Source organism: Berghia stephanieae, chromosome 1 (genome assembly GCF_034508935.2).
Source record: "Berghia stephanieae isolate SIO BIC M18660-M18661 chromosome 1, UCSD_Bste_1.3, whole genome shotgun sequence".
NCBI classification, from domain to species: domain Eukaryota; kingdom Metazoa; phylum Mollusca; class Gastropoda; order Nudibranchia; family Aeolidiidae; genus Berghia; species Berghia stephanieae.
Window position 1 is genome coordinate 141,653,585 of NC_088360.1, and position 60,948 is coordinate 141,714,532.

General features: G+C 35.6%; 1 protein-coding gene across 1 annotated transcript; it reads right to left on the reverse strand.

Moving 5' to 3' along the window:
* Positions 1-20,006: 20,006 nt before the first annotated feature.
* On the reverse strand, positions 20,007-60,663 carry LOC144963383 (ubiquitin-protein ligase E3C-like). The gene is made up of 25 exons (XM_078897356.1): positions 60,432-60,663; positions 56,698-56,751; positions 56,075-56,149; positions 55,569-55,700; positions 54,605-54,717; positions 54,150-54,310; positions 53,227-53,383; positions 51,885-52,171; positions 51,136-51,275; positions 50,163-50,347; positions 49,572-49,658; positions 48,795-48,952; positions 48,249-48,382; positions 47,292-47,369; positions 36,244-36,348; positions 35,302-35,386; positions 34,889-34,983; positions 33,796-33,937; positions 32,961-33,205; positions 32,054-32,178; positions 31,427-31,517; positions 30,882-30,980; positions 27,703-27,859; positions 27,174-27,304; positions 20,007-26,782 (listed from the first exon to the last, which is right to left on the reverse strand). Exons 1-25 carry the CDS (start codon positions 60,495-60,497, stop codon positions 26,615-26,617), a joined length of 3,270 nt encoding a protein of 1,089 aa, XP_078753482.1. The 5' UTR covers positions 60,498-60,663; the 3' UTR covers positions 20,007-26,614.
* Between the last annotated feature and the right edge of the window lie 285 nt (positions 60,664-60,948).

Below are 60,948 nucleotides of genomic sequence, written 5' to 3' on the forward strand. Positions count from 1 at the left end.
TAAATCGGCACTTTCCATCCAATGCCCCGTCCCGTCTGCGATATGACGGAATGGGACAGACTCCCTTGTAAATTTGAAGTCATGAAAAGATCAGTGTCTTATCGGAAGTCATATTCTTGACGCGAGAGTAAGGGAGGAGAGCAGTGGCGTGGCATGCTTATAGTATAAGGTGTTGCTAGAATCAGAAGAAAATGACTTAAATCATACTATATTTGTAAATACAAAAGAAAGAAAAATAAATAAATAAAGACAAGACTTACTAAAACAAGTAAGCGGCGGAATATACCATTTCCCAGTTTTAATATTTTTAAAATGCTGTATTCCATTCTTAAAAGATGGATGCGGTGCCAGGCACCAAATCAACCAATATAGCCACGCCCCTGGGTGAGGAGGTAGGATGGAAGGGAGATGGAGCGTCTTTACCAGAACTGAGCTGCAGGAAATTTATATGAGCGATTCTCAAACCCTTGGTAAGTCACAGGAGAAGAGTTATGACTTTTTAAAAATATGTCTAATATGAAAGTATGAATTTTTTTGTTGAACAGCATTAAAGAGTGCAACACCAAAATTGAAATTTCTACAAATCAAATGATAAATATTGGCTGTAGATAGAATGACAGAAAAAAACTATGACAAAACAAATGTCGAATCCTTCTTTTGTTTGGCATATCTAAATTGGAATATTTCTTCTTTCTCTTCTCTAATTATACAGACTAACAGTCCAAGTATTACTCTTAATAATCATTTGAATGCAGTATCTAATTGCGCTTTTCTGCTAAGCTTAGTGTATTTTTGAATGTAGCATTCATTGTGGCAGAGTCAGTACGGTACGATGTTCGCTCTTGAGAAAGAAAAAAAAAAGGTGAAAAGTACCGATACATGTACAGAGAGATAATTACAAGAAAAAAATCAACCTCAATATTTAGCATGCCACGAGAATGATGATTTTTTTAAATTGTTTTTTTTTCTTCTTTGTATTGTACTTTCTGCTTTGTCTAGAACTGTCTCATACAAATCTTTGCAAATTTTAAAATTGAAGTATACGTGGCTTCTTCCGAAGGTTTTAACTTTAGCTGATGATAACTGATCATCAAAAGGTAAGCTGCTCTATAGGAGGGAACCGTTTGAAAAGACCGAGTAAAGATATCGAGTAATATATTATAAAGTTTGATATCTCGATTGCTAAGTTATCATATTATCATTTATAACCATTAGTGAAAATAAAAATTAATGACATGTCAACACTAACCTTTCTATCTCAAGGCATCCATTTGCCCGTCCTCCGACTAGATAAATGTCTTTTCCTTAGAAATTTGGTAAAAGCTCTGGTGTAGTAAATCAAAGGAGACTCTTTGTGTTGTAGAAACAAGAGACGCGAATTCACTCTCTTCTCGTTCGTGTATGTCTTTCGGAAAATAAAAGAGAAGAGGAAGAAGAGGAAGATGAGTAGAAGGAGGAGGAGGAAGACGAAGAAGAAGAAGAAGAAGATGATGAAGAAAGGAAATGAAGGTTTGTGTGTGTCTATGTCCCCGTGTGGAGTTTGGGGCATTGGAAGAAGTTTGTAGGGCCAGGGATTTAAAGACAATATTAGTTTTTGTGGCTGTCCTCAAATGCGATTGGCTGTTGTCTGCGTTTACTGTGCTTGGTGGTGGGTGGACGCTGCTGTACACTAACAAAACACATTTTTTTGTCAATTGGACTGAAAATAAATCCTTGGAAAATAAAAACAGAAAAGAAAAAGAAGAAAAACAACAATTCAAATGCATAAAATAAAAAAAAAAGAAACCCAAATAAAAAACACCAAAACAAAAACAAAAGAGCAATCAATCTCCCCCCCCCCCTCCCCCTCCTCCTTTGAATGAAAAAAAAAAAAACGATTGAAGAAAAAACAAACAAAAAATACGAATTATTCGTTTTAATTTTAAGACAGCTTGGCACAATATCCACTAAATGTGCTTAAAGCGTTTTACAAGGGATTCCAAACCAACAGCAATACTTAACATGTAGGATGAGACATGGTGCCTGTGAGGCGCTAATGCAATTTGCATCCATATATACATTGCTGTTACTCATTTTACACCATAAGCACAGGGAGAGTATGTGAGTAAAGAGTCTTTTCCAAGGACTCAAAGTTGAGCCACTCACAGTGGGATTCAAACCATGGACCTGCCGCCCTGAAGGCGAATGCCAAACCATAAATTCACAAAGCTGCAAAATTCCGATGAATTAGGATGACCCTCGTGTTTTCTTAACTTCTTAAAACTGGATCTTCAAACAAGTCAAGCATTCAAGAATCATATCATTCTTAAAATAACAAAAACTAAAATCTCACAAATCAATGGTTCAACCCCGACATAAATCCGTTCGAAGGCGATGGGTCTCATATCTAGAGGAAATATTTCTGGCCAAATTGACATAAGGCGTTTTGTCATTGTGCTGCGGCAGAATGAATAGCGAGGTATGGCCTAGTAATGATGACGGATGTTTGTGTGTTCATAGAATTGTTAAACAATTAAACACTCTTTCAGAGACTAAAAAAAATCATAACAATCTGAAAAACTGCTGTTAAAGCTTTTTTTATTTTTCATTCAAATGTTTTTCCCCTGTATTTAACTCTTGTTTTCAAAACAGATTTGATTGCATAGGAGAGCCTTGTTTTGATTGATTATTCTACTTTAAATCAAAACCACCAGAGTCTAGACTATAGCGAATTTGTTAAGTTGGTAATTGATTCGAAATCTGAAAAGTTATGCGTGCTACAACGCCAAAGAGAGCAAAAGTGAAAATTAAAAATACAAATATTTTTTTTAAATAAAAGAAGAAGAAAATTACCCTCTTGCCACTGGAAATTTTAACTAACACTTCTGATAATAGAGGTGTCAACAATCTAGATCTAAATATCAGAGTGCTGATTTTAAATAATTAATTAAAAGTAGGCATCCGAGAGAAGTACGGTTAGCGGACCATATTTAGCCATTCTGCTCTAAAGCGGATATTATTGTATATTGAAATTTAGTTCATTTTGATTGGCTGACAAAAAAAAAGTTGGAAATAGGAAAGAAATAGAGTAAGAGCATTATGTTTAGTGTTTAAAGTTTGAGTATTTATAAGCAACGAAACAAAACAAATACCATCTATTTACCCACAAATGGATAGTCCTTATCATAATAATAATTCGTATTCCTAATGTTCATAATGGAAGACATGAAGGAGGTACGTCCATGATTTTCTTTTATAGTCCGCTATAGAATGAATGAAACACTTTCAACGAATTTAAATGTACTTTACATCAGATAAATCCACACAAAGTCGAATACATAGTTATAGCTTTATCATGAATTTTCTCTGTTATACCATTTTCAATGCTTTCAGTATGCTTTATAAATTCTTCCCCAGCAAGCCTGTTAGGCGTCTTTTTAGAACTTTAAATCGCTGAATATGTTCAGGTACACATTTACACCAGAGTCAAATAAATCTATGTGTGTAAGGAGCCTTACCCAGGGATAAAACTATGACTTCAAAGTTTGTCACCCATCTGGTCTCTGATTACGCTCAATGTCGCTTGACTTGATTGAAGAGGAAAGTTCGTACCGCTCGGCTATTGACGCCGAATCTTTAGATAAATAATATAGGAGATAGAAAATCTGTAAGTACAATGTTCTTGGCACGTTTGTTTACGTGGTGAAGATAGAAAAACTAACTAAACATAGGGGAGTAGTAGGTAGGGGCTTCTGACCTCTCGTGGTGGGCAGGAGGTCACGTGCTGAGTCTTCTATCCTCCTATATTATCTGTTTTCCGAGTTGCTTTTTATCTTAGTCTTTGAATGAGATTGCATGGCCCTGGCCGGAGTCATTGGCTGAGAAGAAATAGTCAGATGTGTATAGTGTTAGTGGTCTATTAGTGCGGGTATGTGGTCTTTACTCACATTCTCTCACTGTACGCAGGTGTAAAATGAGTACCTGGGCGTTAGCAGCGTTGTCTCTGTCCGAAAAAAATACGTAATATCTGGCGAATGTCACGTATTACATCTTAGGCGTTGCTGCGCTTTGAGCACGTTTAGTGAATATCGGGCTGTATAAAAAAAGGTCAATATTTTTTGTTTGTTTGTTTGTTTTTTGTTTGTTTTTTGTTGTGTTGGAGATATTTTTTTTCATTGTAAAATTGTAAATCACCTCTCTGTTATGTTCTGTAATAGTTTTTTTTTCTTTTTAAAATCATGATTTGTGAGCATTTGACTGCATGATGGGATCATGTGCTTGTGTCTGGATGAGACTTTAAGGTGATCTCAAACTACATTCTTACATTCAATTTCATATTATTTATCTCAAACTAAGCACACTGACAGTACACTCTTGGAATCTACATCTGATCCCTTTTTGAACAATTCCCCCCTTATCTTTACACATTCTCATTTGCTTTTAATAAATCTAGACTTTTTTATTTTCCCATTTTCTGTCTTTTTACTAGCGCTGAACTGGCCTAAATGTGTCGCAAGCGCAGCACTGAAGAAAAAAAAAAAAAGAAGATAGAAGAGTACAGGTCTTACTCAGGAAACAATAGGGGCCTGGGGGTATAGGTAGAAACAGAGAGGTAATGAGAAAAACAAAAATAAATGAGGCAAGAGAGAGAAAAGGGGAAGAGGGGGGGGGGGTATAGAAAAAAATCAACAAAACAAAACAAACAAACAAACAAACAAAAAAACAAGACAAATAGAGAGAGAGAGAGAGAGAGAGAGAGAGAGAGAGAGAGAGAGAGAGAGAGAGAGAGAGAGAGAGAGACCGATAGATTCTGGTAAGCCCCTCAAACATTTTGTTTATTGTGTTAAGTTTGGTTTTGACTGTGTGTTGAAGGAGTAGAGTTTGAGCTCGGCCCATTTCTTTCTTTTACAGACACGGAGATATAATCTGCATATTTACATGCATTGGTATGTCGATGAATAGACAGACAGATGAGCATAAAGGTGACTGTGAGAAATAGCTGTTACACTACTTTTGTAGCACAAACATTTCTCCTTTTTGTCCAGAAAACTCTCAGATACTTCATATTGATAACATGCGGTTGGATAAAATACTCACTTGTTCTGCCCGCCAGGCGAATCGTGCCAACACAATAAACTATGACTCTAACGTTTATAGTCTGTTAGTTAGGGGAGCTTAAAGGAGAACTAACCGTCTAACTGGTAGTCTTAAGAAATTACATAAAGTGATGTCAATTCTGTTCATTATTATTATATCGGTTGATTTTTTAAAAAGATGGAGCCTTCATATGGCACAATATCCATATAATGTGCTCAAAAAGCGATTTACAAGGGATATGAAGCCAGCAGTCACACTTAACATATTATGATTTCGGAAGAGACATTGAGTCAAGTTATCACTTTTACCATTTTTTTTCAGCAAAGAAAACGTTGTTATCGGTCAGGTACCCATGTTTCACCCGAGTGTGGAGAAATACTGAGTAAAGAGCTTTTTTGTTAAGTTCTGAACATTGGGCCACTCCGAGCGGGATTCGAACCAGAGACCTATAGGTCCGAAGAAGAATGTTTCCTTATTTTTACCAGAAAATGTTATTTCATATATTGAGAGATAAGGTCAATCACGCCCTCCCTCCAGTGTGAAAATTAGCAAACTTCAGGTTGCTCAAAATAACGCAGCTAGGCTCATTGTACGCAATAACAAAAAATACCCGTCAGCAACTCTTCTTCTCCGTGAGTTACATTGGCTTCCTGTGGAAAAAAGAGTTGCCTATAAGATTTATACTGTTGTCTACAAATCCCTGAGCACGAACAGTCCCTCCTATAGATAGTATGCAGATGACGTCACTCAGGCCTTTGTTATTGTTTTTGCCATCCGCGTTTGTGAGTTGTTCTCACTAAACTGTATTAACCAGACTATAAAAGTTCATGGTTACACAGAGTTTGTGTGTTGGTCCGTTATACTTCCGGATGGCAATGTTGTGAACTCCTTGGCCAAGCGCATTCTATCTATATTAAAGACCTTCTTAACATATATGTCCCCAATATAAAGAATGCGCTTGGTCACAACATTGCCACCCGGAAGTATAACGGACCAACACACAAACTCTGTGTAACCATGAACTTTTATAGTCTGGTTAATACAGTTTAGTGAGAACAACTCATAAACGCGGATGGCAAAAAACAATAACAAAGACCTGAGTGACGTCATCTTCGAACTATCTATAGAAACTTGAGGTCAAGCAATGACCAATCAATCCTTGTCAAACCTAAGCCATTGCGTAAAATAGGTGAACAATCTTTTCAATTTTCGGCACCCCATTTTTGGAACACTCTCCCATCACACGCGAGATGCTCGGATTCGTTGACGACTTTCAAATCTGGCTTAAAGTTTCTTTTTACATCATAATGTTGCAATATTATTTTCATATTTTGTTGTTGTTAAATTGAATTCGTATCACGTTTCCTTCACACTTGTCTCACTGTAATATGTTTTGTTTTATATCACTGTAAAGCGCTTAGAGCCTGTGACAACGGGGTAAAGCGCTATATAAATGCCATTTTTATTATTATTATTATTATTATTATATTATTATTATTATTATTATTATTATTATATTATTAGTAGTAGTAGTAGTAGTATTATTAAAAGACTTAATCAGCTAAATTTATCGATGAATCGAGGCACAAAATTTCTGACCAAAACAAATAGGCTAATAGTAATAGGCGTTTGGCCCTGAACAGTCGTAGAGAGGGATCAGTTCATCCGTTTTCGTACCCTTACATTACCGAGGTTCCTTTTCATCGAGGTTTTTGTTTATTCATCTTAACAACGCCAATAACCACATTGTCTGTAGTGTTTCATTCATCCTGTTTTGTTGATAAAGGGGAAACTCGAAACGTCCATTTTATCTGTTTTCGTTTATTAAATTGAAGCTTATATTCAATTTCACATTGTTATTTATTTATCATAGTCATAGAGGTTGGATGCTATGGTCTTCCACAATTCTCTGTCTAGCGCCATCTAATCTCTGAGCAGTCCTTCATCATGCTCCCAATCATTTCTTTAAAATTTCCTAACCGTTTTTAGTCATGTTAAACGTAACAGTAGTCCTGTAGATAGTATGCGCTTGGATAAGAAGCTCATAACATTGCCATCCGGAAGTATAACGGACCAACACACAAAACTGTGTGTAACCATGAACGTTTATAGTCTGGTTAATACAGTTTAGTGAGAAGTACTCACAAACGCGGATGCCAAAAAAAAAAATTAAAAAAAAAAAACAACAGTAACAAAGACCTGAGTGACGTCAACTTCGAACTATCTATAATATTATGCTATAGATAGAATGCGCTTGGCTAAGAAGCTCATAACATTGCCAACCGGAAGTATAGCGGAGCAACACACAAAACTATGTGTAACCAAGAACGTTTATAGATAGTTCGAAAATGACGTCACTCAGGTCTTTGTTATTGTTTTTTGCCATCCGCGTTTATGAGTAATGTTCACTGAACTGTATTAACCCGACTATAAACGTTCATGGATACACACAGTTTTGTGTGTTGGTCCGTTATACTTCCGGATGGCAATGTTATGAGCTTCTTAGCCAAGCGTATACTATCTATAGATAGTTCAAAGATGACGTCACTCAGGCCTTTGTTATTGTTTTTGCCATCCGCGTTTGTGAGTTGTTCTCACTAAACTGTGTTAACCAGACTATAAACGTTCATGGTTACACAGAGTTTGTGTGTTGGTCCGTCATACTTCCGGATGGCAATGTTGTGAACTCCTTGGCCAAGCGCATTCTACCTATAGTCTGGTTATTACTGATTAGTGAGAATTACTCATAAACGCGGATGGCAAAAAACAATAACAAAGACCTAAGTGACGTCAACTTCGAACTATCTATCGGAACATATTTATGTGCATGTTAGCGGATCTCGAAGACAGAAATAAAACCATTCAGAATGGAGGAAAGTCTCTGTTTATCATTATTTTTATTATCATTATTATTATTATTATTATTATTATTATTATTATTATTATTATTATTATTATTATTATTATTATTATCATCATCATTATTATTATTATTATTATTATTATTATTATTATTATCATCATCGTCATTTATTATTATTATTATTATTATTATTATTATTATTATTATTATTATTATTATTATTATTATTACTGTTATTATCATTATTATATTCGTTGTTTATTTGATTTGTTGAAAAAAATATATTCTTATATGAGTTACATTGGCAATTGCCTAAAATAAACGTTTTTGAACCTTTTTGAATCTAATGGTTTGATAGTGATGAATACCTTAGTGTATCGCACAGGGTCATCTCTCCGGTCACAGAAAACACAGGCTACAACGATTTTAAAAAAAGTGTACAGTTTACACAAGGGGTTCGATCCCCTTTCGTTTGCTCCCACTTAAAACAAATAAACTGATGTTTGTTTCACCGGAGGCCGCTTGCACGGAGCATTGGAAACTGTGGAGTCCTTTAAGCAAACCACTGCCAATATAAACAGGGCAGCATTTTTCAGACGAAAAGCTGACAAACAATCAGAGGATATAACTCTCAATGAAGACTTGCAAAATGCAAGGCTGTTCGGCTGTCCTCTCCAATCAAATCAAAGGTGAATTTGTTTGCAATTTTATTAAGAATTGAGGAGGCGCCTTTATTGTTGAGTGATCCAAGGTTGTGTGTATCCATTGCAGGTTGTGTTGTTTTTTTTAAACCTTGTTTTTTTTTCAGCAAGAAATCGTATAAAAAAATCGTATAAATGAACGGTGTTATCATTATCATCATCATCGTTATCATCATTATCAGCACCATCATTATGAGTATTATCATTATCACCATCATCATCATCATCATGATCATTATCATCTCAACTCAAAATTTGAAACTTCTTTGAAGTCCCAGGTTGAGAATTTTTACCAAGATGATGGTCATTTTAATCGATCGATATTTGAAGGACGAGTTTTCTGGCCAAAATTTTAAATAGGCTACGTGTTTTTTTTTCAGAGTACATCAGACTTGTATCAAGAGTTGTTATCAACACTCATATATAATTCAATGTTTATGGTTTGTTTGATAGAAACTATGGCCCATCTGTGCTTGTTTTTTGTGTGTTTTTTTTGTTTGTTTTTTTTTTTTTTTTTTGTTTTTGTTTTTGTTTTGATTTGTTTTTTGTTTTTGTCTTTTGTCTTTTGTTTGGTTTTATTTTTATTTATTTTTGTCTTGTTAGGGAGTTGGGTTTTTTTTTTAAAAACTGTTTGTTTGTTTCTTTGTTTGTCTGTCTTTCCCTTGGTTTAAAAAAAATCATTTACAAGTAAAATATCTTCTCAATTTATCACTACAGTTGAAAAATGCTGGTTAAATCATGGCAATGCGATAATAGAAAAGGGGAGATATATTATTATGATTGAATAGAAAATGGGTCTAATCGTTAAAAGGTTATGCAGTGATTGACCGCAAATAACACACATATATCTATTATTATATATTTATAGTTATACCTTTAAAAGTATCATGGCACAAATCATTAAACTCATATTTCCGTCTCTTAAATCCCTCAGAACACGCAAGTCTGCACATGCCCAACACGTGCATTTCTAAATTTAGCATAGCATTCGGCTTTGACAACCATTTAAAATAACTCACAATCACAACACGCAATATTAACAATAATATTATTGGTATTATTGTATCCTAGTATCTACTTACTTGCTAATTAATAAGGCAAGGCCGACACTAGATGTCGCGTTCGTCCACAAATAGACTTATCCCCGTGTTTGGTTAAACAGACGATATTTTATACGAGGGATTAGAGTGACAGGAAAACGATGTTTCTTATCCAGACGAGCGGTTGACAATAAATTATTGTGTTCTTTACTTATCCTCGCGTCCTGTCTGTTTAAGTTTGAACCGCAATAAAAATAAGATTCTTTATTTATTTCGATATTTATGAGTTTATTTATAGCGGAATAGATGGGTATACACGTGGGATAATTAAACCACATGACTAACATGTGATTTTGTTGATTGATGGAAAGAGTTATTTTTATCTTGTCCTGAGTGCAATTTTTGGTCACGTGATCTTATGGTAAGGCTTGAGGGATTTTAGCAATAACACATACTCTTCTTGAAAGAATTAAACTGATTTATATTTGCTATTTTGCAATGATAAATGTAACATAATTTCCATAATATTGAAGATTATCTTCCAAAATCAATAAAATATTAGACGAAAATGATAAATAGGCTACCTGCATGTACAGTGATAGAGAGAGAGAGAGAGAGAGAGAGAGAGAGAGAGAGAGAGAGAGAGAGAGAGAGAGAGAGAGAGAGAGAGAGAGAGGGGGGGTATAGATTTATGTCGCTTTATGACCTGCGACTTGAAATTCTTGAATTCACTGACTTGATCTATGGCGTTAAAAAGCGCTTGCGATACTTTGAAGTCATTCTAACGCTAGAAAAAACTATAAAATAATGGGATAGTCAAAGAATAGAAGACAAATAATGGATAGAAAATAACACAATGGACGGGGAACGGAGCAGAAATAGGTCCTAAGAACAATCTATCTGTTTGTCTTAACTTTGAGACAAGCGAAGCCTTACTCTGAAACATTCCCAGAATCGCTACTAACGAGATCACACTCAATAGATAGAATGCGCTTGGCCAAGGAGTTCACAACATTGCCATCCGGAAGTATAACGGACCAACACACAAACTCTGTGTAACCATGAACTTTTATAGTCTGGTTAATACAGTTTAGTGAGAACAACTCACAAACGCGGATGGCAAAAAGAATAACAAAGGCCTGGGTGACGTCATCTGCATACTATCTATAGGTATTCCAGACCCAAAATTATATCACTTTTATATGATCATTCTAAGTTGCTTAATTGATAGAGCTTGTTGTTCTGATTAAAATGATATCAAAATCATCTATGTATCTTCATTTTTAAGGAAGTTATGACTATTTGAGTTTTAGCGAAAACGGGTCAAAATACGGTTCAGCAGTGACTCAAGTTATTTGAACATATCGATAAAAGAGGCTAGATCATCTGCAGGGGCGTGGCTATATTGGTTGATTTGGTGCCTGGCACCGCATCCATCTTTTAAAATTGGATTACATCATTTTTTTTAAAAATTATTTTCAAAATGAAACTGAGAATGGTATATACCGTTTCCTACTTCTTTGAGTTTGATTAAGTCTTTTCTATAAATTGTTTTTCTTTCTTTTGTATTTACAAATATAGCATGTTTTTGTCATTTTTCTTCTTCTGATTCTGGCACCGCCTTATAATGTAAGCATGCCACGCCACTGGGACTGCTCTTGAACAGAGGAGCTATGTAGTCTGGTGGTACGACTCGCTATAGGATCGGGAGGTCCAGGGTTCTTTACTCACATTCTCTCACCGTACTCATTTGTAAAATTAATACCTGGCCGTTATAGCGTTGTCTATGTCAGAAAAAAAATTGTAATATTGCCAAATAAGCGTCCTGTCTCGTCCTACATGTTTAATGTTACTGTTGGCTGCAGGGGATCCCTTATAGGGAATGAGATTAGCGGAAGAGTAGCGTCCCTTGATTGGACGTCACTCATAGTCTGTGACGTCACCGGCGGAAAAGTTATTGGTCAGATTCAGCGTGGGTTACGCAACTGGATGCGTGGGTTGACGGAGGCAGGAAGCAATAACAAACCCACATGGTTGCCATTACCTCCACCATCATTCTCGCTCACGGTTTGTGGAAAGCACTTCATTACAGGCACGTAATAGTGAATCTAGTTTTTGTTTTGAACATTTCTATTATTATTCTCTGTAAATTGACCCATATTAAAAGAAACATACAAACAAAAAAGGCAATGACCAGTCACTAACAATGCCGTGTAGTGTCTAGACAGTAGCACAGTACGGTGAACATTACTGACACTGACATTGGGGTCGGAATGTCGGAACCCATGAGTCGTTCGCAACTCTGCCTCACGTATTCATTTAATCAGTCAATTTAATTTTTATTAAGCTTGCGTAAAACATACAAACAAAAAAGACATGACCAGTCACTAACAATGCAGTGTAGTGTGTAGACAGTAACACGGTACGGTGAACATGAATGACACTGGGATCGGAATGTCGGAACCCAGTAGTCGTTCGCAACTCAGCCTCGCGTACTCATTTAATCAGTCAATTTAATTTTCATTTAGCTTGCCTATTCTTCAAGTTTATGTTATATTCACCTTTTCTATTTAAAAAGGGTAATCCAAACAGACCATAAACGATTTTATAATAAGCCGACTTCAACTTCCATCACACACGAACTTATTTTGGGTGTTTTTTTTTTTAACCAAACCGTTTGACTCAAATTAAAGCTTCGGCATTGGATAAGGAGCGAGGTCCCTGTTGCCATCTTGCTTAGTTTATACAGAGACTGGGTTGCCACCTTGGCTGTTCTTGATAAATAGTAAAATAGTACAACCTTGTGCAATATGAGAGAGAGAGAGAGAGAGAGAGAGAGAGAGAGAGAGAGAGAGAGAGAGAGAAATTTTGAACAAAAAACGAATCTCTCTCTCATCCTCTCTCTCTCTCTCTTTCTCTCTCTCTCTCTCTCTCTCTCTCTCTCTCTCTCTCTCTCTCTCTCTCTCTCTTCCTATTTCATCTGTCACACTGTTTGACAATCTTCATCACCTGGCTCACTTGTACTTGTAATATCGGGTGTGAGGTAAAATTTTGAACAATTATTATTATTTATAAAATGCAGAATCTTTTCAAATAAACGGATAAAATAGAGATTAATTCTAATCGAACAGTGGAACACAAAGGCAGAATTTGCGAACAATCTAACACATACGTGTCGTGGTCTTATTTATAAAATGCAGAAACTTTGCAAATAAACGGATAGACTAGATGTTATTTCGATTCGAAAAGTGGAACACAATAGGAAAATTTGCGAATACCCAGTCCAGACATAAGCGTTATGGTCTTATTTATAAAGTGCAGAATCTTTGCAAATAAACGGATAAAATAGAGATTAATTCGATTCGAAAAGTGGAACACATAAGCAGAATTTGCGAATGCCCGGTCCAGACATAAGCGTTATGGTCTTATTTATAAAGTGCAGAAACTTTGCAAATAAACGGATAGACTAGATGTTATTTCGATTCGAAAAGTGGAACACAATAGGAAAATTTGCGAATACCCAGTCCAGACATAAGCGTTATGGTCTTATTTATAAAGTGCAGAATCTTTTCAAATAAACGGATAAAATAGAGATTAATTCTAATCGAACAGTGGAACACAAAGGCAGAATTTGCGAACAATCTAACACATAAGTGTCGTGGTCTTATTTATAAAAAGCAGAAACTTTGCAAATAAACGGATAAAATAGAGATTAATTCGATTCGAAAAGTGGAACACATAAGCAGAATTTGCGAATGCCCGGTCCAGACATAAGCGTTATGGTCTTATTTATAAAGTGCAGAAACTTTGCAAATAAACGGATAGACTAGATGTTATTTCGATTCGAAAAGTGGAACACAATAGGAAAATTTGCGAATACCCAGTCCAGACATAAGCGTTATGGTCTTATTTATAAAGTGCAGAATCTTTTCAAATAAACGGATAAAATAGAGATTAATTCTAATCGAACAATGGAACACAAAGGCAGAATTTGCGAACAATCTAACACATAAGTGTCGTGGTCTTATTTATAAAATGCAGAAACTTTGCAAATAAACGGATAGACTAGATGTTATTTCGATTCGAAAAGTGGAACACAATAGGAAAATTTGCGAATACCCAGTCCAGACATAAGCGTTATGGTCTTATTTATAAAGTGCAGAATCTTTGCAAATAAACGGATAAAATAGAGATTAATTCGATTCGAAAAGTGGAACACATAAGCAGAATTTGCGAATGCCCGGTCCAGACATAAGCGTTATGGTCTTATTTATAAAGTGCAGAAACTTTGCAAATAAACGGATAGACTAGATGTTATTTCGATTCGAAAAGTGGAACACAATAGGAAAATTGGCGAATACCCAGTCCAGACATAAGCGTTATGGTCTTATTTATAAAGTGCAGAAACTTTGCAAATAAACGGATAAGATAGAGATTAATTCGATTCGAAAGTGGAATGCAAATGCAGAAGTTGTGAATACCCGGTCCAGACATAAGCGTTATGGTCTTATTTATAAAGTGCAGAAACTTTGCAAATAAACGGACAAGATAGAGATTAATTCGATTCAAAAGTGGAATGCAAATGCAGAAGTTGTGAATACCCGGTCCAGGCATAAGCGTCATGGTCTTGTTTAAATGAAACAATGCAGTTTTAAAAAAAATTTATGGTCATTGAGTAATTAAGCTAAATATGCGGAGTTCAAATAGATAACTTGATCTGTGAAATTTTTTATAATTAGCTGTTTTTATTCTCCATCATTTAGATTATGTGATTAAGTTTATAATTGAAATACAAACTTTTTCTCACTTATCAATGTTTTGCAATAAAGGAGAGTGTGAGTGAACCTGTGCAAAGAAAATTATTTGATAGAGTGATATTTATCATGCTTTTCAGTTTGTAGTTGAATTCTAGAATGGATTCTTTATAGTTCTCATTGATTGTATGTCAGTATGTCAGTCTTTAGGACACCGATTACCCTAATGCGGTCACAATTTACAATGTGACGGCCACAAGCCCGTTAAACGCAGAATGGGGTATTGTTGTTTGCAAGTAATGCTATAGTTTTAATAGGATATCTGTCTCCTATTAAAATACATTCCTGTGTTGGATTTAGGATTAAATTCATGTCTTCTTCGGATTATGGGATATTTAATTTTCATGGATTGTGATTGTGATTTTCAAGACTATTAATGTAAGTAAATGCCCAAATAGATATTTTTATTCATTTATTCTTTATTTTTATTTTTTTAGTTTTGTTTTGTTTTGTTTTGAAGCATTTATTATAAGAAATAATGTACATATGCACTTATACACCAAAGACTGCTTTCAACTGCTTATTATTATTATTATTATTATTATTATTATATTATTATTATTATTATTATTATTATTATTATTATTATTATTATTAATATTATTATAATATAATAATAATAATAATAATAATAATAATAATAATAATAATAATAATAATAATAATAATAATAATAATAATAATAATAATAATTAATAATAATAATAATAATAATAATAATAATAAATAATAAGTGCATTGAGTGAAATCCCAATCAGGGTTGCCCAAATAAAACTGGCGCTAGAATCCCGACTACCTGTCTAAACGAATGTTGTTTGTACGATACATACTAACTACACGTTCAATATCGGGGGCAGAAAATATGCGTTTGGTTTTATGAAATTAAAACAGTAGTCCCACATTGTTCTTTGATGTTATTTGTGGTTGCATTTGCTTTGAAACTTACACATTATATTGTGTTACATTGTTTACAAAATATTTCTGGTACTCGTATGCATGTGTAGTCAACGGTCAATCGTGTTCTTTATTATTTTATTATTAATTTTGGCTTGGCATCTTACATATGTGAATTTGACAGGTTGTTATGGATGGTAATTACTCGTATAACATTAAGTGATTTTTAAACATTTTTACGGCGTTTTAAATGTCTTTCTTGCATTCATTGCCGAGCACCTCCACTTTTCTGTTACTATTTTAACGATCAGCTGATTTTCTCTTGCCTCCCCTTTAATTTCGCGGACTATTTTCAGAACGAGGCGTGGGAGTGGCTAATTAGAGAGAGAACGTCATGTTGGTAGTGCGCATGCGTCTCTCGTCCTCGCTTCCGGTGAAAGCGGCTTGAGGCACTTCAAAACCAAATTGACGTTCTCTCTGTAAGGTGACCTCAATCAAGGGACGCTACTCTTCCTCTAATCTCATTCCCTATAAAGCGCTTTGAGCACGTTTAGCGGATATTGCGCTATATAAATGCTTGATTAAAGCCTGACCAGTAGCAATCATTCCGAGTGTCTGGCCAAGACTGAGACAAGCTTAGTCTCGCCCTGACGCCAGTTACATGGTCTCCATCAAGAGACATATTATGGCCAAATTAAATAGTTGTTTCAATTGATAACCGTGGAGATATCGTGGTTTGCGCTTATAAATTATAAACGCCCAAGAGAAAAGAAAGTGGCATAGGGGAACCATAAATTTGAGGCAGGGAACAGAGGCAGGTCCCAAGCCTAGAGCAATCTATTCATATTAATTTGTATTATAATATATTGATAAAAGAGGATCATTCTAAGTTAGACTACTCTTACAGGCGTCTTACTTATCCGAACCAGCGACCACCTGAGCTCTAGCCCTTCGGTCTTGTGCCATGACGTAGAAGTTAGACGTCTTTTGTAGTTGTTCCAGGTGACTATAAAGTATGTTACTGATGCTTGGATTTGGTGGGAGGAATGTGCATCTCAGGTCTTCAAGAGGTTGACATTCAAAAGAAAGTGGCATTTCAGACAGGGAACAGAGCAGAGATAGGTCCTACTAGCATTCTGTCCGCGTATTTAGTCAAGCTAAGGCTTATCCTGATATAATCACAGGATCCCCATTAAAAAATATATTGTCAAATTGTTTCAAAATATCGATAAACTATGTGAGTGTGAGATCATCTAAAGTTGGGCTGCGTCAAAGAGAAAGACACAAGGCGACCGACCAGTTCAGACAAGGAACAGTGGTAAGTACATCTTTCCGGGTGTCCACACTCGCTTTCGAACTGAGATGTCCGGGTTCGAATACGGTGCAAAATGGAGTCCTTAGAAAATGTTATTTACTCACGTCCTCTCATCGTACTCGGGTGTAAAACGAATTAACATTAACAGTGTTATCTTTGTAAAAATAAAAGTGTAATCGCTTCACAAGCGTCATGTCTCATCCTAAATTTTAATACTAAGTACCGCTGTTGGCTAAGGCCCCTTGTAAGGCGCTTTGAGCACGTTTAGTGGATATTTTGACCAATATAAATGCTTACTTTTTTCTGAGTCAAATTGTTTTAATAAATCGATAAACGATGAGAGATTCTCTAAACTTGGGCTGCGTCAAAGAGAGGAGAAAAAATGATACAAAGGGACCAGTTCAGGTAGTTTGTTTTGTTTTGTTTTTAAGGGTTTTACGGCGCTTGCAACACATTAAGGTCATATCAGCGTCAGTAAAAAGGAAGAAATGGGATAGTAAAAAGTTCTAGAATTACAATTAAAGCACCCAAGAAAAAGTAAGACATAGGGGAACTGGGAACAAATAGGGATCAGATGTAGATTCCAAGAGCATACCACCAATGCACTTAGTTTGAGATCACCTATAAGTCTCATCGAGACACAAGCACAAAATCCAACAAAGAGGAATACACTCAAATGCTGGCATTATACATTAAAAATAACAAATATAATAACACACAACAGAGAGATGATTTACAAGGAAAAAAATATCATCTCCCAAAACAATAACTATGCATTTGACTGTTTCCCTCCCAGTCAAGGACTCCGGCCAGGGTCGGGACAAAACCGAGCAATCTCACACCAAGACAAAGACAGAAAGCAAGTTGGAAAACAGATATAAGGGGATAGAAGACACGGTAAGTACCTGGGGTCCCTACCAGTTCAGGTAGAGAACACAATTAAGCACGTAGGTCCCAAGTGCAAATATACTATAGGGAATGAGATTAGCGGAAGAGTAGCGTCCGTTGATTGGACGTCACCCATAGTCTGTGACGTCACTGGCGGAAAAGTTATTAGAGAGAGAACGTCATGTTGGTTGTGCGTATGCGTCTCTCGTCCTCGCGCTCGAGGAGGAGAGACGCATGCGCACAACCAACATGACGTTCTCTCTCTAATAACTTTTCCGCCAGTGACGTCACAGACTATGGGTGACGTCCAATCAAGGGACGCTACTCTTCCGCTAATCTCATTCCCTATATTATAGTCTAAATAAGTCCGAGACAGTCAAGTCTCATTAAAACACTCGCTGGATCCAAATCAAGAGAAACATAGTTGTGGTTTTGTGGTATGGCCCTCGCTTTCGAACCAGTTGGTCCCGGGCTCGAATCACACTCTGAGCGGCGAAAAGTTGAGTCCTTGCAAAAAAAGGTTCTTTATTCATAAACAAGAAGAGATCATCTACAGTTGGGCTAAACGTACAAGCGCCCGAGAGAGATAAAAAAATTGACACAAGCGGACCAGTTGCGACAGAGATTATAATAGAGTACCGTCGGTCCCAGGAAGTCTTGAGTCTAGTTCGTTTGTTTTAAAGGGTTTTACGGCGCTTGCAACACGTTAAGGTCATATCAACGCCAGTAAAAAAGGAAGATAATGAGATAGTTTTAAAAAAAAGTTCTAGAATACTATTACTATTAAAGCACCCAAAAAAAGGTAAGACAAAGGGGAATTGTTTCAAATAGGAAACAGATGTAGATTCCAAGAGCACACTAACAAAGTACTAAGTTTGAGATCACCTAAAAGTCTCATCCAGACACAAACTACACGTCCCCACTAAGAGGAATATATTCAAATCATATATAATATGTAAACAAATCATAATACATTACATAACAGAGAGATGATTTACGAGACAAAATATATCATCTCCCAAAACTAACTATACATTTGACTGTTTCCCTCCCAGTCGGGGTATACGGTCAGGGCCAGGACAAAACCTCATTCCAAGATAAAGACAGAAAGCATGTTGGAAAACAGACATAGGGGGAATAGAAGACAGTATGTACCTCCCTGTCTACTATTGGAGGTCAGTAACCCCACCCAGACAAAACTAAGTAATCCCATTCCAAGACACAAAAAACAACTCGGAAAAAAAGATATAGGGGATAGAAGATGCCGTGTGACCTCCTGCCCACTATGGGAGGTCAAAAACACCCCAAGGACAAGTGAAGTGAAAAATATTTTTCTTAAAAGGAGAATTATTATATTAGCTATTAAACAACCCTCATTATAAAATAAAAAAGGTTTTATTATTCATAAATTAATTAAATAGAACATTCATGTAAAGCAATTCAAACAACAAATAACATACCAAAGGGTATTCAAAACATGTAAAGAGAAGGGCATTTGAATTTACGTATAAAATCACACTGAAAATTGTCTCACCATTTAAAACCTTGCATACACACAACAATCATATTGAACAAAAATAAATATTTTAAAAAATTTCCCTTACTTCATCCCAAAGGGAAAATTTGTCTTTTGTGTCTTTTCCGAGGTAAAACTGGAATTAACTCAGGCATCAGCCGCAGTGCAGCGGTGCAGAGTTAGCTAGATAGAAATGATTTGCTCAATGCCACACAGCGCAGCAGGCACCATAGTTGAACTCGGTACCTGTTGGGTAAGAATAAAGACTGTACCGCTGAGCCAGGCTTCCCCTTAACCCTTTCAAACGACTTTCCGCACAAAGACATTTTATCCCATCTATAGGGACTGAGATTAACGGAAGAGTAGCGTCCCTTGATTGGACGTCACCCATAGTCTGTGACGTCACCGGCGGAAGCTGAAGCTGAAGCGAGGACGAGAGACGCATGCGCACAACCAACATGGCGTTCTCTCTCTAATAACTTTTCCGCCGGTGACGTCACAGACTATGGGTGACGTCCAATCAAGGGACGCTACTCTTCCACTAATCTCATTCCCTATACGTTTGTTTGTTGTTTTTTTCCATTGCAATTGAAAGTGAAAAAGGGTTTTGAATCCGACACACTGTCATAAGTATTTTTTTTTTAACCCGTTATATTCATTTTTGTTCAGTACTTTTTAGAATCCACAGCTTCTAACTCACTTTGACATAGATAAATCGTATAAACTTTCTTCATCCAATGAAATGTCAATTCATTTAAAAACATTATTTAACCATTAGCTTAGGCGTCATTTGATTGGTTCACGGGGTTTATTTAACATGTCACATCAAGCAAAATTCCGCTATAAACTGACAAAATACATTTTTATTCATTTTTGGCCCAGAAATCTCACTCGACAGATTGTTTGTTTGTTGCTTTAGGTCTCTTCCAACACAATTGAGGTTATATGAGAGACCGCTGAAACAAAAAAACAAGCAATCTAACAAAAATAGTATGTAAATCAAAATCATAACCTAAAGATATCATAAGCTAAATTATAAATAACCAAGAACAAACAGGCAGAAGATTTACAGAAAAAAAAATATCCCCTGTCAAAAATACAATCAAAAACCAAAGAAGCAGGATAGGCTAGTAAAGAGAAGAAGAAACGACATCACTATCGGATCGTACACCCATGCGAACATCATAGGTATATGATTCAAGGGTGATGCTCCCATCCAACCACCCGCCACTCGACAGATTGAGATGATTCCAAACTTGTCACAAGAAGTCATGGGTTTGAGACCTTTTGACAAGTTCGGAATCACCTTATTCTATTGATATATAAAACACAAGTTTTACGATTAAAATAAATTGAAACATTGAAACTAAAATTATTAAAAAATAAAATCTTCCCTATAGATCAAAGAGGGAGAGTAACTTTTGGTGGTGGATGTAGCCTGAAGCCACTGGTTGCCATCCAGGTCAAATATTTTTAAAAAATGCTTTTTGTCAGAGTACAGCAGAATAGCTTTCAATGAAAATGAAATGGAGACTGAGTGGTTTATTTGGTAAAGCATCCTAATTGCATGCAAACAGACATGGTTCGATTCAAGGTTTGTTGGAACTTTCTTCTCTGGCCACTTGCCCTTACTTTAAGCTGTGGTTGGGTAGCTGGGTCTCAAACTCCCACTAGATCTGACAGAAATAATTCTGTGATAGACAAGCCTCATATCCAGAGGAGAGCAAGCAATTTTTAAAGTCTGTCTCACGATACAGAAATTGGGTTAGCTACATATCCAACAACAGACTTTATGCTAGGTTATGTGCAGATAAATCCTGAAGTCAGTTGTATCACGTGCAATACTCCATAGAATAATTTCATTTCGATCCTATTTAAATAACTTACTAAAAGTCAGTGACAGATGTTGTAAGAGTTTTTGGATTTAAAAAAAAAAAGGTAGGCAACTTTGTTTTTGTTTTTAAGGGTTTTACGGCGCTTGCAACACATTAAGGTCATATCAGTGTCAGTAAAAAGGAAGAAATTCGGATAGTAAAAAGTTCTAGAACTACAATTAAAGCATCAAAGAAAACTTAAGACAAGGGGAACTGGTTCAAATAGGGAAAAGATGTAGATTCCAAGAGCACACTATCAAAGTACTTAGTTTGAGATTACCTAAAAGTCTCATCCAGTCACAAGCACAGGTCTCCACTAAGAGGAACACACTCAAATGTTTACAAATCATATATGTAAACAAAACTTGATACAGTGCATAACAGAAAGGTCATCTCCCAAAACTCTTAACTATATTTTTGACTTTTTCCCTCCCAGTTAGGGTATCCGGCTGGGGCCAGGACAAAACCAAGTAATCGCATCCCAAGACAAAGACAGAAAGCATGTTGAAAAACAGATATAGGGAGATAGAAGACAGTAGTGCCTCCCTAATCACTATGAGAGGTCAGGAACTCCACCGAGTAATAGTAACAGGCAACTTGTGCTTTTAGAATTTTAAAAAAAAAGAAGTTCTATATGATATGACTCCGGGAATAAATGAACCATTATGAAGATGATATAACTGACTGAAATAAGCATATTATATAACATGGCCATTCATATAACCTTATAAAAAATGTTTGAAACGTTCTCCAATAATTCCATATCCAAACAACAATAACTATGGCAGTCATAGTTTTAGGGGCAATTGATATCATTAAAATTATCATAACAGAACAAACCATCTTTTAGCATGGATATCTGACTCACCAAATCAAACTGGTATATTATGTCGGGGAGAACCACGGGTCAAAGACTAATTAATTTAATGTTGAAATGAAACTTGTACCAAGAAAGAACCCATCAACACCGAAATCAGGAGGAGAAAATGGAGATGGGTCGGTCATACACTAAGAAGACCAGGGAGCAGCAATGTCACCCACCGGTCCCTTGAGTGGAACCCCCAAGGGACATGAAGGGTGGGGCGTCCAAAACAGAAATGGAGGTACTCACTGTCAGAAGAAATGAAAATGACAGGTCTCACCTCGACCCTTGAAAGCAAAAATGTCTTATGTGCCAACATAAACAAAGCAGCAATATCCACATGACAGCATATAGCTCAATGTCAGCTTTCAAAACAACAATGACTCATCTCCATTCCCTATTAATTAAGAACTTATAGCAAAGCAAACATTTTGTCTCATAGACCAAAATATGAAATAATTGAAAGCAAATTTGACTTAAATCCTAATGCATTATTGCCCTACACATGAGTTCTGATTCTCTGAGAGCAAGTTTGTCTTAACAGTGTCCCACAATGCAACCTGATTTCTCCTGAAAACAAAATGGCAGCCACCAATAGAAATCTTTTCACTGGATCCCAATTCATAGATATGCTACTAGAAGGAAAGTTTTCAATGCTTTTTTAAAGTATTAATACTTCTTTCTTTTTTAAATATCAAATAAATCTTCTCCGGTTTCATCCCTCAACAAGACAATGACTTAAGTTTATTTATTTATGATCCATACTTCTTTTATCCTCTTTTATTACCATGGGCATGAATAATCAACAGGTTATGGGCCCTGTCATCCGCACAGATTATTATTTGACAGTGACCAAACAAAGTATGAGTTGTGGGAAATAAATTTCCAGGGTTTATGAGAATCAGAGACTTGCATTTTGTTTTTACCTACCTCGAAGATGATTCGATCGTTGTTGACGACAGCAAAAACGCAGAGTGATTTGCCAAATTGGTTCAAATCTTGAACGATTGATCATTGCCTCTTCTCATCATAGATGCGAGAGACAACGGAACAAAAGCTCTGAAAATATTGAGACAGCACTTCCTGCCCAAAGGCAAGTCATGGGTCATCACTTCATACACGGAGCTCACCTCACTAGTTAAAGGGGACAACGAATCAGTAACTGATTATATTATTCGCGCGGAGTCTGCCACTTAATCCCTTTGCGACACAAAAGAATAGCCTGCTTGTCGCCATGGTGATCAAAGGTTTGCCCAGCAGCTAGTTCGTTCACTGCCACAACACAACAAAAGGATTGAGCTCTAACATTTGCCGAGTTTAAAGTTGCTCTGAGAAATTACAAGGATGCTGAAAATCTCCAACATTACTGATTACTAGACCCAGCAGATCCTGCAATGACTGTAAAACAACCCACGATACCCAGTTCTGGCTAAAAAGCACCAAATCTGTAATTGCTAATGACTACCTGTAGTCAACAGCAACCTTCACAAAATTCGTGAAGTGATTTCGTCTTCAACTGCGGATAACACAATAGGATCGATCTCTATCATTTGCTGAGTTCAAAGTTGCTGAGAAATTACGAGGACACTAAAAACCTCCAACATTACCGATCTATACGCTCGTCAGTGAGGAACGAATCCCACTCTCACTCTAAGTACTCTCACTCAAAATTCAACAAGAAAGGGACCAAGAACTGCAGTAGGTGGTGTGGTATCTGCAAAGTTAATTCACATGACACTGCTTTCTGCAGAAAAAGAAATACGCCTTCTTCGTCTTTAACTTTAACTACTAGACCCAGCAGATACTGCAATGTCTGCAAAACAACCCCCGATACCCAGTTCTTCAGATGGCTAAAAAGCACCAAATCTGTAATTGCTAATGACTACCTGTAGTCAACAGCAACCTTCACCAGTTTCGTCAAGTGATTTCGTCTTCAACTGCGGCAACTTGCCATTCAATACTCTTGACCATTCTTTTCTCATGGATAGTGGCACTACAGTTTACATTGTGAAATGTGAAGAAAAATTTGTCAAATTTGACAAAGGCTTTAATGCGGCGCAACACGTTATTGAATTGGCTGACGGAACAAGGCCAACCAACACTGTCAAAGGGAAAGGTGATGTGATTGTTAGTCTTCGTGAAATGAATGGAACGAGTCATGATATTAGAGACTGAAGGATGTGCTAAATGTCCACATGTTTAGTCAGAATATTTTTTCAGTGAAAGCTGCAACAGACAGAGGGACCATAGACCAGTTTTCAAAAGACAAACAATGGATTCCTTTCATCAGGTAATTCAGATACCCAATTGGAGATCAACAAACAAGGAAATTTGTATTGCATAGTTGAAATATTGGGTTTCTTCCCTGTAAACAACAGGTAAGGGGTACAATTGGTTCTTTGAATATAAAACCCATTTCTGGTGTAGGCAGCCGCCATTGTGGCATATGTCCACAAATATTTTGGCAATTTTGACTCCAAGAGCAAGCGGTGAGACATTCCATTAAGAGTTTACCAAGTGTGTTCCACTGTACCATTCTGGAGTGGCGAAGACAATTCACGTTTGATTTGGTTCAATCGCAGGAGTGTCTTAACTTCCTTGGAGGTAAATCGCCCCTTGGTCTGTCCTCACAGATTTAATAAGACTAAATGATCTCGTGTCTGCAATGAAGTTTTGCATTGCCTCAACAGCAATTGCCTTGGCTAAAAACACTAATCATGCTGGGTGGACAGGAAAGGGAGGTCAGGCCAGGTCATCCTGAATCAAATACTGGTTCCTTTGACACTGGACACATAAAAATTGTGACCCACCACATCTAATCATTATGTCATGGGTGATTTTGATTCTAAAAATAGAATTTACAACCAAAAATATTAAACTTTTGGTTGCTTTTATATTTTTTAACTGATGACAATAAACGTAGTGACGAAAAACTAAAATCCCACATTTCTGGTCATTCTGGTCGTTTTGTGTCACCTACTGTCTTTGTATCTTTTTATGTGTAGCACCTTTGTGGATTCTTCTTACCATATAAATTAATTATAATATATTACATATACTTTATAGATAGAATCACTTTTGGTTTATGGTTCACCCTTTCATAATATCGTTTTGAAACAAATGAGTCAGAATGAGCGATTGCTCGGAATCACGTCATGGATTGTAATTCATCAGCAACCAACTGTCTCAAACTGGTATCATACCACAGTGAACTTAACTGTGAAATTTGAATTTAACTACCGAATAAAATTATAAAATTTAAATAAAATGAAATGCTTCATTAAGGAGAATGGTGTCATTTTCTACAGTTCAAAATTCAAAGCCATAAATATTGTCTCTGTTCTTTAAAATCAATTTTTTTTAAAGTAAAAAATCTGCCTCTTCCCCATATAATAAAATTCATAATATATCAAAACTCTGTGATCAATCTTTGTCCACATATCACCTCCCTCCTCCCCCCCCCCCCCTCCCAAATCCCTTCCCTCTAAATAAGATTATCACAGAGGGCTAAGATTTCAAATGCGACTATTTCATAACAAACCAATTCAACAAGAATACGCCTTTGTGGTAACGTATTACAAACAAATGGAAAATAAGGAATTTTTGGCAATAACTAGATATGTTGATAGTTTGTGCGGTGAGAGTAGTTTTTCTGGGGTTTTTTCAATTTAATGAGACAACTCAATCTCTCAAGATAATGCCTGTAATCTTGGTGAATTGATGTTGTTTAAGAGATTCATGAATCAGAAGTTTATTTTATCTTGCCATACAAGTAATGCAATAAAAAATTCCAAAAAAAAAAGGAAAGATAAAAAAAATGGAATTCACTGGATTAATCAATTTGATGTGATTTTGAGCATTCTTTGTTAAGTTTACAGCAAAAACTTTTCATTTTCTCTTCCGTCATTTAACAAAACTCTTCTGCCCCTGCCTCTCTCCTGAAAGACCCTTCAAACTTTCTCGAGGTTTTGTTTCAAAATGAACGATATCCCTCCAGCCAAATCTCTGCCCCAAAAAGATGCTCCATGTCCCCCCTCCTTTATTCAATGGTCATTTGTTTTAGTGAAAGCTTCAGTCCTAAACATCTCCATATACTTTTCCCTAATTCTCGTTCACATCTCATCTGTACAATTCTAGCCCATATGACTTAATTTTTCACATTATCAAACCAATTGATGGTCATGCTTTGTCTCAATCACTTTCCATTCTCTTAAAGAGATATTAATTTACTATTACAAAGAGAAGTGTAAGAGCAATCTAATCAATCTCATGCAAACAGAGTCTAAAATTCATGGAATAATGTCTCGTTCCTCAAGCACCGAACTCCCCCCCCAAATTATGAGAAAACTCTAAAAGTTCAATCACGACAAATGCTTTGATTATCTTGATGTTCTTTACAGCCTTAAGGCTAAGGGGTCAGAGATTACCTCCGTTCCATTAACCCTAAATGGACAGTCCCAATGGCTTGATAACCTTTGGATAGATTGCTAGCTTATCGCAAGGTTCTTAACACAAGATTTGAGAGACTTAGCTATCCAATCACTGATGAGTGAACTAAGGAAAATGACTTTCCTTTGGAAACACCAACTAGGTGCCCTAATTGCCAGTTTGACGGCTCAGACGTAATTTTGATCGTGATGCGAGTCCAAAACTACAGTTACACCACAGGGGCGCGCTTTGATTATCTCATCTCACCCTGGACAATATCTGCAACTCAAAATAAATGAATGAAAGATACAATGGGTATGCAAGAAACAAAACCTGTCGGGTGTTAACTCAATTCAAAGCCAGCTCCAGATTCAACGGCGTAGACCAGCTTGTTCCTCAACGTTTCTTGGTCTTTAAACATGGGCAGTTTCAGCAGGTTCATGCAGGTACTAGCTGTTGGAAGACGGTCTTCGGGTCCGGCACTATGAATGCAGAAGGCGGGATACAAATCCTACGAGGAAATAAAATATTTAGATATTTATGTGGAACAATTCTAAAATTATTGTATTTTTACTTTGGTGATTGTATAATTTTCGGGCTGCTATCAATATTACGTGCAACAAGAGATGAAATATTTTGTGAGACCTCTGGTAAAAATATTTTTATGTCATTGTTTTCAAGAGCATCTAACAAAATATCAGTAAAGTCAAAAAGAGTTGTAGTTTTACCCCATGTTCTAAACGTCTGCAGATATTTTAATTGCGATACTTCAGTTCATAAACTCAGAAAGGAACTTAATGGGTCACAACTTTAAAAACTCAATTAATTAATTAATTAATTTTCAGTTCTCCAAAAACCAAGCTGCATGACTTAACTCAGTTGCCATTGTTATTTCTTTTTACCTTAAAGCCAAGCAATGGTGGTCGAGAACAACTGGTGACAAACTTCAACAATTGCCTCTTCTGCTGGTCTGTGAAGTCATTAACAACAACCCAAAACATTTCTATAATAGGATGGACATCGGAGAACTCTCCTGGGAAAAAAAAACAAAACAAAAAAACAAATGATCATGCACAAATTATTTATTTATTGGTTTTTAAAAATTATACAACTTGAAACAAGATCATCAAATAAAGAATTGATTGCAACAAATTTTAATGGAAATTAAGATTTTTTTAAAAACCCTGATTAATTCAGTTGAATCATACCCAAAATGAAATGTCAATAATAGAACTAAGAAAAGTTTTAAATGAAAAAATAGCTATTAAAGCGGGTAATAACATACACTACACCATATCTTCTATTCTATCTTATCCAAATATATTTTCAGCATAATTACATTATAGTAATTTACCACAAGAAAGATGAACTATACTTTCTGATTCAAAAATTGAATGAAATATTTACAATAATAAATGTTTTAAGCCATACCAGAGTAGATCGTGTTTCGTCGCAGGTCTTCAAGGTCAATTGGCACGGATGCCCCTGAGATGAGGACTTGGAGCTCTCCACTATTGAACATTTGTAACCACTCCACTTGTATGACGTCATTCATTCCTGTCCGGAAGGCATTGCAATGTTGACGGATCTAGGAATCACAAGGAACAAAAATCAAAGGACAATTAACAGGCCTAGAAGTGATTCAGGAAAATATTTTTCCCTGCTTTTTCCCGGTTTTTTCCTGGTTTTTTCCAGGCTCTAGGGAAAATTTTAAGGTAGTAATTTTCAAGCATATTCATCAATTCTAGACCAGTCACCACTACCTATATATATATATATATATATATATATATATATAGAGAGAGAGAGAGAGAGAGAGAGAGAGATGTGAGTGAAAAAGAGAGTAGCTGAGACTGAGAGAAAGAAATATATTGACTCTGGCTATTAATACATGGACGTATTCCTGTAAAGTCTAGGCCTCCTACAACATGCAAAAAAATATTTTAAAAAAGAGAGTGACAGATAGAGAGAGAGAGAGAGAGAGAGATTATATATATATATATATATATATATATAGAGAGAGAGAGAGAGAGAGAGAGAAAAGAGACAAAGAGAAGAGAAATCAATAGAGAGAAAAAGACATTTGAATATTACTATGAGAGAGAAAGTAGCGTCCAAAGACTTGTGGCCTACTTATTGAATTGCACATGAATGAAATAAAGCTAGTTAATCTAGAGACAGACAAAACAAACTTAGTACAAATTACAATGAGTAAACGACCTTAATCTGCCATCTCCAAATAATTGAATAACAAGTCTTGAAAATTAATTAAAGTAGCTCAAGGACGTCGACCGTCTTTCTTAGCTTAGCTAACAATCGCATTCATGACCAAGTCAAAAACACACCAAAAAAAAACAAAACAAAGAAAAAACACACTCACACACACACACTACTAAGATGAGGGGAGGGATGTGTGTTTCTAGCACTCCTGTCTTGTCGACAATGATGAGTCGACTGAGTGAATCAAGCGTCTTTAAGTCTTCGACCAATCACAGGCTATCTAACCGAACCGGCTGGTCGAAACAAAGACGCTTCTCGCCGTCGATGTATTACGCTATTGTTGTGCAAGTGGCAAGGAATATAACACCTTTTTGAGCAGGCCTAAAAGCTAAAATCTAAAAGTAAAAAATATAATTCTGAGGAATTTGAAAGTCACATTGTTGAAATCGGCTTGAAAAAAGAAGAACATTGGTCCTTGTTTCAGAAAAATCGGTTGAAAACCAACTGTTTTACGAATAAATTCGATTTTAAAAATTGCTTTTGTTTATTTTCGATTTTTTTAGCAACTTTTTTATTTATCGGCCGATTTTCTTGATTTTTATATCATTCTTTATATCTCAATGAGACGAGATCAGTGATATACTTTGTTTGTTTCAAACTACAACATAACTACAACATAATTTGGTTTTTTTACTTATCAACCGTGCCTGGATAATTTATTCAACAACTGACGCAACTATCCCATTGCCGTCTTCCAGTGTTTCAGCGATGACTCTAAACCACTATAATTACGTCATGCACAGGAAACATGGTAATAGTCTGTGTACTCTACGAATGCGGACCGGACTTTGCTGATTGGGTCGATCGTCATAACATAGGGCCTAGTAGTGTGAGGAAACCATAAGAGGCTGCTGCCATGCTCTAAGCCGATCGTTCGCAGGTTGGGTAATGATTACGCTGAAGAATACATGTTGGGTTGTTGTTCACCTAAATTTTTCTCACGGCTTTTTCCCGGCCCCAGACAATTTTCACCGATTTTCCCGGCTTTTCCCGGTCGGGAAATTTCAAAATAAAGTTCCCGGCTTTTCCCGGTTTTCCCGGCCCACTTCGAGGCCTGAATTAAGACTTTCATGTTACAGATATGTAGATATTGAGTTGAAAAAAGTAGCTGGGTCTAGGGGAAATTATTGACAGATCTAGGAATCAGAAGGAGCAAAATCAAAAGACAATTAAAACTTTCATGTTACAGATATGTAGATATTGGGTTGAAAAGTAACTGGGTTTAGGGAAACTTGACGGATCTAGGAATCAGAAGGAACAACAATCAAAAGACATTAAAAACTTTCATGTTATAGATATGTAGATATTGGGTTGAAAAAAGTAGCTGGGTCTAGGGGAAATAATTGACAGATCTAGGAATCAGAAGGAACAACAATCAAAAAACAATTAACAACTTTCATATTACAGATATGTAGATATTGCGTTGAAAAAAGTAGCTGGGTCTAGGGGAACCTAAGTACCAAAACTTGGCAACCAATGCTTATTATTATTTCTTCTGTGAAGTATTTTTATTTATCAAAAAGGTTTTCTCTTCATGGAGGTCCTGATAGCTCAACATTTGTTCACATGATCCAGGGTGCAGTCCAGATTTTATCTGACCCCCCCCCCCCCCCCCCCCACGTCCATCCAGCAGTGATTGGGTGGCTGGGTCTGTTTGATCTGGCAAAAAGTAGTTTGTGATAGAATAGTGTTCTATACAAAGAATAACAAGCAATTGCTATTGTCCGTTTCACACTATAGAAACTGGGATAAACTCTGCATCCTTGGGCATAATAGCTCTGAAGAACTATTCTCTTCATTATTAAAAAAGAGAAAAATAAAATTCCCTTTATCTATCCCATCTGGGAAATTTGTCTTAACTCACTCAATCCTAGAGATTTTTGCTATTTTTCAAACTTAGAAAAAAATCTATTAAAATGAGCATGTACATAGATAGTTTTATTCAGCTACCATTAACATACAAATTCCATAAACACTAGCTTTGATACTACGCCTATAATTTGTCTCAGAAAAATGTAATAAATAGGTATGGGGTAAAAGTAACCCGGGTTAACTACGGACATAGTCGGTTTTAGGGTTGAGTGAGTTAAGGGTTTATTCCAAGGGAAGACTGGAATAACCCAGGTGTAAGCCGCAGTGTATCGCGCAAATTGAGCTAGGGCAAGGTGACTTGCTCAAGGCCACACAGCGCATCAGCGGGTGATCGAACTCAGTACCTTCTGGGTACGAAGCAAAAAGACTGTACTGCTGAGCCAAGCTTCCCCTTTTTTGGACCTAACAACAAAAACATGTTGAGAAGACTTATACTTATATCAGTACAAAGTACCTACCTGTTTGTTGATTCTGTAGTCAGCCATTAAATGGATGTATTCAATGCGGTTTGTGTTGGTGACAGGAATGTTAGAACCATTTGGTTTTAAATCTACCAGCTGGAATGAAGATGATTAAAAATGGTTAAAATTTCTTATATCGTTTTGAAAACTGAAAAATATATATGACAAAAATCGAATCTTTAATAAAATTGTCAATTTTCAATTTCCCATTATCAAGCAAATAAAAACAATGAAGAGAGATAAAGTTACAAAAATAGTTTGTTTGTTTTTTTAACCACCAAAAATTTAATATCAAGAAAACAGTATCGTGTTTTACAAGTTATCTTTTATGAAAGATTACAATCATCAATAACTCCAACCTAAAACACTATGAAGCATTTTCTTCAGGACAATTTCATTACAATATCTACAAATTGGAGTCCAAATCTTATGATGACGATGATGATGGTGATGTCTATGATCAGCATGGTGTTGGTAACATGTTATACAAATGAATATGACACGTATAAAAGCATTTAAAGTTTTATATATATTATATATACCTTGGTTTCTCCGAATTGGCTGTTGACAACAGTAAAGTCCAAACCAAGGTCTGTGACATCTCCATCGTAATGTTTCAAATACAGAAGGTTTCTGAGAGAAAAATGAATCAAAACATTTCATTCTAAATAAAAATTCAAATATTTAGCACAACAAAGAGATTTATGCAAATTTCAATCTTAAATACAAAAATCTGAGTATTTCAGTTCAAAACTAGAATAACAATGAATGGATACATTCTGCATACCTGAATCGTTAGGGGTCCCATTAAAAAAATATCAGTTGGTAAAGCACTCTCCTCACAAACAAAGGGACAAGCATCAATTCTGGGAGCCTTCAAGATTTTTTCTAACCCTCAATGGCTGGCAGCGATTGGACAGCTGGGTTTGTTAGATCTGGTGTAAAGTGCTTTGCAATAGACTAGTGTCATATCCAAAAGGTAGCAAGCAATTGCTATCACTAGTTGAACACTACAGAAACAAAAATAAATTACGACTCCATATGAGCCTTGGAGCTCTGAAGAGCTACTTTTTATCATATTTCACAAAATGAGTTGATGTAAAATGGAAAGAATAAAAAATCTTGTTGAAAAGAATAAAAATTTTGAGTGAAATGTCTGAGTATCCTACTTGTAAAGCAAGGGGTCTAGGGACTGTAGGTGGTGGATGTCCAGACTGACATTGGAAGGGGAGAGAATCTTGGACAAGAAGAAGGAAGCAAACGGGATCTCCACCATCAAATTCTCCATCAATGCCTGTTAAAAGATAGGAATTTGTTTGTTAGTTGCTAGGATTTTAACTGTGCTACTAACGCTTTCAAGCCATTTAAGCATTAGGAAGGTGGTAAATATGGCATTGACCTAAATGTCTTTTATATTTCTATGTAATAAATACAATGAAACTAAAATATACTGCAATTTGAAAAATGAGTAAAGAATAACATGATAATTCATTTCCATTGTACTTTTCTTTTTTTTATTTTTCGAACAATGACAAAATTTACAGAATAGAGAATCTGTCAAAATTTGTATTTCAAAAGCTATTATAACAACTGTTGTAGCATTTAGGATGGAACATTGAAAAACAAAAGTTACATACAGTGGAATCCTTGTAAAGCCAGCATCAGAACGAGAAACATTGGTTGCTTTGAACTCTCAAATTCACCCTCGTTGAAATTCGAACAAAATTGTTCAATTTTCCAAGCATATGAACTCGAGAGAGTTAAGCAAGGTTGAGTTTATCCATTTACAATGGAACACACAAAGATAAAGAACAACAGGAGGTGTTGACTTTAAAAAGAAGTTGACTTTAAGAGTGTTAACTTTATGCAGATTCCACAGTAGTTTTAAATGAATGAATGAATGAAAATAAATATATATTATCGTTTACATTTCATTCAACATCAAATAAAATGAATATGCCATGTAAATTTAGATTAAAGATTATGAGTCCAAAAAAACTTGTCACTTTTAACACATTTTATTAACATTAACTCTTTTCATTGCCCAAATTGATATCAAAACATATCTTGATATACCTTTCCCAAGATCCTTCCAAGAAAGTAGTAGTGGGTGGTGAAATTGTCCACCAAAAGACCAGCCTCTGGATTTGGATACAGCAGACGATCTGCAGTGTAGCAGAAAAATCCTCGATTTGGATCAAATCCAGTCTTCATCAACTCGGAGAGAAACTCTCGAAAAATTCCACCTCCGTCAATACCAGCCTCATCCAAGCCTGCGGCATTCAGCAGTTGGATACGAATCTTCTTCTTCAGATTAGGTTCTAAGAAAGAAACATATTAATAAGTTTAAAAATACAACAACAAAAAAAAAGAACAAAAAACAAAATGCATCTACTAAGCATGCATATCATAGGAGGGAAATAAAACAAATTTTAACCAGAGTTTCAGAATATAAAAATGTAGAGGGGACACTTTGAAGGACTCCTTTTAATTACATATTACAAAATAGATTGAATAAGATAAATTGCTGGGAATACCAAAAATTTGAGTGTCATGTTTGTAAAGCAAGGGCTACAAAAAATTTTAATATTATTCTTTACTCACTTTTCATGGCCTTTCAAGAACTTAAAAATTTGGATATCAAAAATAAAATGCATTCTATGTAGACTTTCAATGAATTGAATATGTTTAATGTCGGACCATCTGACTTAAATGTTGATACAAAGTATCAATTTTTTAAAGTTCCAATTTTAAAATTCCCACCACAGGCTTACCTGTCAAGAGACTAAAAAAGAAATCCCTAACAAAAATAAAGAAAAAGAACAACCCCCCAACTATTCTTAATTCAAAAACTCTGCACTGCATAATCAAAATCAATAATTATCAATCAATCAATCAACAGCACACATACCATTTTCATAAGAAAGTTTTTCAAAAGCATCCTCATAAATAAAATTCCTTCTGATGTTGATGTTGATGGACGGACCCATGCCAAAAGATTGCAAATCTCCTTGGTTATCTCTCTTGTCTACGGCCAGCAAAGTCTGAAGAATCTACAGAAAAAGGAAAGTAGTGTAAACAACATACAAAGTGCTGGATGGACCATGTAAAGAATGGATAGCCAAACTTTAATGAGAAAAGCTGATGACAGATCTGGATGGAGGGCCCTTACTGCAAAATCATCTCTCATGTCTCCTCTACGATCATCTCGGTCATGAGAATGAAATGAAGTAAGGTAAACAACAAAATTCTGATATATTAATAAATGTTTTTTTTTCGTCAAAGTCATCAATTTTTAAAAAGCAATATGATCACACTAACTGATATGGAAATGAAAGATGGTGTCTAGCAATTGGAGATCACACCGTGCTGCCTAGTAAAAACAACCCATACACCAAGTAATAATAATAGTAATAATAATTTTATATTCATACCTAACAAAAAAAAAGGAAATTTATGTACAGACGTGTACAAAATTCCTCAATTCTTTTCGTTCTTATTTTAGGAAAGCCAGTTATCCAATTATTTTTTTTTTTAAGAGAAATAAAAAGGATTCACGCCAACCCCATTACTGATCACATACACTTCTCTAATTTTGGGTACTTTTTTGGATTACTAGATTTACAGGGTTTACACCACAGATTTAAGGCAGTTAGCCATAACTGTAAAAACATTTAAATGCCACTAATAAATTTACAGCGCATTGCGTGATCTACTGAGGTTACACCACAATTACATCTTTCAGACAGTTTGCTTAAAATATTCAAATTTACAATACTCTCAAATTTCTTTTTGTGACCACATAAAAACTAGCAAGATTCACTTTTTCAAAATATCATTACCATTGAATAATAAAGGCAACAAATAATTGGAAAAAAAAAAGAAGAGTAAACCAAAAATATCATATTTGTAGTGCTGATGTCAGAGTGTTTACTATGCCTTGACTATTGTGAAAGTCAAACAACAATCACCGCCATTAGTGACCCAATTCACGATCAGCTTACCTTGACCCTGTCCAGAAAAGACACCACAAATGGTAATTCTGTCAAAATAACCAAGTTCCTCACATCACGATTGGCTAGTGGGGGCCCGTCCATATCTAAAGGGAGGTACAAAATATGGGTCAAGAATAAGGCAACAATTTATAAGGGGATAAAAAAAATGATTAGATTGTTTGAAAAGCAATTGAGATCTGACTTTTCTCACTTTTTTTCATATCTCTGCTTTTTTTTTTTAATTTTTTTTTGAGAGGAATTGGAAAGGGCTATCTTTTTCTTTATAAGGTTTATGTTGTTGACTTATTTTCTCTCTCTCTCTCTCTCTCTCTCTCTCTCTCTCTCTCTCTCTCTCTCTCTCTCTCACAAACACACATACAGACTTAGTCAAAGCGACACAGTTGTGAGCTTATTCAACTAACCTGCATTCATTTTGGTCAATGAGGCAAGCGAGCCAAAATCCCTCCGAGTGAAAATGCCATTCTGTGACTCGTATATTTGAGCAGGCTGGTGAGAAGAGAAAAATAATATTCAAAATTTCTTGTTCAATCATATCATGAAATTCATTGACAGTGTTCACGATAGTTTGATCTTAACGTCACCATTTTCCAATAATGACATCAATCAAATATTTCACAATAGCTAAAAAAGTTCTCAGATAATTAAAAATGTAATTATACAGATAGTGCTAGGTTCATAAGTGTAGGTGCTCATAATTCTTGACGGATTTTATTTTTGATGATTCATATAACTTCTACAATTGTCTTCAAGATTTGTTTGTTTACTACAATCTGAAAGGAATGATCAATAATACTATGATGGTTGAGATTTTAGTGAACAGAGTATCCCATTTGATCTTTGACGTGCTGTATCATATCAATATAATATTGAACAAAGTCGACGTTCTTTGATTACTAAAATCAAAATAGTTGACAAGATATATTTAGAAAAGGAGAGAAAAATTTTCCTTTAATTTTCTTGTTTAAAAAGCAATTCCGCATAGCATTGTATCGTGAGATGCTGTTGCAAAGAATATAGACAACCTATCAAAAAAAAATAATTTCTAATGGTGTCCCCATGGTGTCCAAAGCAAGCAAGTTGGGGGTTAAACCTTGCCCAAAGAAAAACAAATGACAGTGTCCAAAGAGGGCTCAAACCAGGGAACTTCTGAGTCGAACCAGGGACCTTCTGGGTCATAGTGCAATGTTTTCTCCACCTCCCTCCCCCCCCCCCCCCAAGGGACAATAAAGAGAGAGCTAATTTTGAGCACCTTCTAAATGCTCAAAAGTATTGTTAAATACATAAACCATTTACAATCAGAGATCAAGTTTTATACCAAGTATTGATTAAAAATTGGTATTTACCCTCTCTGTTCTAATGTTAATTTTGGAGGCAAGCCAATGGTTGAATGGACAAAATGGCCGACGGCTGTCTCTATTATGCAGTTGTCTAACCAGAGTGGAAACAGCCTGTGGATGAAACAAAGACCTATTTATTATCTATTCAACAACACTGTGCATAATGTGGGAATTAAAAAATAAAGACAATGGATTGAAATCTATGGGAAATGATAACAAGGAGGAGAAGGGGGGGGGGGGGGGGGGGTTTCACAAAGTTCTTGAGTCATGGAGTAGCATATAGTTTGGTTCAGGAAAGTGACAAATTGAGGGTATTTACCAATGACCTATCTCCTCCACATTAGTGAAAGAAAAGGAAATGATAATGGCCAAACATTGTTTTCTTTAAGAAAGAAAATGAAAACAAAAACCATACACACATACTACTAAATAAGTATGGGTAAAAGTATAAACCATTACCACATATTTTTATCTCTCCCGACGGATTATCACCTTGTCGTGGTGGGAGGGCTTGCGTATCTCGAACCTCGGACCTCTAATAAGAGAAAAAAGGAGAGAGATCAGACGAAGAGTAATCCACCGGCCCTCCAGGAATGGGGGTTGAGCGTAGGGTTAACAACCCACCTCATAAAAAGCAAACTGTTACAGAAACAGAAACCAGACATAAATCCACAACCGGCGGCAGCAGAGAAGCGGACCAGAATACTGGCTTCATGACGGTAGGAGGTCAAAGCCGAAAGGACGCCCCCGACCAGATTGCAGATCTGTTGTCACCAAAACGCAAGCTCAATGTCTCGTGCTGGAATGTTAGGACCCTATATCAAACAGGAAAACTGGCACAAGCCCAGCGCGAGATGTTGAACTACAAGATCGATTTGCTAGGCATATCAGAGGCAAGATGGACAGGAGCTGGGAAGCGCCAACTCTCAAATGGCGACCTGATCATTTGGTCAGGACGAAAGGATGACCAACACAGAGAAGGTGTTGCCCTCTTGATAGCCAGGCAAAACAACAAGTCACTATTGGAATGGAAACCGATAAGTGAAAGACTTTTATACACAAGACACAACTCAAAATACACCAAGCTATCAATCCTCACATGCTACGCACCTACAGAGGATTCAGATGAAGAAAACAAAGAAGAATTTTACGATATTCTAAGAATGGCCGTTGAAAACATTCCAAGACATGATATGCTCATGATCATCGGAGACCTTAATGCTAGAGTTGGCAATACACAAACAAATCAGTCCGTTGGAAAGGAGGGCATAGGGTTAATGAACAACAATGGAAGCAGACTGGCAGAATTTTGTGAAGAACACAACTTCATTATTGGTGGAACTTTCTTCCCACACAAAAACATCCACAAATTGACATGGAAATCACCAGATGGGAAAACAGAAAGTCAGATAGACCATATAATTATAAACAGAAAATGGAAGAGCAGCCTAAACGATGTCAGAGTCAGACGATTGGCAGACATTGGAAGTGACCACCATCTTGTCACAGCCAAAATCTCTACTAAATTGATGAAAACAAAAATAGCAAAACAGAAGGAGAAACGTTTCAACACAGATAAATTGAAAATCCCAGATATCCAAAACAATTTCAATATCTCAGTCAGAAACAAATTCAGTGCAATACAAGATATTACAAACATGACAATCCAAGATTTTAACCACGTCATGCAGGAAAGTGCCACTGAACACTTAGGACACAATAAATCCAATACAGAGAATTGGATATCAGCAAGGTCATGGGAGCTCATTAACCAAAGAAAATCAATCAAACTAAATCTCCTGAACGCTAAATCCCCCCGACTGAAAGAAAGGCTATCCAGTGAATACTCATTGAAGGATAAAGAAGTGAAAAAATCCACAAGGAAAGACAAAAGAGATTTTGCAGAAAATTTAGCAACTGAAGCAGAAAATGCAGCTGTAAGACACGACACACAAACACTATACAAAATCACAAAAAAGCTCTTGGGAAACAGAAGTTATGGTCAAGAGAAACCATTAAAATCCCAAGATGGTAGTGTCATCACAGACGAAAAGGAGAAAATTGAAAGATGGAGAGAATATTTCGCAAACCTTCTGAACAGACCAGACCCATCTTCTTACACAGATATCCCAGAAGCAGAAAGGGACGTAGAGGTTAATCTTGGTCCAATCACTGAGCATGAGGTGCACGAGGCAATACAACAACAAAAAAATGGCAAGGCCCCAGGTATTGACAAAATCACTGCGGAAATGCTTAAAGCGAACTCGCAAGAAATGTCCAAAATTCTCAGTAAACTGTTCACCAACATTTGGGAAAAGGAAGAAATACCAGAGGATTGGCAGAAAGGCATCATCCATAAAATAGCCAAGAAAGGAGACCTAGGAAATTGTGCTAACTGGCGTGGAATCACACTCCTGTCCGTAACGAGCAAAATTTTTAATAGAATCCTTCTGAAAAGAATCTCACCTCACATTGAAAACATTCTTAGAAAAGAGCAGGCAGGGTTCAGAAAAGGGAAGTCATGTAGTGACCACATATTTACCCTGAGACAAATCCTGGAGCAAAGCATTGAATGGAACAGCCCCCTCTACACCATTTTTGTCGATTTTGAAAAAGCCTTTGACAGCTTACACAGAGAGTCCCTGAAAATTTTTTTTTTGTTTTAAACTATCTAAATTCATTACATGTTTACATATTTTTTATCTTAAGCACCATTTCCAATAAGAAAAAAATCAAATACACAAAACTAAAAAAATTCTCGATAATAAAAATGTAAATTTTAAAAATAGGGGTATTTTTATAAGTTAGGGCCAAATTCTTTCGGGTTTTATTTTTTGTGATTCAAAAACTTCTACAAAAATTCCCTTTAAATTTGTTTTTACTACAATCTGAAAGGAAGATCAATAATACTATTGGTTAGAAATTTTGTGAACAGAGTACCATTTGATCTTTGACTGCGTATCATTCAAATAAATTAACAAATCACGTTCTTATTACTAAAACAAAATAGTTACAAAATATATTTAGAAAAGGGGAGAAAAATTTTCCTTTAATTTTCTTGTTTAAAAAGCAATTCCGCATAGCATTGTATCGTGAGATGCTGTTGCAAAGAATATAGACAACCTATCAAAAAAAAATAATTTCTAATGGTGTCCCCATGGTGTCCAAAGCAAGCAAGTTGGGGGTTTAAACCTTGCCCAAAGAAAAACAAATGACAGTGTCCAAAGAGGGCTCAAACCAGGGAACTTCTGAGTCGAACCAGGGACCTTCTGGGTCATAGTGCAATGTTTTCTCCACCTCCCTCCCCCCCCCCCCCAAGGGACAATAAAGAGAGAGCTAATTTTGAGCACCTTCTAAATGCTCAAAAGTATTGTTAAATACATAAACCATTTACAATCAGAGATCAAGTTTTATACCAAGTATTGATTAAAAATTGGTATTTACCCTCTCTGTTCTAATGTTAATTTTGGAGGCAAGCCAATGGTTGAATGGACAAAATGGCCGACGGCTGTCTCTATTATGCAGTTGTCTAACCAGAGTGGAAACAGCCTGTGGATGAAACAAAGACCTATTTATTATCTATTCAACAACACTGTGCATAATGTGGGAATTAAAAAATAAAGACAATGGATTGAAATCTATGGGAAATGATAACAAGGAGGAGAAGGGGGGGGGGGGGGGGGGGTTTCACAAAGTTCTTGAGTCATGGAGTAGCATATAGTTTGGTTCAGGAAAGTGACAAATTGAGGGTATTTACCAATGACCTATCTCCTCCACATTAGTGAAAGAAAAGGAAATGATAATGGCCAAACATTGTTTTCTTTAAGAAAGAAAATGAAAACAAAAACCATACACACATACTACTAAATAAGTATGGGTAAAAGTATAAACCATTACCACATATTTTTATCTCTCCCGACGGATTATCACCTTGTCGTGGTGGGAGGGCTTGCGTATCTCGAACCTCGGACCTCTAATAAGAGAAAAAAGGAGAGAGATCAGACGAAGAGTAATCCACCGGCCCTCCAGGAATGGGGGTTGAGCGTAGGGTTAACAACCCACCTCATAAAAAGCAAACTGTTACAGAAACAGAAACCAGACATAAATCCACAACCGGCGGCAGCAGAGAAGCGGACCAGAATACTGGCTTCATGACGGTAGGAGGTCAAAGCCGAAAGGACGCCCCCGACCAGATTGCAGATCTGTTGTCACCAAAACGCAAGCTCAATGTCTCGTGCTGGAATGTTAGGACCCTATATCAAACAGGAAAACTGGCACAAGCCCAGCGCGAGATGTTGAACTACAAGATCGATTTGCTAGGCATATCAGAGGCAAGATGGACAGGAGCTGGGAAGCGCCAACTCTCAAATGGCGACCTGATCATTTGGTCAGGACGAAAGGATGACCAACACAGAGAAGGTGTTGCCCTCTTGATAGCCAGGCAAAACAACAAGTCACTATTGGAATGGAAACCGATAAGTGAAAGACTTTTATACACAAGACACAACTCAAAATACACCAAGCTATCAATCCTCACATGCTACGCACCTACAGAGGATTCAGATGAAGAAAACAAAGAAGAATTTTACGATATTCTAAGAATGGCCGTTGAAAACATTCCAAGACATGATATGCTCATGATCATCGGAGACCTTAATGCTAGAGTTGGCAATACACAAACAAATCAGTCCGTTGGAAAGGAGGGCATAGGGTTAATGAACAACAATGGAAGCAGACTGGCAGAATTTTGTGAAGAACACAACTTCATTATTGGTGGAACTTTCTTCCCACACAAAACATCCACAAATTGACATGGAAATCACCAGATGGGAAAACAGAAAGTCAGATAGACCATATAATTATAAACAGAAAATGGAAGAGCAGCCTAAACGATGTCAGAGTCAGACGATTGGCAGACATTGGAAGTGACCACCATCTTGTCACAGCCAAAATCTCTACTAAATTGATGAAAACAAAAATAGCAAAACAGAAGGAGAAACGTTTCAACACAGATAAATTGAAAATCCCAGATATCCAAAACAATTTCAATATCTCAGTCAGAAACAAATTCAGTGCAATACAAGATATTACAAACATGACAATCCAAGATTTTAACCACGTCATGCAGGAAAGTGCCACTGAACACTTAGGACACAATAAATCCAATACAGAGAATTGGATATCAGCAAGGTCATGGGAGCTCATTAACCAAAGAAAATCAATCAAACTAAATCTCCTGAACGCTAAATCCCCCCCGACTGAAAGAAAGGCTATCCAGTGAATACTCATTGAAGGATAAAGAAGTGAAAAAATCCACAAGGAAAGACAAAAGAGATTTTGCAGAAAATTTAGCAACTGAAGCAGAAAATGCAGCTGTAAGACACGACACACAAACACTATACAAAATCACAAAAAAGCTCTTGGGAAACAGAAGTTATGGTCAAGAGAAACCATTAAAATCCCAAGATGGTAGTGTCATCACAGACGAAAAGGAGAAAATTGAAAGATGGAGAGAATATTTCGCAAACCTTCTGAACAGACCAGACCCATCTTCTTACACAGATATCCCAGAAGCAGAAAGGGACGTAGAGGTTAATCTTGGTCCAATCACTGAGCATGAGGTGCACGAGGCAATACAACAACAAAAAAATGGCAAGGCCCCAGGTATTGACAAAATCACTGCGGAAATGCTTAAAGCGAACTCGCAAGAAATGTCCAAAATTCTCAGTAAACTGTTCACCAACATTTGGGAAAAGGAAGAAATACCAGAGGATTGGCAGAAAGGCATCATCCATAAAATAGCCAAGAAAGGAGACCTAGGAAATTGTGCTAACTGGCGTGGAATCACACTCCTGTCCGTAACGAGCAAAATTTTTAATAGAATCCTTCTGAAAAGAATCTCACCTCACATTGAAAACATTCTTAGAAAAGAGCAGGCAGGGTTCAGAAAAGGGAAGTCATGTAGTGACCACATATTTACCCTGAGACAAATCCTGGAGCAAAGCATTGAATGGAACAGCCCCCTCTACACCATTTTTGTCGATTTTGAAAAAGCCTTTGACAGCTTACACAGAGAGTCCCTGTGGAAAATACTCCGCCATTATGGTATACCGATGAAGATAGTCAACCTAATCAAAGCAATGTACAGCAACTACCAATGCCAAGTGATCTGTGGTAACAATTTAACAGACAGCTTTAATGTAACAACTGGTGTAAAACAAGGCTGCATACTCTCCCCGCTTCTGTTTATCCTGGCTCTAGACTGGCTCATGAAAAATACAATTGATGGTAAGAAGAGAGGCATTCGCTGGACACTGACATCTTTTCTGGAAGATATAGACTACACAGATGATATCGCGTTAGTTTCCAGTACACACAGAGACGCCTCAGAGAAACTAAACGTACTACACAAGAACGCCTCGAAAATTGGACTGAAAATAAATTTCGATAAGACTGTGTACATTAGGGTGAATCCAAAACATGACAGTGAAATTAGGATAGATGAACATATAATTGAAGAGGTAACAGAGTTCTCCTACCTCGGATCCAAAATAACAGACGACGGAAATGCAGAACACGATATCAAGCACAGAATTCAAAAGGCAAACCAGGCTTTCGGCATGCTGAAAAACTTTTGGAAATCAAAGCAAATAATGAGAAAGACAAAGCTGAAAATATACAAGAGCAATGTTTTAAGTGTACTGCTTTATGGAAGTGAAAGCTGGAAAATGACATCCTCCTTAATACAGAAACTAGAAGCCTTTCAGAACAAGTGTTAAAAAAGAATTTTTAATTTATTTTGGCCTATAAAAATAAGAACAGTGGATCTATTAAAGAAAGCTGACTTCACTAGCATTGATAGCCAAATAAAAAGAAGAAGATGGCGTTGGCTGGGTCATGTGGCCAGAATGGAAAAAGGGTCACTTCCAAGACAGCCTTGTACTGGACAGCAGATGGGAAGAGAAAGCGGGGAAGACCCAAAGAAACCTGGCGAAGGACGATGGAGAAAGAATTAAAGGAAGCAGGCCTGTCCTGGAATACAGCCACCGCAAAAGCAGCCGATCGCAAAAAATGGAGATGTCTGGTGGATGCCCTATGTGCCTCAAGGCCCGAAGAGGATTAAGTAAGTAAGTACATATTTTTATATAATTGAATGTACAAGTATGTTGTGAGGAGTTTCCTGTGATGAATTGAATTAGGATCAAAAGCATACAAAGTATTCTTCTTCTTCTTCTAGGTTCCATGCCTGGTCCAGGCTTCGGATACTGCATGAATTATCTCTCTCCATTCCTCCCTGTCTCTTGCTTTTTCAAACAGCTCTTGGATTGTTAGGTTGGTGAAGCCCTTCAGTTGGTCTATGAGTGTTTTTCTTTGTCTCCCCCGGGCGCGTTTACCAGGTATTTTTCCACAACTTGCCAGGTATTCATTCTTATCTTTCCTTACTATGTGTCCGAAAAAGGATAGTTGTCGATCCGCTATTAAGGGCATTAGTTTCCTTTGTTGGTAGGTTTGTTTTAGCACTTCTTCGTTCGTTTTGTGTGCAGTATACGATATTCTCTGCATCCTTCTCAAGCACCACATTTCAAAAGCTTCAATGTTCTTTTGTGTTTCTGCATTTGTAGTCCAGCTTTCGCATCCGTATAACAAGATTGGCCACACGTAGCACTTCAAGACTCGGAATCTAATCCCGAACGAGATCTGTTTGTTTTTCAAAATGTTTCCCAGGTCCATGAAGGCCTATTTGGCTTGAGTTATTCTTGCTCGTATGTCTCGGTTACATCTTCCATCTGTTGTCACTATTGAACCTAGGTATTTAAAACTTTCTACGTTGGTAAGTTGCTCGCCGTGAATCGTTATATTGCAGGTGTTGTTGTTTTCGGGGTTTTTCTGTATTACCATGCATTCCGTTTTGGTGATATTCACTTCCATTCCCTTGGCTTCACTATCTACTACCACTTTGTCAACAATCTTTTGAAGTTGGATTTCTGATGTTGCAATGAGTACCGTATCGTCTGCGTATCTTATATTATTTATGTTGTGACCTCCTACTTTTATTCCCTCCATATTAGTTATGCCCCTCATGATTGTTTCTTGGTATAGATTAAACAGATCTGGTGAGGCAACACACCTTGACGGACTCCTTTCTTAATAGGAATGGAATTTCCTGTAGAGTTTCCGATTTTGATAGATGTCTGCTGGGTGTAGTATAATGTTTGCATGAGTCTGAGGTCTTTCTCATCAGCGCCAATGGAGTGCAGTTGTTTTAGTATTTCTTCGTGGCGTACTCTATCAAAAGCTTTTTACAAAGTATACTCATGTCAAAATACACACCTACACTCAAAATGATTGAAGAATGTGAAGATTCTAGAAATAAAACACAAAAGGATAAATAGTATATTATATAAGCCATTCCTTTGTCAAAATACACACTCAAGAGAATGTGGGGATTCTTGAAATAAAACACAAAAGGATAAATAGTATCTTATATAAGCCATTCCTTTGTCAAAATACACATTCAAGAGAATGTGAAGAATCTAGAAATAAAACACAAAAGGATAAATAGTATATTATATAAGCCATTCCTTTGTCAAAATACACACTCAAGAGAATGTGAAGATTCTAGAAATAAAACACAAAAGGATAAATAGTAAATTATATAAGCCATTCCTTTGTCAAAATACACACTCAAGAGAATGTGGGGATTCTTGAAATAAAACACAAAAGTATCAATAGTCTACAAACCATACCTATGCCAAAATACACACCTACACTTTAGATGTATGAGAGTGTGAGGATTCTTGAAATGGAACACGAAAGGATCAATATGCTCACAAACCATACCTATGCCAAAATACACACCTACACTTTAGATGTATCAGGGTGTGAGGATTCTTGAAATGGAACACGAAAGGATCAATATGCTCACAAATCATACCTATGCCAAAATACACACCTACACTTTAGATGTATCAGGGTGTGAGGATTCTTGAAATGGAACATGAAAGTATCAATATGCTCACAAATCATACCTATGCCAAAATACACACCTACACTTTAGATGTATGAGAGTGTGAGGATTCTTGAAATGGAACACGAAAGGATCAATATGCTCACAAATCATACCTATGCCAAAATACACACCTACACTTTAGATGTATCAGGGTGTGAGGATTCTTGAAATGGAACACGAAAGGATCAATATGCTCACAAATCATACCTATGCCAAAATACACACCTAAACTTTAGATGTATGAGAGTGTGAGGATTCTTGAAATGGAACACGAAAGGATCAATATGCTCACAAATCATACCTATGCCAAAATACACACCTACACTTTAGATGTATCAGGGTGTGAGGATTCTTGAAATGGAACACGAAAGGATCAATATGCTCACAAATCATACCTATGCCAAAATACACACCTAACTTTAGATGTATGAGAGTGTGAGGATTCTTGAAATGGAACATGAAAGGATCAATATGCTCACAAAACATACCTATGCCAAAATACACACCTACACTTTAGATGTATGAGAGTGTGAGGATTCTTGAAATGGAACACGAAAGGATCAATATGCTCACAAATCATACCTATGCCAAAATACACACCTACACTTTAGATGTATGAGAGTGTGAGGATTCTTGAAATGGAACACGAAAGGATCAATATGCTCACAAATCATACCTATGCCAAAATACACACCTACACTTTAGATGTATCAGGTGTGAGGATTCTTGAAATGGAACACGAAAGGATCAATATGCTCACAAATCATACCTATGCCAAAATACACACCTAAACTTTAGATGTATGAGAGTGTGAGGATTCTTGAAATGGAACACGAAAGGATCAATATGCTCACAAATCATACCTATGCCAAAATACACACCTACACTTTAGATGTATCAGGGTGTGAGGATTCTTGAAATGGAACACGAAAGGATCAATATGCTCACAAATCATACCTATGCCAAAATACACACCTACACTTTAGATGTATGAGAGTGTGAGGATTCTTGAAATGGAACACGAAAGGATCAATATGCTCAAAATCATACCTATGCCAAAATACACACCTACACTTTAGATGTATGAGAGTGTGAGGATTCTTGAAATGGAACACGAAAGGATCAATATGCTCAAAAATCATACCTATGCCAAAATACACACCTACACTTTAGATGTATGAGAGTGTGAGGATTCTTGAAATGGAACACGAAAGGATCAATATGCTCACAAATCATACCTATGCCAAAATACACACCTACACTTTAGATGTATGAGAGTGTGAGGATTCTTGAAATGGAACACGAAAGGATCAATATGCTCACAAATCATACCTATGCCAAAATACACACCTACACTTTAGATGTATGAGAGTGTGAGGATTCTTGAAATGGAACACGAAAGGATCAATATGCTCACAAATCATACCTATGCAAAATACACACCTACACTTTAGATGTATGAGAGTGTGAGGATTCTTGAAATGGAACACGAAAGGATCAATATGCTCACAAATCATACCTATGCCAAAATACACACCTACACTTTAGATGTATCAGGGTGTGAGGATTCTTGAAATGGAACACGAAAGGATCAATATGCTCACAAATCATACCTATGCCAAAATACACACCTAAACTTTAGATGTATGAGAGTGTGAGGATTCTTGAAATGGAACATGAAAGGATCAATATGCTCACAAATCATACCTATGCCAAAATACACACCTACACTTTAGATGTATGAGAGTGTGAGGATTCTTGAAATGGAACATGAAAGGATCAATATGCTCACAAATCATACCTATGCCAAAATACACACCTACACTTTAGATGTATGAGAGTGTGAGGATTCTTGAAATGGAACATGAAAGGATCAATATGCTCACAAAACATACCTAAGCCAAAATACACACCTACACCCCATGTGACTTGAGAATGTGGCGATTCTTGAAATGGAACACGAAAGGATTGACATGCTCACAAATCATACCTATGCCATGCCAAAATACACACTGACCCTCCCAGTGACTTAAAGAATACTCACCTTAAATAAATAAGCCCATTGATGAGTGGAAGACATTTGTTCACTTTTGCTATAGTTCCCATCATTCATCTGTAATGACTTTAAAAGAAAAGAAAAAAAAAAGAAAAGGAACTGGATAAAGATCAAATAAAAGCAGAGGGAGTTGGGAAAAAGTAGGAGGACCAATAAAATCTTAAACAAAAGTATGACAGTTGATGATATATAGTTTACAGCAAATTTATTTTCGACGGAGCAAATAAAATCTTCTTTAACCATGAATTAAACATATATATAATGTGTAATGGTTCACATAATTAAGAATTATTGAGACAAAACCATGGATTGAATTTCATTTCATAGTAATATCACAAACCTAAATGAAATAAATTTGTAAACAATTTCGAATTTGATTGAAGGGAAGCCGGTAAAAATTAACTCAGGTGGACTGAGCACCTGAATATAGGCAGTGACTGATGTTGTAAGAAGGTCAGCACAAGAAATAGGTTCCTGACAGGTTTTGTATTGTGTGAAATACAAATTAAAATCCATACAGCCCGTTAATACTGTAGGAATATGTTAAATAAATAAATCACCAAATCATTCCTTTTCATTTTAATTGCTGCTTTGTGGTCTTGTGGTAAGACACTTGACATTGGACAGGAAGGTCTGTGGTTCAAGTCTTACTTTGGGTAATGCAAAGTTGAGTCCTTGGAGAAAACTTTTTACTCAGATTCTCTTACGGCACACAGGTTTAAAATGAGAATATAGCCAGTAACAGCATTGTCTCTGTCAAAAAATGTTTCAGAAAGAAAAATAAAAAATGGCATTTTGTCTTCATGTCTCATCCTACATGCTCAGTGTTGCTGTTGGCATAGGACTCCTTATAAAGCGTTTTTTAGCATATTTAATGAATATTGCCCTATATAAAACATCACTTTTTAAACAATTCAAAACGAAAAACAATTGGTGCATACCAACCTGCACATATTCATTTCCAATTGCCACACGAGAATCGGGGTGAGCCAGCTCAATGATACCAACACAGGTATCTCTCAAAATGGAACACATATTTCTCATCTCCTCCAGTGAGAATGGCATGCTGGACTTGGAAACTGAAGAGGTTCAAGTACAAGAAATAGATTGTAATTCACGAAAAGACACTTTGTACTTACAGGAATTATTATTAAAATACTTGTTTATACAACATTCAAATAAAATTAAAACAACATAAGTTACTCCCACAAACAACCATTGGCTATACCACTATGTCCATAAAATAATAATAATGACAACAACAACAGCAACAATAATAATAATAATAATAATAATAATAATAATAATAATAATAATAATAATAATGATAACAACAAACTACATCCAAAGTTGTGTCTATGTCAGGTATAAATTCTGAAATGCAAATAAGACAGTAACACAAAAATTCTAAACATCAGTAAAATGACTAGCCAATTAAGGACAAAGTTATATCTCAATGATGAGATTAAAAGAAGATAAAATCAAACATACCCTCCATATTTTGACCATAAAAGTCTGCATCATCCAGCGTCAATAATGAATGGTCAAACAAACAGCAAAACGTTGACAAAAGGGGGATAATTCTAGAAATGTTTTCTTTGGACATGGGAACACCATTTGCCAACATACTGATTAGCGATGTATGGGATCTGAAATAACATACGATATTCTAAAAACCAATCTAATACATCCCAATGGATAATACTCTCTTGTAACATTGCTAAATGAACAATAGTAAGTAAAGTATCATTTTTGAGTTATCACCTTTCTTTCAGAAAGAATAGTTCATAATTACAATAAAGTAAAATAAAAATGACGGTACCTAACCAAGGATGGCTATGTCAATCATATTTTTTTTTAGAATATGAGGCAAAGGTGGGAAAATTTGATTGACTCAAACCAAACTAGTCACAGAGGGTTCCATCAACAGATTGGTTTTTGTTTATTTTTTTAAAATATTTTGGTTCCAATCCAAGCATCATTTAAATGAACAATTTTCGACAAGAGAGCAGTACCAATGAGTGGCTTAGGCATATTGCTGTCATTGATATAATGGTAAAACACAACTATGTTGCGACCAGATATATAATGAAGAAACGTTCAAAGGAATTCAGTTTCGAGGCTGAAATTACAAATCAATTATCTTAGATAAAACCATTAACTTTTATCAAGAAAATTTTGCGCAAGGAAGCCTTGATTTATGAAGGTTCAGATAATTTTGTTTCAATTTCAATCAAGTAATCAGTTGATAATAAATAAAACACCTACCCCGTGACAGATTGTACTGACAAGGATATACATTGGTTCCAGAGATTCCTCATAAACTGGGGGTTGAATGCTAACACGTAGAGCAACCTGAAAACCAACAATGCGAAAATTCATGACGACAACATGAAATTATTACTCACAATCAAATCAGTTTGGGGGGGGGGGGGGGGGTCCTGATAGCTCAGTTGGTAAAGCATTTGCTTAAGATACAAAGGGACCAAGATCGATCCCGGATGAAGTCAAGATTATTTTTCAAAACCCCCTGTCCACAGTGAGTGGGTAGCTGGATCTGTTAGATCTGGTAGTAAGTCCTTTGCAATAATAAACTAGCATCTTATCCAAAGGCTAACAAGCAATAGCTATTGTCCATTTCACGCTATAGAAACCAGGATAAACTCCGGCTCCATGGGCCGAATGGATCTGATGGGCTACAATTGGCCATTTGTAACGAACAATAAAATAACTCTTAGGAGTAATGAAGAGTATTTGAAACAGCCTTGCATTTTGTCTACCAATTACTGTGAGAGGGCTGCAAGCCTTAAGGAAAATTAATGAGGACAGCGATGGTAAAAAATAAATGGATCTTCTTGCCTGATTTTATGCATGGCCATCTTTTGATGAGCCAATAGACAGTGTGAGATGGAAGCGAGAGATTCAATGAATTCGGATGGAGATAAATGGGCCAGACAGTTGTACAGGCACTTGAGATGAGCTGGGGAATCGACAAGGCGTAGGCATTCTGAATGGAGATTGTGGAGATTGGTTACACCAGGTTCCTGCAAAAAGATTATTTTAAAAATGTAAATAAACTACTATTGAGCAGTATCTATCTTATCTCTCGCGAGTTCACCCTCATTGAAAATTGAACAAGTTTCCTTTCATTTTATTTTTTATATAGTGCAAAACAAACATACATGAAACAAGCAACCTCTATGAAAAAAAAAAAGGACTTATGATTACAAGTATTATGCAATGTGTTTTTATTATAACAAATGATAAAAAAATTTTTAATCCACTCACATTGTGCATGTCTTCATCGATAAAAAAAAATTTTAAATCCACTCATTGTGCATGTCTTCATCGATAAAAAATTTTTTAAAATCCACTCACATTGTCCATGCCTTCATCAATAACAAATTTTTAAAATCCACTCACATTGTCCATGTCTTCATCGATAAAAAAATGTAAAAATCCACTCACATTGTCCATGCCTTCATCGATAAAAAATTTTTTTAATCCACTCACATTGTCCATGTCTTCATTGATAAAAAAAATTTTAAAATCCACACACATTGTCCATGTCTTCATCGATAAAAAAAATGTAAAAATCCACTCACATTGTCCATGCCTTCATCGATAAAAAATTTTTTTAATCCACTCACATTGTCCATGTCTTCATCGATAAAAAAAATTTTAAAATCCACACACATTGTCCATGTCTTCATCGATAAAAAAATGTAAAAATCCACTCACATTGTCCATGTCTTCATCGATAAAAAAATTTTTTAAATCCACACACATTGTCCATGTCTTCATCGATAAAAAAATTTTAAAATCCACTCACATTGTCCATGTCTTCATCGTCTTCCCCAGAGTCAGAGTCCTCAGATAATACTGAAGAAAAATGTTTGGATGGTGGGAGTTGCAGCAACAGCCTTTGTAAAAGTTTTAAGTACATAGCACAATACTCTGGAGTTAAATCATCTGCAACCAAAATAAAAAAGGGAAGGACATAAAAGTCAGTTGTTGAAAATCAAATAATGTCATTATCCAATGAGGCATTCGAAAAGAATCAATCTTATCGAATTTCCTCTTTTTAATTTTTTTTTTTTAAATAGAGACCGTACTCAAATTAAAGTGAAACACAATATAAGACAAAATACGTCTAAAAATAACTTGAAAAGAGAGTATGGAAATTAAAAATCAACAGCAATCCTAGAAATGGTCATAGTAGACATAATCTAACATGGCAATTACATTAATTATCAAAGTTATGCTTAATCAAGACTTGCCACTAGCAGCATAAACAGAACCTTTCTTTAAAATGAGGCCCCCCTCCCGCCACACAAAATAAAATATTGAAACGCCAAAAATCCATGGAACTGCAATCCACATATGAAAACAAATAAAATTCTAATTACATGAAAAATTAATTCACCACTCTATAATTATGCTTCAAAATAAAAACCAGAATTTTCAACAGGGAAAAATCTGAATATATGTATTTTATCTTTAAAAATATCTAGCTTTCATAGTCATCAAACAAAACGCATGATGTGAAAAAAAATATATATACTGACAAAAGAGAAATACCTAAATCTTTGTTGGCCAATGTCAAAACTGAGGCTAGCAGCCAAGGTGTATCTCCCTCCTTTGGACTTAGCGCTGACAGGTTGTTTGACCGGGTTGTGGATGGCTGAGATTTGGGCTCTTTCTTCTCTCCCTTTGAAGACGACACTCCCAGTATCAAAGTTTGAACGAGTTCCACGAATGGGAAAGGATATTTCCCATAAGCCATGGCCGGGAGAAGAAACATGCCAATTTGTTCCGTGTATTGTTGGCACAAGAATGTCTTGGTCACCTGTCGTAGCATTTCTTGCCTGTGGGTATCAATCATTTGTAGAATAATTAAGTATTGGCCTATTTAATTGTTTTAATTTTAGGTTGGCTATTTTATGAAATGTGTATGTTTGAAGCATTGTAAATTTATCTTTGTAATATAAGGAACCCCTCATAACCACAGTTAGGAGGAGGAAACTGTCATGGTTTGGCCACAATGTGAGGCATGAAGGTTTGTGCAGAAAGGTGATGGAGAAAGAAGAAGAGGAAGACAGACATGCCAAATTGAAAATTTTAAATTTAGTCATTTTTAGTAATTTGACAAGGAAATTCGTAATTTCTGAAATTGTGTATGAACAACCACAATATTATTATTATTATTATTATTATTTAGTTAAAAATTACTAAGAATTAAAACTTCTTAATTTTTCATAAAAATTCGTATTTGGCATGAAATTTGTCTAAAATTAGTAAAATTACGAAAAATTCGTAAGATTCGGCAGGTATTGGAAGACAAGGGAGAATCTAGATGGACAATATCAAGGAACGGACAGGAATGAAGATGGAAGAACTCTTGGAGAAGGCCAACAATAAAGAAGAATGGTGGAAAGTGGAAAGTGGTGAGAGCTGCATCCCATGTACTCCCCCGACGATCATCAGGTCATGGGATGAATGAATGAAATGAATGAATATAAGTTATAGGAATGAGGTGGTTGAATGGACCAGAGGGCATCTCACTGTAATCAGGAGATCTCTGATTTGAGTCCCATTTCAAGTACTTCCACTTTTTTCCCCTTGCGCAAGATTATTCCGTCTCCAAAACTGGTCACTCCCACAACATGTGTGATTACTGTTGACATTAGAGTTTGATGGATTATCTATATTCCTTTGTGGAATGCCTAAACAGTGGCATTTTATGGTACAATGAATTATGAGGAAGGTGGTTTGTTTTTTTTTAATCACAAGCTATGATAGGCGCTGACGTTATAATAATGAATGAATAAATTATCTTTATTAATACAAATATATTGTCATCCATCATCAAATTATTACAGTTACTGCTGGTACCTTCTGACCTGAAAAATAAATGACTTACTGTAATTCTATATCCTTTGTATATGATACTGCAAAGCTGACAGGTTTCATGATGAGATCAAAGATGGACTCTGCCACTGGTGTTGGGGGAACGGAGGTTTTATCCAGACTAGATGGAACTCTGTTATTCAGTAGGTTTCTCAGACATTTAAAATACCCTATTTCATAGGGAGATAAAAAAAAAAAAAACAACAACAAAACAATAAAGAAATTTATAAGCATTGGGTTCAATGTGTGTGTGTGTGTGTGTGTGTTTATGTGCATGTAGTATAAGAGAGTAAGAAAGAGAAAATGAGCGAGAGAGAGAGAGGTGTTGGAACATAAATCAAATTATTTTAATCTGTATTAAAAAAAAAACAACAAAAAAAAAACGACCTTTACAATGACTTGTTATCCTTTGGATAGGACACTAATCTTTTGCAAAGCACTTTCTGACTGATTTAAAAGATCCAGTTACCCAATCACTGATGGGGGATAGAGCAAAAAGTGTACAAAATGCTATTCCTCTGGGCATAAGGTCATAGTGTTCGTGGCATGAAACAGCAGACTTAATACTGGTTGTATTACGTATCCAACATAAACTACTACACCACAGCAACACATGCACACACACACACAAAAAAAAAAAAAATATAAACATTGAAGTATACAAATATGATAACAATGAGAAAGACTGACCATTGTGCACGACATTTGGCAACAAATAGGAGACTATTTTGTCCCCATTCAAAGTCTCACTCCAGGCTACATGAAACAGCAGACTTAATACTGGTTGTATTACGTATCCAACATAAACTATCTACACCACAGCAACACATGCACACAAAAAAAAAAAACCAAAAAAAAAAAAAAAAAAGAAAAAGAATATCAACATTGAAGTATACAAATGTGATATAACTGAGACCAACAATGAGAAAGACTGACCATTGCGCACGACGTTTGGCAACAAATAGGAGACTATTTTGTCCCCATTCAAAGTCTGAGTCCAGGCTACATTATTGTAGGTGGCGGGGGAAAGATAAATCCCAAGCATCCTCATTGGAATTGCAATGGGAGAATTACTCAATGAAATACTGTCCAAATATCTGGTAGAAGAAAAAATAAAAAATAAAACATGAAAATCTTCAAGGTTATCAAGTGTACACAATATCAAACGGAAAGAAATTTATTGAATTTAAAATAAAATAAAATTAAATAACAAAATCCACTTAATTCTCATGTGAAAACAGTTTTTACAATATACACTTTAATGAAGCTACTTTATCCAATGTTTTCAGATTATATCATTATTTATTCTTCTTTGTAATTGTCGAATTATTTCAATTCAATTTTTTTCCCTTAAAGAAATAGGACATAACATTGATATCTTTAAGCATCACCTGATCACAATGTTAAGAATCAACCGTAATTGGTTTAGGACTGTAGGGTAGTCATGAGCAAAAGTATTTAAGTAAGCTTCTCTTTGTTTGATCAGTTCTTGGCTGATGAAAATCTGTTGACAAACAAAATTAAAAGCATCTTAAAAATCCATTGAACATTCATAACCAAAATATTGCATTTTAATCACAGAAATATTTTGGTAAGCTAGGAAAATTGCGCACATCTTACTGGAAAGACTTTTGAGATAAGCTCTCTCTCTCGGTAGTTCCATGAAAACTGAGATTTTTATATCAATTCATTTTTAATACCTCAGCTTTAAGAATGCTAAATTTAAAAGTGAGCTTTCGACAACAAATATTTTCACGTTGATAAATACCTCGTAACATTGTCAGATAATGATAATGCTAAAATTCCTCTATTAACCAGTTTTTCTATTCCTGGCATTCCTATCTGTCAAGGATATAAATTTCTCATAAACTAAATATGATTGACACTTTAAATAAAAACCATAATACCCAGGAAGAGTTGTATAATGATAATAAACAATATCCTCAATCTTAGTTTCCTGATAACCCATTGTTTCCACAGCACAAAACACGTGGATTCTTTAGCAGAAGAATATTATTAAAAATATCATGTTGAAAATATTGACTGGGCTCCAGCTGCTGTAATGGACATGCAGACTTTATAAAAGAAATAAAGATTAAAAAATAAAGTGATCTAATTTCATTTTTTAAATTAGAAAGGTTTTTCTATCATAGCATAATATGAAACCTAGAATCCCGAATTCATTGATTAACTAGCATCCATTGAAATCTACAAACGACAGATCAAGAAATATGCACCTATCTGATTCTTAAAACCATCATAAATCATGAAAAGTATAGAAGAGAAAAGAATGTTGCTTTTTAAAACTTTAATTCGTTTAGAGAGAAAAACAAGCAAAAATATCGGAATACTTACCAGTCTCTGTCCATCGACCTCAACATTGAAGAAAAGACAAAGTTTAGAGATGCACCATTGAAGGGAGGGCACATCTAAAGTGGAGTCCTTGCTCTTTATCCGACTATCAAACTGACTTCTCAACTGGTTCCACTGAAATTTTAAAAGAAAATAGTAGGATAATCCGTGACAAAAGAGCTTTCACGACTTATAAAGTGTATGCTCATAACAAGACGGTAATGAAACCAGATTTTCATATAAAAATGTAAATTAATGGAAGTCATAAGAGAATCACTGAATATCCCATGTCGGTCACAAGTGACTTTAAATTGGTCAAATAAAAATATTTAAATAATTAACTCTAAGAAATAAAACCCTAACTGAGGGGCAAATAGACTCTAGACTATTCTCTATTTTATGGTCATTTTTAACTCTCCACCCTCCCACCCCTGCCCAAAAAAAAAAAAACTCCCAAAAAAACTTGAGAAACAAAAAAAAAAAACAACAAACACCAACAATGATCTTACCAGAATTGTCCTTGAATGATAACCACGATAGTGGGCTTGAATTCTTTTTGCACTTGCAATTCTCAAACGATTTTCCTGTCAAAATAAGGAAATAATAAAGGCTTTGCCCTTTTCTATGCATCTCGTCAAGACATCACAAAATAAAACAGTTATGCTTTAAAAAAAATAAAATAAAAGAAGTAAAAAAACAAAAAACCCCAAAAAACAAAAATCAACTGAATGTAAGGAAAGAAATTCAGAATCAACCTAAAATGCTTCAAATTTCAACCTATTTCCTCACAAATCATAAGTAGATATTACCCTGATGCAAATCTAGCCAAGATGTCAAATCTATAAAATTCCAAACGATGACATTTTACAACACTTTTCTTCAATTCTGAATGGGTTTTTAAAATTTAAAAAAAAAAATTCTTTCCATACATCTGGTGAAAATTTATCTGATGCAAACATATGAGAAAATTGGTTTGCCTGAATCGTGGTATCATCATGTACAGGATAGGTAAAGAGCGCTATATTTTGGAAAGAGATAAACCATGAACTTTTAATCAAAAAATGTTGAGGTCTTGTTAAGTCTACATTTATCATAATTATAATAAATACCATCCAAATAATATACCACTCACTTCTCTCTTCTGTCTTTCTTCTTGTGTTCTTTTTAACAATGATTCCTTCATTTCCTGTAAATAATAAAACATAAATAATCATTCATATAGAAGCAATCAGAGTTATTTATCAGGCAATATAAAGTAAAGTAACGAAGAATTATTGGTATATGTGTGAATAATTCACATTTTTACAAAAGTTGGATGACAACTCAGTTTTGTGTAAATTGTAAAGTTAAAGAAAGTTTCAATGAGAATCACAAGACAGTGATTACTACAAGAGCTCACTGCACGATTGCCCAATCCACAGAAGTAATTTTCTCATGAAACACAATTTTTTCTTTCATTTTCATCACTCTTATATATTGATAGGCTGAACTGTCAATCACATTTCACCTGAATGGCTAGTTTTGGTTTATTTGTTTGTTTGTTTTTCTCCTAGTGACAGACTTGTTAAAGTTTTATTCCTAATTACAGAATTGAATCGACTTTCAGCAACGTTCAGATTCAGATACAGTTGACTCCGCTTAATCACACACCCTCGTGAGTTCGGATTAGTATTTTATTTGCCATTCATGTAGGAATTCCCTTCTGAGTTTTCTATGGACTTGGGCCCGTCTTGCTCAATACATTGCCTCATTAGAAGGTTTTTTTGGGGATTTTTTTTTTGCTTTTGGTTGTTTGTTTTTTATGGGGTTTTTTTTTCCAACATCAAAATGTGACATTATTATTTGTAAGAATAGTGATCGTGAACCGTTGATTGATTTCTATTCTGTACAGGGTGTTCGGAGAAATAGAGTTCAAATTTATTTTTCTGAACGTTCGGAGAAATAGAGCGGGCCTTAATTTATTTGATATGGCATTGATTATAGGACGAGACAGACAGAGGAGGTGCCATAGCCATAACCAGTCAGGTTGTGGGTTCAACCCACCATTACCACAAAAGTTTTTATTCTCTATCACATCGTCTTCTGGCACTACTCTACTCACTCACTTCATTTCTTAATTTCTTTTTATTATCAGTATATGTGTGATAAAACGAGACAATAGTTATGTGAATGTGTTTAGCAGATTAGGATTGTATGTTTTTCTATGTTTCATAGATTCATAGTGGTATAGGTTTTAGCACACATTTATTTTTAACGCTGTGATTATCCCCAGACACCTGTCTGGGGATAATAAAAATTTGTTATCCCCAGACACCTGTCTGGGGATAACGAATTTTCATTATCCCCAGACGCATATTTGAAACTCCGCTCTTTTAAACAATTATCCACATTCCAGAATATGGAATGTTTCCAGATGCACATAGAAATAAGGAAAGTTAATAAAATATCTATAAAAACAGAAAATTAACCAACATTAAAATCAGTTATTACTACATATACACAATATGCGTCGACTTCGAAGTGGGTGTCATGGCCGAATGGTTTAGTCGTCTGCCCTGGAAGTTTGACCATAATCGACGTTGTGGGTTCGAATCCTGGTAACGTCACTTTTTTTTTTTTTTTTTTTTAAATTCCGTCTTCTTTTTACAGAACGTTGAAAGGGATAAATGTCCCATCCATCCTCCCCCCACCTCTTTTTTTATTATTAAACTCTCTCTCTCTCTCTCTCTCTCTCGCTCTCTCTTGTTTTTTTCTAGTTTCTAGCAAATATATTCGTCCCCACTCCGATCTCAAATAGTGTCTAAAAAGAATAAATAATTAAAAAGAACAGAAGACAAACAGAAAGAATATTGTAGAGACCAAATGGATCAATAGAGGAGCAAAAAAAAAATAATTGTTTTAAAATATAAAAACAATAATTGTTTTAAAATAAAAACAATTAGAGAATTCATGCTCAGAGGAAATTTACATAAAGGTTAGCAAACAAAAAACTCTAAGGTTTAGGTCAAAATAATAAAAAAAATAAAAAATAATAAAAGAGAGATTCCCTCGGACAGGGAATAGTGTATAACAATATAATAATAAATAATAATAATAATAATAATAATAATAATAATAATAATAATAATAATAACAATTATGATAATAATAATAATAATAGTAATAGTAATAGTATGATAATAAGAGTATTAATAATAAAAATAATACTATTATTGATAATAATATAATAATGATTATGATGGTAATAGTAATAATAATAACAAATATTACAATTATTATTATTATTATTATTATTATTATTATTATTATTATTATTATTTTATTATTATTCATTGACCAAAACAAAAAAAAAAAAAAAAACAATAATAGATCTAGAGCAAATTAAATAATGAAATAATATTATCGGAGAAATAAAAAATTCAACTGATTAAAAAAAAAACTCTTGCTCGGAACTCGGAACAAAAGTGAAAACAATGAAAATCAATTGGGAAGAAAGAAAGAAAAGTAAAAAAAAAAAAGAAAAAAATGAGTGGGGGGGGGGGGGGGCGGTCGCGACTGGGTCGAATCTGTGCAGCTAAGAGGAGTAAAATGAAAGGTGGCCTTACCCACTGAGCTGCCTATCCACACCGCTATCGGAATATTTAAAATTCATATATGAGCTAAACATATTTCCACCATTTTTGCTTCCTTGTTTTGGTAGTTATTTTCATCTCTGATTCGAATAAAAATATGTTGTTGGATCTAGTTTGGTGGACGTGTGATACTAAATTGTATTGTCTTGTGCGAAGCAGACAGGAAAATAACAGGTGTGGGTTTTGGGCTTTGGGGCGAACAACACCATGGCCTAGGAATTCGTCCGCGACATAAAAATTATTCCCGGTCGTCCCCAAAATTGTGGCCAGAATGAGCAAATTATAGAAACAAGAGATGATCAATAAAGTTAACAGGTAGGTAGGTAATGAAAATTTAAATGGTTGGTGGACTATGAACAGATTTGATGATTAACAACTTTCTTCCTGGTTGAAAATAAAAAGTCGAATTGCCAGTTTGACGTTTTCAGATCAAAGTAACAAAAGAAATTTCATTGATCCATTTGCTTTAAAATATTTTTTAAAAAAGAGCTGGATTTGACATTTGATCACTATTTACTTTCATCTTGTGTTAAATATCACTTGATATATTAACTGTTTTGGGACACAACCACTAGTATTTTTTCCAGAATATTTGGTATTTTTCACGCCTAGTTTGGCATTTTGCATAAAATCTTTCTGCCCACTTGCTACATGCGTCTGGGGATAGTATCCCCAGACAGGTGTCTGGGGATAACAAAAATTGGTTATCCCCAGACACCTGTCTGGGGATAACGAATTTTTATTATCCCCAGACAGGCGTCTGGGAATAATGACAGCCTATTTTTAATCAGTGAATAATGACAATTAATTAAGGTGAACTCGATTTATGAATGGAAAAGATGGTCAAGTTTGAATTTGAAAATATATAAATATTCTAGATATATAATTGTAAAAAAAAATAAATAATAAGATAGGCAGATTTGTTTGTTGGAAAGATTCAATCTGAATGGACTAAATCTGACTGCTGAGTCCACAAAGTCAAAAAGACAAGATGAAAATGAAAAAATGCAGTCACTTGCAGTGACAGTGACAGAGTGACAGTGTGTAAGTTGTAATTATGTGGCTTGACTTCCAAACGCGACAATAATGGGCTTGTTTGACTTTGTTGTAACGAACGTTAGTTTGAGAGTAATTCCATTACAACAATGAGTCTCGGATTTGCAGGCTTGAAAATGAGTATCTAAACCGGACTGAGACGTTAGAAGACACAGACGACTTGTTCATGTTCACTTACATTTTTACTTGCTCCTCTCATTGATTGGATTGGTCGTTGCCTGAAATCCCCATTGAATCCAAACATGTTCTTTATTTCTACCTGGTGAACAGTTTACTAAACAATACTATTTCATAAAATCTACAAATGTAGGTGAAAGTTAGAGTGAATGGAGTGGTTAAATGTTAAAGAAAGCGTTAACTAGACATCCTCGATCCACCATTACAAAGCTAAATATCGTCGCCTGTGTGATGGGTTTATCCTTGTCAAGTTCGAATACTTTTATGGCAAGTAGTCGACTTATTTATTTATTTATTTATTTTATTTATTTCAGTGGACGCGCATTTAGATTTTGTGTATTTATTTATTTATTTATTATCTATTTACAGATATAAATATATGATGGCTAGTACAAGCAAAAGAAAAGATCAAATTGATGTATGGATGTTATAAGTGCACAACATCGGTCAAGTCGGTGCATTAATAACTTTTCAGTGAATGTAATAAAAGAAAAGTTGAAAAGTTGTTTTTATCAATG

Excerpts from the sequence above, each read along its gene's own strand:
- LOC144963383 (XM_078897356.1), bottom strand. The coding sequence starts at position 60,497 with ATGTTTGGATTCAATGGGGATTTCAGGCAACGACCAATCCAATCAATG. Across the intron at positions 52,172-53,226 it reads ACAAAGGATATAGAATTACA|GCAAGAAATGCTACGACAGG; the intron begins GTAAGTCATTTA and ends TGATACCCACAG. Across the intron at positions 34,984-35,301 it reads ATTGACCAAAATGAATGCAG|ATATGGACGGGCCCCCACTA; the intron begins GTTAGTTGAATA and ends ACCTCCCTTTAG.